Raw genomic sequence first — 71700 nt, 5'->3', positions numbered from 1 at the left:
CTGATCTTCTCCTGTAATGTAAAGAGTGGGGGGGGATACTTTGTTCTGTTCTAAAGTGTATATTCAGATTGCCCAGAGGACAATGGGGAGCAGCAGAACTCCTGCAAGAATGTGTCTGATACTCTATGGAAACTTGGTGGCCTCCAGGGCTTTTTTTCAGCTGGAATGTGTGTGCACGCACACATGTAGTACCAGGGGCACCACCTCCTGCCAAGAGTTGCTCCTTGTGGCAACCCACTGAGTTCCACCACCTCTTTTCCCAGAAAAAAAGCCCTGGTGGCCTCTCTATTCCACCAGATTCCTTTTCAGCATGGTAAAGTTCTGTGTGTGAAAGTTCCTCTCTCACAACAAGCTGGTTAGACAATGATTCCCCTCCAGAAGAAAATCTGAAAAACAATTGTACAGTATATCACTGTGAATTATCATATAAGTTTATTAGACTTGCTTTTTTCCTGTTTATTAGGCTTTGATTCCATCTAATCTCATCTCTAATTTTGGCAATGGTTTTCAATAAATGCAGCTATAAGTACGGTAGGTATAACAAACGTCAGTATTTCAGCTCTTTGTATGAAACATTAGACTACTGATATGCACTGTAAGTGGGGCTGCCCTTGAAGTGTGTTTGGAAGCTACAATGAGTATAGAATGCTATAGCCAGAATTCTGGCTGGAGTAGGTTATAGAGGCCATATTACTCCAGTCTTGTTCTGCCTACACTGGCTCCCAATTTGCTTCTAGCCTCAACTCAAAGAACTAGTATTGAATTTTAAAGCTCTTTGGGGCCACCGTATCTTCCACACAGCAGAGGGAGCTCAAGTTGCAAGGAGGCTCACAGACTTATTTACAAAATGTATATCCACCTGTTGGCCAAATCAGGCATACCAAGTTGGGTAACAAAAGAAAAGGGGCATTATAAAAACAGATTACACATTGCATACAACAATATGAGCATAAAGACTAAGTGAAAATTATGCCACTGACTTTTAATCAAATCATTCTGGCTTTATGCACAAAAGAATTCTGGCAACTGGCCCTTTCTGGTTTATTAGTAAGTGACAGGTACTATGCCTCGTCATGAAGCAACCTATCAGCCCACCAAAGCACAGACAGCTAAGAGTGTCCATAAGCAGCTGGGAAAACTATAGGAGCCATAGAGGGGAGAGGAAAGGCTTTGCAAATTTTGTGGGTCCTGAACCACTCACTACTGACGGATGGGGGTGGGCTGCTTGCATCCCTCAGGCCTATGTCCTAAGGGCCAAACTAGACACTATGTTTAGTGCATGCGTGTGCACACACACACCCAAACAGGGCAAATAACAACCCCACTGAGTTCTTTCAAGTAGTAAATGGGAGCAAGGCTGAAGCTCCTTCTCTCCCCACCCATCTCCGTACCACATTCCTGATCCGAATTCAGCTAGGATTGCCAGCCTCCATGTGGGATCTGGAGATCTCCTTGAATTACAGCTGATACAGATATCAGTTCCCCTGGAGAAAATGGCGGGAAACTTTACGGCATTATACCCTATCAAGGTCTCTCCCCTCCCCAAATACCATCCTGGAACTGTGGCGACTCTAATTGGGCCCCCGTGGCTAGGAATGCCAATCAAGTCCAGCAACTGGCAGGAGGGGCTGGGGGGCTGGTCATGCCATGTTACCCCCTGCCCCCCTGCCACTGCTCACCTTTTCTGTGTGTGTGGGTGAGTGGGAGGTGTGAGGAGGCTGGCTGGATCACTCAGCAAAATGGTGCATGTGCGCTCCTCAGGTTCCTGCTGAGATCATCAGGAGCCTGCAGAACACAGATGGGGCAGGGAATATGAAACGAGTGTCATGCCAATGCTGCAGCATCACTTCTGGTGCAAACGCTCCAGGATTCACCCCAAACTATGTGGGTTTCTGCTGGAAGTGACCTCGTGGCATCTGGGCGGCACTGGTTCCCCAGGCCCCAGGGAGTAAATGCACAAAGGACAGAATTGCAACAGGGACAACTCTCTAAGATTCATCTGCTAGGTAGTTCTATGTTGTTTAAAGCGTCAGGTCTTAGAATCACTTATGCTCTGTTTCAGCATTTCCTCAACTCTGTATTGGATTTCTGCTGGTTTTTAAATCTCTGCAAAGTTGCATTTATAAATCCTATTACATTGTTTATTGAAATGTCCTTGAAATTGACGGTCTTACTAACTCACACTGTGACTAACTCACACTTTGAGTTTCAGTGAAAAAAGTGGACTCTGAATAATGTAAATAAATACATAATTAAGTAAATAAGAGGTAGTGTCGTTGTGAACCAGAGTTAGTTGAAGCTGTAAATGGGGTGTCTGTATATGTTGTCATAATGAATATGGCAATGGGGAAATGATGGACTGGAGTGTACAACCCAGCACTGATGCTGTTGCATCTCATTGCAGGTGACACAAACGGGGATGGTGTTTGCATCACAATATGGCTAGTGGGTACCGTAGCAGCTCTTGGCTTCGTAATGCTGGTAACGATATTCATTCTCAGCATATGTCTTTGCCGGGTTTGCAAAAGAAGTAAGTAGTATCATGCTGTTGATCAAGACTGGATGGGAAGATGTTAAAATGTAGGGCAGACTGTGAACTCCTGGGGACAAAGCTTCTTGAAATGAGGGACTTGCACCTTTGTGTTTAGAAAATGGAATTATTTTTGATGGAAAGTTGTGAGATATGTATGAATCACAGTTGGAAGAACCACAAAGTCTGGAACTAGGGAAAATTCTGATATGAGAAATGTTCAAAAGTCAGTCATGTTGCATCACAATTGACTCAGCTAGGGTTGCCAGGTGGGATAGCATTTAGGTTGCATCTTGCAGAACCCTCTCGGTTTGTTACAACCTCTAAGTGGGGCCTGGAGATCTCCCAGAATTACAATATATCTCCAGACCAGAAAGATAAGTTCCCCGGGAGAAAATGGCAGCTTTGGAAGGTGTCCTCTATGGCACCCTAACCCCTCTCAACTCTCCCCCTTCCCAAATTCCACTTTCTTCAGTCTCTGTCCTCAAATCTCCAGGAATTTCCCAGCCTGGAGTTGGCAATCCTAGTATCTGGGTTGAATTATGCAAATTCCCAGACCTTCAGCTGAATGGGTGCTTGTTACATATGCCAGTTTTCCCCTGCAAAAGCTCTTCCCGGGCTTTTTCCCCAGTGGAGCTTTCTTCCAGTCTTTGTGCCAACAGGGGAAAGAAGAGGCCATGGGACCTTTGAGGAAGACAATCTGTGTGAGAAACAGAAGGAATAAGTAGCCTCCCTCTGCCTCCACAAAGTCTCCTCAGCAAAAACCCACCCTCCACATTATGCTTAATTCCTTCCATGCAATGGAATGGGCAGCGTAGCACCCTGCATCCGATCCAATTGGGAGGTTGCTGCGCAGTGCAGTTGAATTAGGCTTATTTGGGTATCTCCCTCCATAACTGGAACAGCCACTGTCTGGTATATATCTGCATACCCACCATGCAGTGACTCTTGCCCACCACAGGGGTGATATCATATAGGTCCAATCCTGTCTCAGAGCAGCAACAGGTAGGCTTGGTGGACTGATTCAAGCACTTCCTGGCAACACACTGCAGACATTGCAGAGTAGGAAGTACAGGGTTAGATAGAACATTTGGCTTCCATTAGAACCATGGTCTTCTCAGTGGTAGCTACAGTTGCCAACTTAGGCACCTTAAAAAATCTCTGGAGATTTGGGGGCGGTGCCTGGGGAGGGGTTGTTGGGGAGAGCTCAGCAGGCATCATGAGTCCACCTTTTGAAGCTTCCATTTCCTCCTGAACTGATCTCTGTGGTCTGGAGGTCAGTTGTAATTCCAGGAGAACTCCAGGTCCTATCTTAAGGTTGGAACCCCAAATGTAAGGTTGCCAGGCTGAGTCTGGCAACCAGCCAGATGATGGAGGTGGGTGGGAGAAAAATAAAAATAAGGCTCCAGCCTAGTCACTGGAATGTCACTTCTGGGGTATGACCCAGAAGTGACAATGGATGCCTCTAGGAATTGCAGAACTCTATGGTAAAACCTTTACGTTTTTACTATAGAGTTTCTGGCAATTCCTAGAGCTACCACTGTCACTTCCAGGTTGTAACCCAGAAGTGACATGCCTGGAGCAGTGGCAGGCAACAAGGAAAAATTACGTGGAGGTTGCCCACCATAAATGGGTAAATGGGAAGCCTACCCTAATGCCCCTCCCCAAAATTGTCAGCCATAGGACGTGCTTTCTCTCTGACTAGGTTCAAGAAATTATGCAAGACCATTTTATTCCAATGAGCCTTTGGATGCTAGCCATTTGAGCAACTGAGATCCGCGGACACAAAACACCACTTTGTGGTGATTGCTTAGTTTTTTGTTGGACAAATGCTTTTATGGGTATTGTTTTGGGACAGTAGAGTTTGTTGGGGGGTCTGTTTTTTTATTGGACTTGGTTTTAAATCTCTTATTATTGCTGTTGACTACTGGTGTTTATTTTTAATGTATTGTTTTTCTTTTCTTTTGGAAGCTTCTTTGGGCACATAAGAAGCAGGATGTAATTTCTTAAAAATAAATTACATAAAAATGGACCAGTGCTCTGACTCAGGATAATCCATCTTTAATATTCATGCATATATGCATGATTTCTGATAGCCACTGTGTCCATGCTGACTTCAGGCCAGCAGGGGAACTAGTCTTGTAGATTCCATTAGTGCCATAGGAAACCTGTTGTGAAATTTGGCACATCTCTAAGTATACCTTGCAAGACACGCTGGAGACAACCAGAAAATCAGATTTTGAGTTCTGAGTACTCCAGTGGTCTGTATATAACTGTACCTGCCAATAGCTTGAAATCACCTGTCATGTCACCTGAAGGCCATGGCTGGAGAATGCATTACTTGTAACCGATGATATTGTACTCTAGCTGTTTAGAAATGTGATATTCCTGTAACAAAAATGCAGCCTGAGCAAGATGTGGGAAGATATGCTTACAGAAGGAAAACAAATGCGTATTTAATTCACCAGCCAGTAATCATAATAGAAAGAGGGCCTGAGTTCTAAGTTGCATACCACATTTCCCCATTGCTTTAACTTCTGCGATATGATTCTTTTTGTTTCTCTTACAGCAAAGAAGCAGAAACTGTCAGAGGTAAGATGTGATTTAAGGATATAGATCAAGTCGGCAGAAGCTCGGGTGAGATCCCCTAAGTATCTGCAGCCTAGTCTAGCTGGGAACTTTGTTCCCAGATGTGAAGTGTTGAAATAATTCTACAAAGCATTGTATGAGTTGGATGCAAATTGTCTGTTAGAATGCCTGTCTATTAGACCTTGGCAGAACAGAAAAAATGTAATCTGGAATTCTGGATCCAACCTGTTGTATTGGTAGGGGCCTAAAAGTATACTGGCCAAAAGGCGGGTCATGCAGAGAAAGATGATAAAATCCAGTAAATAACATCAAAAACCTGAATATAAGTCATTTTGATGTGTTTGTGTTATTTAGCTTAATAAATTAAAAGTAACTTTAATAACTAAGCAGGAAAACAAACATTCAGCTACCCACAACATGCTGCTCAGGAAAATGGAGGTCTGTTCTCAAGCTAGCCTTAAAGACCTGAAAAATAAACTGTGGCCATTTTCACACTACTTACTTGCTTCCGGAACATCGCAAAACGTAGCAAAAAAACTGCGGAAGATAGCATCTTCTCGCGAGAGTTTTGCGCGATGTTGTGCAAAACTCTTGCGAGAAGATGCTATCTTCCGCGGTTTTTGTGCTACGTTTCGTGATGTTCCGGAAGCAAGTAAGTAGTGTGAAAACGGCCTGTGATAGAGCCAGTATGCTAGAACACCTTGGAAATGTGGCTTTGAAAGTGGTGCTACGATGTGGATTCATGGTGTGGTTTGGGGAAAATTACTGCATATAACATTGGAATGTTATGTAACTACGGTTACCAGTGACCTAGAGAGAAAATGTCCTGCCCCTTTAATAGAAGTTTAGTGGGATATTGTTTTCCATATGATGTGATTTACCTCTATGCTGTGTCAATTGCCTGTTTCCACACAATAAACTTCTATTAAAGGGGGAGCACATCCCCCACCCAGGTTGCTGGCAACGGTACATGTTAACTAGTCTCATAGGGCTGTTGTGAGAGTGAACACCTGTCCAAAATTGGAAACCACTTTGCACATAAATGATACAATAGCAACCCTATATTGTATTATGCTGGTTGTTGTAGTGAAGCCTCTGCCGCAGTTCTGCCATTATGCCACGGAATGTTCAGTTGCTTAGGGAGCTCAGCAATTTGAAGTCCAGTTTCCAGGAGGGTTGGGGAAATCATCAGTTCTGCTGGGATTAAAGCAGTAACAGGACCACCTGAGGACTGGGAAGAGGTCCTAGGAGGGAAAGACTCTGACAGGGAATTAGAGTCAAGGCTGAAGGAACAGGGCAGGGTGGGCATGTCACCGAGAAAGAGGAAGATTTGGTGAGCGTTCAGGAAAAGGGCAAAGTAGACAGAGAACTGAGGCAAAAAGTGTTGAATCACAGTAAATTTTCTGGAAGGAAAAATCACAGTTCTGAAGACAAGGAGGGTTGTATGCTATGAAATGAAGGAGAAATATTCTATGGATGAAACTGCAATCAGTATATGGCCAGTGGATGTATGCACATCCCGCTTAAACATTTGTCAGAATACTCCAGGTTTTTTTTAAAAAATGTGATATTAAATTTGTGACATATCTATTGAAAGGCCAAGAGTTTTTTGCAAGTTTTATTTGTTTGCTTGTTTGTTTTAGAATGGGGAAAAAATTATAGTTCAAAAGCATCAATGGTAATTAGTGCCCCCCCCCACCCCAAATGGCAGATTTGCTGAGCTCTATCTACTCAAAATTCCCCTGAGGCCCCTGACTCAATGTGGATTTTTTTTAAAAAATCACCCTAAAAGAAGTTTCCCTTTAACTTAGGTTTCAAGATCACTATTGTACATATGCTTCAGTGATTCTGAGCAAATCCCCCTTTAACTACTATGACTGAGAGCATGCCACATGCTTAAAAGGCGGAAGGGATAACTTAAGCCAGTTATTTATGTGAGGAATGTGTAAAAACATCTGTATTTACAAATAACTATTCTGATTTGATTCATTCTGATGCTAACAGTCTGTAGCTTCTAAAATACACACAGATGGTTGGCAAGAGGATTCTGGAAGTTTCTGTTGGTTATGAGAAAAAATAACCGATTTTCCATTTGTTTGAAATTCCACCTATGAATATGGCCGCTACACCTAGCAATAGGATGGTTAGATCGACCACTTTGGTGAACAATCTCCCACACTCAGCCTGCTGTTATTTGATAGGGAAGTGGGAAGTGAAGGGGGGTGTCTGAAAGGGCCATGACCCTGCAACATCACTCTTGGCTGCATAATCGTAAGTGACATCAGTGTCGCAGGACACTCTAGAATTCTCCATAAACTCTCCAGACAAAAAGAGAAATGCCTTCTGGGTTCTTCTGAAGCCCCTCCTGCTCCGATGAGGTGGATGAAATCCAGAGCTGGCTCTTGGCTTTGGGAAAGAAGCAAACAGGCACTAGGAAACCTGTCGGCAGGCACTATGGTTCCTAAAGGTGTCACAGTGGGGATCCTGGTGTAAAAGTTGACAAGAGAATTCTACTTGTTGCTGCTTCTCCTATCACTACAACATTATGACTTGGAAACCCTAAGAGAGTAATGAGGGCTATGAAATGGTGGAAGGGAGGGAGGACCCTGAATGTTGTTTATGGATCTGAATTGTCTAGTTCTCTGGTTTCAGGCTTCTTCTAGTACTTAATAACCTCTTCCCCAATCCTGTCCCATTACCAGGTTATCATCGATAATCCCGAGGACGCTGAATTGCATTATGCTGAACTGCAGAACCTCCCAGATTCCAATAGGGGGCAGTGTGATGGAGGGACCTGCCCAGCACAACCCGCAACTCAGACCAGTGATTATGCAACTGTGGCAGAATTACAGGGAATCAATGGGGAGGGAGGCTGCAGCCCGGTGGAAAAAGAGGACCGTGGACTGGATGAAGAGCAAAGGGAGAATGAGACGCTTGTGGAACAGGAATGAGCTTCTGTTGGATTGGGGTGGGGTAATCAGCCAGTGGGGAGGAGTTTCATTGCGTGGGGATTGTGTGCTAAAATTCTGTAAGCAAAATTCTGCAACCAGACATTTATGTTGAAATTGAGTATATCTGACTATATCTAAGGGGTTTGTGTAATTTATTCTGCTCCCATGATTTACATTTTCACACTTCCCTTCCAAAGGGAAGGGAATGCAGTATAGGAAAAGCACAGAGCTACTCTGGGCAGGCAGTGAATGATGTGGTCTCTCCACTGAAATTAGAGACTTGGGTTCAAGTCTCCACTCTGTTGAACCTACTTGACATGGCTGGTGTGAGGGTAAAATAAGACAACTCCACATATACCATCCTGCCTCTTTGGAGGAAGAGTGAGAAATTAAAGCAACGGATTGTGAATATAGATCATGAGGGTTATATAATTGTTTTTTGAGAAATTAAATTCTTTGTTAGAATGCAGAATTTGCACATATGTTGAAAATAGCACGCCTTCCATAGTTTCAAAAATGAAAACATTTTTATGTGTTTGTACATCAATATGAGTAGCCGTGTTAGTCTGTCTGTAGCAGTAGAAAAGAGCAAGAGTCCAGTAGCACCTCTAAGACTAACAAAATTTGTGGTAGGGTATGAGCTTTCAGGAGTCACAGCTCACTTCTTCAGATGTGTGTTTGTAATTACTCATATTCACACACTGCCTCGGTGTACTCCCTCTCCAGATAGTTGCACGCTTTTTTTCATCTGCATATGGTATCTTGTCGACTTCAGTAGTCTACCTTGCACTGGCTTCTCCAGCAAAGTGCTTTCATAAACTGTTAATAGATTTCTTTTTAAAGAATGTTTGATCTTAAAAAGGATCGGGTTGCATTTTTGTTGAAGAAAACCTGGAACGCACATTTCTTTAACAACAATTACTATCCTGAATGGTGCATATCAGGGAGTGGTGGTGGAGAAATGGAGCAGTGTGATGTTCCAACTTGTTCCTCTGCGAGCGCATCCCGATAGTCAAGTCCTTTTACCGTGGAGATTTTTCTAGAGACGCCATGCAACGAGCAGCAGCTCTACCGACATCATCACCATCTCTCCCATGGGTGAATATCGGAGCAGTGCCCAATTGCTGGAAAGTAGTGAATGGCCCACTGATGTTTAGTATGAGGTTATAGCCCATCCTAGGACTTCCTGTCTGATCGAGAGCTAACACTGACCTTCACTTACTGTCCTCCTGCTCTCCACTTCAACTGGTTAGCCATATTGTCTCACCCTCACTGACCCTTAAATAAACAGTCTGCCTTGGGCCTACATGTCTGTGGCAGAACCATTTGGGGTGGGTTCCTCCTGACACAAGCATACTGTACATAATCCATTGCCTCTAAAACCCATCCAGAGGCTAAAATTAGATCCTTTTACTAGTTCCTAAAATGTTGTGACTTTAAGAGGTCAAGACAAGGGGAAGGAAGATGGGCGGTTGACTCTTGTCAGGAACTGTGTGGCTAGAATTAGGAACAAATTTGCTTATTTAGGGTGTTTTTTTTTAGAGTTGCCTTGCCAACTACAGTGGTCAGTTCTCAAGGGACTTCAGGTTCTGAGGCTGAGACATGAGCTAAGCCAACCAAAGGGGGGGGCAAACAAGATGCTACCTCTTTCAGTGAGTTGTGTCTGAGGGAGGATATTTTAAATTAGACAAGGAAGCCAGGTAATACAAACCAGGTAAGACAGCAGAATTGTGTCAGGGTGTGTTAACTAGACCTCAGGGTGTCAGCCAAGCTTATTTAACCACATGTGAGCCATTCACATATAAAGTGGGCATGTGTGTTCTGTTTTAATACCAATTAGATAAAAGGACTCCTCCCTCTCCTGCACCTCCCCTTCTAATCACCTGCCGCCATCTCACTTCCAGTATCGGAGACAATTTTAGATGGGTAGCTGCCAGGGCTTCTTTTCTGGGAAAAGAAGTGGGGGGATCTCTATTATCTCATGTGCAAAGTGTGTGCGTGCCGTTGGAAACACACGATGATGTCACTTCCGGAAGTGACATCACTTCCAGAAGTGATCTCATGGTTGTCCCCCTGGGCGCTCCTCCTTCTCCTCCTTGCCAGGCACCTCCACTAGCACCACCGTGAAGCTGGTGGGCAGGATGAGGGCCCTTTCCCCCCTCAGGGCCCGCAGAGCTGCTCCTTCGCCACTGCCTCCAGCTAGCTGCGCACCTCCTTCCTTCTCTCACCCCTTGCTTGGCGCAGCGGCAGCGGCAGGGAGGGAGGGAAAGCAGGTGGATGGGGAGCTGTACCTGGGGAGACGGCCCATGGGTCTTTGGGTGCCGGGGGCGGGGCCACCAGTCATGTGGCTTTTTTTCAAACATGCTGGATTTCAGATCCTGGGAGATCCAGCTGAAAAAAAGCCCTGGTAGCTGTGTTAGTCTGCAATAGAACAGTAGGATTTGATTCTAGTGGCACCTTAGAGACCAATAAGATTTTCAGAGTGTAAGCTTTTGAATGCCTGAAGAAAAATTCTGAAAATCTTGTTGATCTCTAAGGGGCTGCTGGACTCAAATCCTACAGTATTGGAGGCAGTTTGGGAGAAAAAGAATTGAGTGATCAAGCCCAGGGAAGTTAGGTAGTGGAGAGTCCAGCTCCCCCTTTTGATTTTAAAGGCAGACTCTCCCCCTAGTCTCTGTTTTATATATGGCAGAGACACAAAAACAAACAAATATGAACCTGATATGAAGGAACAAAATGGCTGCCATCCTCACATGTAGTTTTAGGGTTACAAACTCTGTGTTGGAAAAGTACTGGAGATTTTGGGGGGTGGAGCCTGAGGAGAGACTTCAGCAGGGTATAATGCCATAGAGTCCATTCTCCAAAGCCGACATTTTCTCCAGGACAACCATCATCTGGAGATCGACTGTAATTCTGGGACATCTTCAAGCCCCACTTGGAGATTGGCAACCTTAGCTAGTTTGACCCTTGGTCACATCTGGAAGTACTGCAATTGCAGTGGATGTTCCACCTATTGCTACAAATCAGCAGCTCTTTGGGGTGTGTTTGGGAGGAATGGGAAAGCAGTGGTTTGTAAAATACAACCTTTTGACTTCTCAAGAACAAAAGAGCAAGTGAATGGGGTTTGTATAGGAGAAAAAGGCTGCTGTGGAAATGCTCAAGATAATCCACCAGCCACTGCAGAGAAGGAATTTCTGTCATTTCTTGGGAAGTTTGTCAACTTCTCACCCATGCAAAGAGTCTTTACTTTTTAAAAAGTAAACTTCTGCATTTTTCATCTCTTCCTCAATACAAGCAAATTTTGTTTTGCTTTTTTAAAGGAACCTTCCTGCATCTCATTGCTTATTCTTCCCCTACCCAAGGTCTATAAAAAGAACACCTGATGAATCAAAGGTGGATGTTGTAGTGTTCCTTTCCCCCTTCTACCCATCTGTAGCAAGTAGCCGTGATGGCTAAATGGAACTTCCATGTTCAGAGGCAGCATACCTCTGAACACCAGTTGCTGGGGGAACCAAGAGGGAGAGGCTTTGTACCATGCTGGTAGCCCTTTCACAGGCATCTGGTGGGAAAAAACAATGCAAAACTACATGGACTGTTGGTCTGATCCTTACCAACAAAAAAGAGCAAATAAAGATGTGCCAATCTTTCCCACCCCCAAAAATCTCATGCTTACCCAAACATCTTGAAATTTCTTTGCCTCATCATCACCTTCTAAGTTTCCCTGCCACACAGCCACCACTATTTGGAGCACAAAATGGTTTCCCCCCCTCTTCAAATAACTGGCAACAGAGAAGTCACAGTGTGTCCCTTTTCAGTACCAGCCCATTGTCAGTTGATTAAGGGCCAAAGAACATGTTCTGTTTTTTAACAAGTTGGGTCTGGGTTTCCCACAGACACACAGCAGCTGCAGGGAGAGGCCCATTGGGCTTGGGACACTGCCACAGGGGGAGGAATGGCATGCAGAAACAGCACTGGGGGGGTATTTCCCCATTTTTGCAGTTCTGTGTACACAGAACACGGAGTAGCAAAAAATGGGGAAATAACAACTCCATATTGTTTTCACATAGCTTGGGGAAAAGGCATTTCCTCCCACTGTGGTCCCCCCTATTTTTAAGAAGGCATTCCCCACACGTGCTGTGTGGTGTGGGGTACCCAAGTTGGGTCTGGAGATGAAAACATTAGGGCCTTTGCATCATTGGGCCCTAAGCTCAGCAGATTCTGTCTCAGGCACTCAACTGCTGGATGTTTGGAGGAGGAGGAGATGGCAGCAGCCAGGGAGCAGGTGAATGAACCACCAAAAAATGCCCTTCTCATACAACTTGCTGCGGGACATCTTTTGCCTGACAGAAGTGGGAAGTAACAATGGCTGTTGCATGTTCCAGCAATCACCACAGTACACTACAGTAACGTTTATTTTTAAAAAAGAGAAGTCAAAGCACACTGCAGTGCTTTGAGCATCCTTCTATGTGATTTGACTGTAACATGGGACACGAGCTGTCCTCTTCAGTGACCCAATAACTGTCCTTATTTCATAGCAGACTTAGACCTCAGCAGGCAGGTCATGTACTAGGAAGACACTTAACATCACTTAACATATATGGTTTCAGCCCTTGAGACTCCAAAGTATACAAAAGTATACAAAATTGCCTTTGGGAACCACAGTAGACTAGCTGATGCTGGAACAATGTCTGCGTTGCCCAGATGCTGTCCTTGGTCCTGCAGAAGTTGCCTCTTGATCTAATACAAGATGTCTTGGAATTATTGTTCCAATCAGGGTTAATTCCTTTCAGCTCAGAGAACCTCTACAGGCCTAACCACTGAACAGGATGTAGGAGCTCTGACAGCTTATGCAAATGAAACAAAGCTATGTCTAGTAGTTTTAAATTTAACTTGAGGCAATTTTTTTCCAGAGCTATGACAACTACAGAGCACTTAAGAAATTCCGATGGGCATGGGTACAGATATCAGAATAACTAGGTTTGGGCAGAAAATCCTGGTGCTCTTATCTATAACCAGCGATAGGTATTTCTCAAGGTTCAATAGGGAATTTCTTAAAGAAAATTAGAACGGCACAGAGCTTACTGAGGGTGGCGGGGCAATTCTGCGGTAGCAGGCATGTTACAGCTACATTGCTGCTATAGCTCACCTGTACGTTTTTCTTTTGGGCACCCACCTATTTTTAGATGTACCTTTTGACTCCCTTCCAGGGACTAATCACAGCCAAACTTTCCTCAGTTCACCAGATCAGCTGCAGCCCCTGAACACATCCTGAGTGCATCTCCCTCCTCAGTTCAAACTAAGGTACCGTTAGACAATAATATAGCTAATCAGTTAGTAAGGAGTCGGGCTGTTCTGGATAGGGTTGTCATCCTCCTAAAGAAGGAGGTTCAGAGCTAGGGAGTGCCTGTAGAGCTCTCCAAGGTGGCTGCTGCTCAGGTATGAATAACCTTTAATCAACTGCAGATGGTTTGCCACCTGTGGTTCTTCCTTAAAACCATCATCTGTTCACTCATAAGTATCCTTGCTCTGACAGCAAGCAGATTCGGTTACTGCAGCGTGCTCTTTACGGGGCTGCCTCTGAAGACTGATCAGCAACTTCAGTGAAAGGTCTGGATTATAAGGAACATTTCTTGTCAGTTTTTCAAGGATCTCACTGGCTGCCAATTCATTTCCAGGCACTATTCTAAAACAGTCTGGGAACGGAGTACTTTAAGAACTACCTGCTCCCATTTGAATAACTTCCACAGACTCCCTGCTCTGTGAGTTTCCACTTTAAGAGTCAAAGTGGGAGGGGGTTACCAGAGACAAAGCCTTTCAGTTGAGGCACTTTAGTTCTGGAACTCCCTTCCTGCCATGGTTTGCCTGGTGCCAAACTTAAATGCCAGGTAAAGGCACCTTTACTTTGCCAAGCTTTTAGGTTGCTTGCTCTGGCTGTTTTGATGCCTGCTCCATTGTGATATTGATTTAAAATGCTCCGCCATTGATTGCTTTCCTGACTACATTGTTATAGTTTTGATTCCTTCAGCTTTTGCTATAGCTTTTTTTAGTGTTGGTCTTAATTTTGTAACATTGCCTTCCTTTGCCCTTACTGTTTGCATTTTTATTCATTGTTTTGAAATGATGTAAGAAACTCTCCAAGCTTTGCAAGTCAAGGGTACAGATGTTCCAAATGAATAAATAAATACACAGGCAATTAAGGGATTATTGTATACACATGAATGTCATCCACAGGAAACATCAGTGTACATGCTCCAGTGCACATGCAGAATTCATATTTGCTGTGCACCATGTATAGAGCCCAGAGAGGAGACAGAGAAAGACAGAGAGATGGAGACAGACATCCTGGTGCCAGCTATTGCTTCCAAAGCCCAGGATGAGCTTAAGCGGTAGACATGCAGCGCCTCCTGGTGGCACAGTGAATAATGATGTTTCCAAACTAGCGCATGCTATAAAGTCAACATTTTGAGAGGAAAGATCACCAGGAAAATTATCCTACTACATTTGCAAAAAATAAACCCTAACAGAGTTTAATCATTAGCTGGGTTCATCTTAGGGCTAGGCTGAATCTGTGGATGGCTGTACCAAAAACTTGTGGGTACATTCTCCAGTTCAGGGTCAGTTGCTGCAACCAGGGGGCTTGAAGCCCAAAGTACAGCATGTTGAAGGCACTGCTTTGTTTACCAGGAGAAGGCAGAACGTCTGGCTCCTGGCACTTACACCAGGCTTGGCCAATCCAGAGCCTTTGTGCTGCCTGCCAATCATAAGGGCAATGTTAGACATCAGGATTCCTTTTCACATCTCAAGAGGGCTCCAAGGCCTGAGCACAAACACTCCTAGGTAGTTCTCTAAGGTGAGTTCCATGCTGTTCATAGTTCCAGCTGCACAGTCCCTGCTATCATCACGCCACGGACTGAGATGGAGTAAAAGGACTGAGCTCCTACCCTGCTGGGGATTCAGTAAAATAGCTTCTTTTCTTCAGTGTCTTCCTTCTCTTAGCAGGGAAGCATCTCAGGATGCCAAACTACATGCATAACATTGTATTCCATGTTTGTAACAGGTGATCACGGACACCCACTGCCTTGTCTGTGATTCTATAATTCTACTCTTTTTACATAGATTCAAAAACATCTGCTCGCTCCAAACTTTCTGCAAGCTAATTCACTTTGGAACTATTTCGGTCCCCTGTTTGCCCAGTGTTGGTCATGGTCCTCAGAGAACCAAGTCAGTCAATCTCTTGCTTCTTTTTCAGGTGTGCACAGTCTAAAGGGCCCAGCACAAGCCAGAGGAAGAGCCCCTTCTCGAGGCTCTTCTTTCCTAGACTGGTGGGGTTTACATGGCCCCATTGGGATCCTGTCCATTTGGCTGAACTAGTGCTTGATAAACTGGGGAGCGGAGGAATCTGGGGTACGAGTCCTTCTCCATCAGGCCAAAAATACGCCTTTGTGCCTGTTCAAAGCAACTGCGGGTGGGGAGCAAAATGTTCCGGTTGGTAACATCTCTGGTCTGGGAATCAAGGTTCACCTGCAAGAAGAAACACAGATGATCATGTCTATGTGCAGATGACTGGTCACTACCCACCTAGCAAAGGGGTCAGCAGTCTTCAATCATTACAGCCAATTACGTCAAAAGTCAGGGAAAGAGATCAATGAAAAGCCATGTCACGATGACTACTCTCTTTTAATCGTATGTAATGCTGCCACCAGGAATTTAATTCCAACCCGATTAATTAACCTTTCCCATAGTGTTGTGCCCAAGCTCTAAGACTCCTTCGTTGGACTATGTGGTCCTGAAGGTGAGACTGTTGTATGGTAATCGCATACAGGGCTTTTTTTCTGGGAAAACAGGTGGTGGAACTCAGTGGGTTGCCCTTGGAGAAAACGGTCACATGGCTGGTGGCCCCGCCCCCTGATCTCCAGACAGAGGGGAGTTGAGATTGTCCTCCACGCCGCTGAGCGGCGTGGAGGGCAATCTCAACTCCCCTCTGTCTGGAGATCAGGAGGCGGGGCCACCAGCCATGTGACCATTCTCAAGAGGTTCCAGAACTCCGTTCCCCCGCGTTGCTGCTGAAAAAAAACCCTGATCGCATATAACTCTAGGTTCCACAATAAACAAAATAAAACTTTATTTGTACAATAAACGTATTGGTTTCAGGATATTTATGGAATGGCAGGAAAAGATTTCTGGGGCACTTGAGGGCTTTCTCAGCGGCGTAAATAAAACAGTGTATGTTAATAACTTAGGACTGAGGTGTCACAATCTTTCATTTCACAATCACTCCTTTCTCTCAGATCCTCCTTTCTCTTCAGAATGTACTTTGTTCAATTTTGTTTTATTTTGCTCAGTTAAACTCTCCCTTTTAACTCAGGTTTCTGCCAGCTTCTTCCTCTCACACTCTTAGAATACTCTGACAATGTTAAGATGTGATTCCCTGTAGTCCCTAATATGTCCTCTATAAGTATTCTACTTACCTCTTAGAATCTTAATGCTTTTCACTGTACTATATGGGATTCTAATTAGAAGACTGCTTTTCCAGGCTCTGTAGACTGCTCGCCCCTCCAACTGTTAACTGTGGTCTCTCTCTCCCCACAGGCTTCTTAGCTCTGCCCATACACTCTCAGTCACCAACCAATCACCTCATTCGCTCATCCCCCTCTTTCACCCCCTTGTTCTTTTGCAACTTACCAAGCATTTAAAGAAACACACTCTTAAAACTTTAAATCATTACAAGCTCGTATAAGACAGCTCATTTGCATAGCTGAAAATAGACAATGTAACATTACAGACAAAATTTCTGCAGCCCAAACACTGGCTGGTGCAAATCCCATATTATGAAGTGGCCTACACTCGGTCATAAATATACACAAGAGCACTGGCTCAATTGTCTTCATGCACTGGCATAAATCTGTACAACCGTTTGCAATTAGATTCCTGGCACCTTTTCACCTCTTTCATTCCCCTTTCTGCAAAGCGCCTCTGGGAAGCCCTGAAGTTCCCCCCAAAATATTTGCCTGCCATTTCATTCACATTCCAGTTATTTTAGCCTCCCACTCATTCCTCTCCATCAGTGTAGGGATTTCATTTTCCTTTTGGAAGAAGCACATTTAGTTCTGTACCAAGCCACATTGGGCTCTAGAGCCATAGGCTGCAGAACCCTGCCCTAGCACACTGTGTCATAGCTGTGGAGAAGAATCCACTGCTGCAGATGCCCATCATGAATGGTCAAGACTGAGAAAACATGTCAAGAGGTGTAATAGTAGGGAGACAGTAAACAGGGATCAGGGTTGGATTGACCCATAGGCTGAGGAGAGCACAGAGCAGTGGTCCCCTGGTGTGCACGTCTGGCTACTTGACCTCCAGATAATCCACTTCTCCCAGTGGCTTCTTAACCTGGAAATGTATGATTATTTCCTTTTTAGAGAACTGAAAGTAAGAGCCGGCACAGTGTTGGGGATAGAGTGCCGCATTAGGACCTGCCTGGGTTCAAATCCTGCTTGTTCATAAAGATTGCTTAGGCCGTTTGGCCTCTTTCAGCCTAACTGCCTCACAGGATTGTTGTAAGAATGAAGAAAGGGATGGAAGTTCCTTGGAGAAAGTGTGTGACAAAAAATTTATATATAGAAATAGACATTGTTGTGTGTGGCATTTACACTCATGGTTCTAATGTCCCTGCTTAAACAGGTTGGGCAGGTTTTTGTGGCACTTCAAAAACCTCCAGTCCCATTTGATCACAGATATCAGAGATATCAAAGAAGTGGACATGTACAGAGCAGGAAAACAATACGTCTGTCCTGGCACCTTCAGCTCTCTTAAAGAGATTCTCTTTTTCCATCCATAGATCCTTCAAACCAGAAGGACACCTGTGAGTTTCCTGAAATCTCTCAAGAAAGACAGAAAACTGGTCTAGGGGTATCATTCTCAAGTCAGGTGGAGGGCAGGAGAAACCGGGTACCTTTTCAGTCCTGTTCTCTGTACTGTGGAGGCCCTTCTGGAAGTTCAGCATGCAGTTGATGTCAAAAGGTTTCCTTACCTCTTTGGGAGCCTGGATGGTGACGTATTCATCATAGATTTTTCTGGCATTGTCCTGAAGCTTGTCACAGCCTCGGAGCTTACGGTAGTCTTCACATGCCATCCAGAAGTCCAGGTTCTCTTCACTGAATTCTGATTCCAGGAAAGAATGAAAAGCACTCCGACCATCTGAAGATGAGATGGGTTAAGCAGAAACATAAATCAGATCAACAACAAATGCCTGTAGCATCACAGATTGTGTGTGAGGCACTTCTGAGCTCCCTTCCTTTTACAGCCAGAGCCATGAGGATTCTCTGCTCATAAATGAATCAAAGTTATCTTTGTGGAGTAAGTTATATAAAGTAATGCACACAAGGCTGTGCCTTTCCTCCTACAGCTGCGCAATAAAAAGGGCTAGGGACTTACCAGTTTTGGAAATGGAGATGAGTACATTGTTGCAATTAGTACATTGCAGGAGATTAGCACATTGTTGCAATAGATCCTTATAATGTTGTACTACAGCAATATCAATTACTGATTTTTTATAAAGCCCCCCTAAGCCTTCCAGTGGGAAGAGAATGGCAGCCAAGGAGAGCTGAGGAAAGGCACGTGCTGTGGATACTCCTGTGCAGACTCTGTGATGCCACTGTGAGCACAGCTGCATTTGCGGTAGCAATGACAGCTCCCTGGAGAATCGTCTTCACATGGAAGGAGGAGCTCGACATGATAATCCCTCTGATTATTACTTTGGTACACGGTGGCTAAGTTCACACAAAACACACCACCATTTGCTGTGATGCCAGTGTGTGACCCTGCACTGCTCCTTCCTTCTCTCCCAGTCCCTGAGAGATTGCTATGAGGACCAAATGAGGAAAGGAGAGCCGTGTGCTCTGAGTGCCTTGGAGAAACAGCAGGAGAAAAACATCCAAGGCAGATCACACTGGCCCTCTTACTGTACATGGAAGAACCCCTTTTCACCGTCAATGAACCAGCACACTTACATGGATGAAGCAATAGTTTTTCCAGAGATTCAGCCCATTCTTGGGCCTCCTCCGGAGTTGGTCTGAAAGACGGAAAACAGAAATAGCTGAAGGATCTCCACACAGCTGGAGATTTCGAGAGGCCTGACCCTGGGACCAAGGCTCTGTTTTATTTAATAGAAACGCCTGGGAAATATGAAGTAGTTGACCCCCCCCCACCCTGCCCCGCGTGAGGGGGGTTAGTAAACAGTGCTGATTTGCTGGGCCATTAGCAAGGGCGCATGGCTCTCTCCCAAGGCCACTGCAGCATCAATGCACTGCGTCTGTAGCCTGTGCTGTCACGTATGGCTACACACTCCCAGCTTCCCCAAGCAGTGACAAGTTCCAGGAGCACCATGATCGAGTTCTGCCTCCTTCAGATGAGAGAGACTCGCACCATTCTTTGCAACTCTGGCTTTTTTTATAAATATGTAAGTAGAGGCCAAGAAGTGCCCCTTCACCTCCAGCTGGCTCACAGCCATCCCTTGCTTTTTGCCCGTTCCCAGTGCAAGCGTCTGCACTCTCTTGCTAAGCACTCAGAGTCCACGCTCTTGCAGGCAGATTACCCATTCAAGGGGTTATCCATAGCCATTCCATTAACATTCTTCTCTCAGATCTTGGATTCTGACCAGGAGACACTTTCAGGCACCCTCCATCATGCTCACACTCACTCATGCACTCCAGGCTGATCGTTTTGCAAATTCACAACACCGCCACCCCCTCCCAAAAGGTCTGGCCCCAAACCAGATCTAAATGGCCTGCCTCTCTTCCAGGAAAAGACGATCTATGGACAGGTTAATGAGAACGATTAAAAATTAAATGCAAGCAAGGTGGTTGGTCATTAGATGTTCACATATCTCAAAGGTATTCCCCTTCAGCAACACTTATCTTTGTTTCCCTCTTAGACTAAAAGGAGGAAAAAAATTGCCATTTTCATTCAGACCTTCTCCATTAGCATCATGAAAAGATAACACTCATGTCTTTACTAAGAGTCCCTGCAGATGTTCAAAATCCAGGTACAAACAAGGCAGGGAGCAGGAAATGGAATTCTACCAGCAGGAGCTTCCACTGACTCCAATGTGAGCAAATATAATAAGTGGCGCCTGAGCATACAGACTAGAATTTATGTGGGCACCTTCGTAAGGAATCTTGGAACCACCATTTCTCAGAATCCTGGAGTTTGGATGTACATGCATAGACTATGGACATACGGTCCCATCAATATTTACCAACTGAGGGGTCCAATCCACATGTACCAGTTGCAGGGCAGGGTCAGCAAGCATTATCCTGGTCCTCACAACCCAAGCATTGATCACAGACACATTTAGAAGGACTACCCCCTCCAGGCACGACTCCTTCAGGCTCTCAACCAGGGTTGCTAGGAAGGGGGCAAGATTCCAGGGATATGGGCCACTTTGGGGGCTCGTGGAGCCGGGCCAGTCATGGATTGGATCCTGCCGACCTTTTCAGTCAATTTCAATTTAATTTCCATGCCTTATTACAGCCTCCACCATGCACAGCTTTTGTTCATGAAGATTGTACGATGCCCAGCACAGGATTTTCCACGGTCAAAAGGCACTCCTTTATCCCATTGGATAAACTAGTTGGGACCAATTCGATGTGGATTGTTTCCATGTGATTGGGGTTGGGCTAAGTAGTGTGAGGGGAGGGCAGCAAAAGGGAATCTTTCTCCGAGGACCTGTGGTGGGTCTCGTCGGCCTTATTCCCAACTTTTTTTCTCCTCACTGGTTAGAAACATGAGTGAGCATTTACATAAATTCCCTCTGCTGTTTCTAAACAGGCACACATACAACTCCTTAGCAGCTACAACTCTTTGGCACTTATTTCTAGTCACCCCCCAAGTTATCAAAACTATCCTATAAATAACCACACACATTCCCTTTCATGAGCCATGCTTCTCAAGTCCCAGGGCTGAGTAGAATCCCATGTTTATAGTAATTTCTGCGGCTTGGCATAAGATCTCTGGGCATGTTTCCAGGAAGATCTTATGACAGTTCCAATAAAACTATCTCCTAGGGGCAAGTTGTGGGAAGAATTCCATTTTGCTACTCCTGAACGGATTCACAGGCCAACATAACACATTACTTGGTTCCAACTGCGGATCCAAGGCCTACCACAAGATTTTATCTGGGGTCACTTTATGCTGGATCAGTTGCCAGTGACTTCCCCATTCTGTCCATCATTCCAAGTAGGAATTCAGGGCAAGGATCTCACACTGAGGCAAAGAAGTGTCCTGGTTTATATGGACTTCATTCCGGATTACTCCTGCTAAAGCTGCCTGACTCTGAGGCTAAGCTAGCTGTATGGGCTTGATCCCACCTGGTCGAGCCTTCGTGGCATATAAACAGCACAAAAAATGACAGTTCATTCATTTATATGAACACAAGCAGCAGCTTTATACTGAGGATATCAAGATGAGCATTATCTACTCTGGCTGGTAAGAGCAGGGTCTCAGGCTGAGGTCTTTTCACATCATCTATTTCCCAATCCCCTTTTAAAACTGGAAATGCTGGGGATTGAATCTGGGTACTTCTACATGCAGAGAAGATGCAGTACTGCATTGAGCCACAACCCTTCTGCAACAATATTGTCTAATTTGAGAGGCAATGGTTCTCTGGGGACCGGGACCCCCAGCTAGAGATTTTTCATATCACCTAGTACCTGGTCTTTTAAAAAGTAGATATGCTGGGGATTGAACCCGAGTCCTTTTGCATGCTCTGTCACTGAGCCATGCCCCCCCCCATTCTCACAGCTCCAGGTTCCTGTCTATGTCATTCATTTTCAACATGGGCTGGTCTTTCTCCAGTTTCAACACCTGAACATTCTTTTCCCAGCATGCTTCTGCTTTCTGGACTCTCGTCACTGGTGCCAGGCTCCTAGAGAGGCAAAGTCTCTGGACTTGCAGCCACTGCAGCCCAAACCAGTCAGCGGCTCATCCACCTCCTCAGACTGGGTACTCTGCCACTGGGCTTCTGGGTCAACTTTTAGTATCTGCTGATCAAACACAGCCCTCACCTCCTCTTACACAACTCCCCATACACAACATCAGACTTGCTTTAAGGTCCTTGCAAAACAGGTGTACTACTTTCCACTGAGTTAAGTACTCAGGCTCGACCAGGTGGGATCAAGCCCATACAGCTAGCTTAGCCTCAGAGTCAGGCAGCTTTAGCAGGAGTAATCCGGAATGAAGTCCATATAAACCTTTTTCTGCTGGCTTGCTTCAAATGCTGATTTAGTTAATTGTTTGCTCGAACTTGGTTCGGTCGCATCAGCTCTCAGTTTCTCTCCAAGGAAATCCCACTCCTGACACCAGTGTTAAGCACACTACATTTTCCTGAATAGTGGCTTGATCTAAGGGCAGAGCTGCACAATTTGGTTTCCTTTGAAAGGGAGAACTTTTTGGGGTGATATAACTGTAAGATCTTTTTTGTTTGCAAATGTACAAAAGGAGCATAGGTGGAGGCAAACAGGCACTCCTATAAGGTAGAGCAGAGTCACTGCTACATATCAGAACCCCAGAGAGAGAGACAGAGAGACCCTGTACCCCAAAGTGCTTCTCCTTCAACCCACTCATACCTCTCTCTTTGACTGCTCATTGTAACTGTTGTCTCTTTCATGCAGTCTACCAAGAATTCCTTCCAGATCCCACCATGGTAGAAGTATTATTCATTTATGGCACCAACTACAGTCATTAAAGGCATTAAGTTTCCTTAGTCAAATCTCAAGTACTAATCAGGTGACATTTTCCAGGCAAAACGATAGTGGCAGGCCCTTTTACAACAATCAGATAGCAAACCCACATTTAAATAAAGGAAAATGTATGACTGGGCAATAAAGTTCAAAGTTGGATAAATCATGCAACTGTCTTACTACTGATACCAGTTGCTCCATAGTTGCTTATTTGGCACAAATCATTTCCCAAGGTCTAATTTAAAAAATTAGAGGTTTTAGCTGGGAGAATGGAATTGCGGAGAGTAAGAAGACTGGAGCATGGGGTTTGTGAGTGTGCAATCAGTAGACAACACTAAGGCTAGCTCAAGCTATGTTGTTACCCGGGATAAAAATTAATTTTTACAACCCTCACCATTTGCATCTTTTGCGGTGTATTTTTTCCTTATGGGACAAGAGGGGCAGGGACTGCAGTAAAAATGCATTGTTACCACCAGCAGCCTGAGCAAAGAGGGAAGGGAGGGTGTAGATGTTTTCATAAACAAACAAACAAATCATTGCAAGTCTTTTTCTTTGTCCCATACAAGTAAATGGGCACTTTCATTCCATTCATCCAAATGGTGGGGTGGGATAGGCTGCAATAAAGAAAATGGGTCTGCGGCCTGAAGGATTTCTTAATGAATTTAAAGCCCCTGGAATTCTGCTGCCCTAGGCAGCCACCTGGATGAGAAATGGTATGGCACAGCTTGATCTCATCAGATCTCAGAAGCTAAACAGGACCGGTACTTGGATGGGAGACCACCAAGGAAGACTCTGCAGAGGAAGGCAATGGCAAACAACCTCTGCTTCTTGCTTGCTTTGAAAGCACCTTGCTGTGGTGGTCACCATAAGTTAGTTGCAACTTGATGGCACATTCATACATAGGCATATGCCCATGTGTGTGTATTTTGTGTTGTGCCTTGTGTGTCGGGCCAGTCCTGGCCAAGACAAGCTACAAAATGCAATGAAGTTGGATTCATCTCAGTCTTGTCACTAAACTATACCACAGAACAGTGAGTGGAATTGGAGGGGGCGGAGGAACTGGAGGAATTGGAGGAAAGGCATCATAATATGTTCATATTAGAATAAGCGTTAGAATTATGTCATACCTTAGTGACTGGGTTTCTGGACTCCCTGAGCTCCATAACCTTAAGAAGTTTCTTTTATTTCTCCTGCTTTGAAAAAGAAAATTGAAGGTAAGTAGAATGGCTAAGGCCAAACTCAACACGTACACATGCTTCCTAGATCTGGAACTCCACAAAGGAAGGAAGGGGGAATAGAGCAGGAAAACAGCGCTCCTTTTTGCATTTCCCTGCTCGCTATTGCCCCCTTCCAAAGCAGGTTTTCAAGGGAAAGGGGGCTACTGGGCTACACAGATTTGTGCGTACCATGTGATTTGGCCTTGAGGTTGCCAACTTCAGGTTTGAAAATTCCTGGAGATTTGGGGGTAAAGCCTGGGAGGATGGAGTTTAGGTAGGGGTGGGACCTCAGTAGGGTATAATGTTATATGGAAAGCAGCCATTTTCTCCAGGGGAACTGATTTCTGTAGTCGGAAGATCAGTTATAATTCTGGGAGCGCTCCAGGTGTCACTTGGAGGTTGGCAATCCAACATAGCAGAGAGAGGATCAAGAGGCTGAATGGTAATGAGGGACGTTTGCCCATCTTTCCCCATCAATATTAATATTATTTATATGTTCCTCCAACTCCACCATTTTCAGCCATCTGAAGCTCTCAAACCGTTTCACTTATTGCCCCTTATGCCTGGAATTGCCTCATAGATTGCCTGCGGGACAACCCTCTTCAACTCCCCCCTTCAAAACCCACCTTCACCTGGGTGACACAGTTCTGTAGACCTCCCTATAACAACCACCCCCCCCCTGTGAGGTGGGTGGGGCTGAGAGAGCTCCTAGAAGCTGTGACTGACCCAAGGTCACCCAGCTAGCTTAAAGGGCCTCACTACACATTACATTACCAGACATAACAGTTGTGGAAAATCAAAAAGTTTGGATAATAGACATTGAAATTCCGGGGGATGCCAGAGTCGAAGAAGAAGAACAAGAAAAAATGATTAAATATAGAGATCTGGCAATAGAAACCACTCGACTATGGATGAAGAATACAACAGTCATCCCCATTGTCATCGGAGCACTGGGAACTATTTCGAAAAATTTTGCAACTTATATGGAAAAACTGCAGTTTTCTGATATAACACCTACAGAACTACAGAAGACGGCATTACTTGGAACAGCGTACATATTACACTGATACCTGGCTGATACTTAGGTCTCTGGTGGAAACTTGTATCAGCTTAGCAATACCAATCAATGATAACGTGTGATCTTTATTTATTATTGATTGTGTTGCATGTTATTTGAATAACAACAACAACAACATTCGATTTATATACCGCCCTTCAGGACAACTTAACACCCACTCAGAGCGGTTTACAAAGTATGTCATTATTATCCCCAAAACAATAATCACCCTGTGAGGTGGGTGGGGCTGAGAGAGCTCCTAGAAGCTGTGACTGACCCAAGGTCACCCAGCTGGCTTCGAGGGCCTCACTACACATTACATTTCCCACACATTATACATTCCAGTACACATTACATTTTCCCACAGGGCATCTCCAGGTGAGGTAGAGATGCATGTTCTGAAGTTTTGCGCTCCCCATGGGTATGCAGACCCCATTTGGATTGGTACTGCACTTCATGGATACGGGGAATTAGACATCCCCTCACACACACATGACATATTCCCTGACTTAAAACGGTTCTGGGGAATATTATTTGCCCTGCTGAGGGACTGTACACATACTAATGAGCTCTATGTTTCATTTCCATGAGGAGCAAACAACACCCTCCCCTATCCATTTCAGACCAGGAAAACCCCACAGGGGAGAAGGCCTAAGCCTGTCCTCTGTACAAACCATGGCCCTGATCCAAAGGCAAAGTCCTGCATACCTGGAAAACCTGGAACTTCAGAACATTGCACCTCCACCCAGCCTGGGTATGTCTGTGAGAATAATGTGACATGTATTTAGGCCCTATATATTAATCCGCATAACTGGAAGAAATACATGTTCTTTCCCTGTTTATCCCCACCTCCGCTTCCTTCCCTTTGTTATCTGTATAGTGTCAAGTTTTAGACTGTATGCTCCTCGGGACAGGGGCCTATCTTCTTGTACTCTGCAAAAAACCATGCACACTGATGGAGCTGTATGAATGAACCAATGACACTTTGGAGTAATCAAAGTACTTAGTATATATTATCCATTACATCTATAGAAGGCAGGTTGTTATTATTATTGCTGTGTTGCAAAGGGAGGGCCAAGAGAGAGCAGTTTGCCAAAGACCACTTAGTGATTTCATACCAGAGGTGAGAATTGAAGCAGACACTCCTCGGCACAAATTGCCTATAACATTTAAAAGTATTATGATTGCTAATAATGCACAGTATTTATAGTTCCCTTCCAGGCAGTATGCTAACATGCTTAGACTGAATCCTGCAGAAAAGATCACAGTAAACCAGGTTTCAGAAACAGTGTGCCAAGGACCAGAAAACCTTAGAAGAGGTCAATTAGAGGTCAGTTATGCAGAGCCTCCTCAGAGTTTCCCTAAATGTACCACCTCTCTGGGGACCCTATTTGAGTAGAAAGGCAGCAGACAAATGCCTCAAATAGACAAACGATAAATAGATGCTCAAAGAATTTTAGATACACAGCATCAATCATCTTTGGAACACTGTCAAGTAGGACACTTATGATTCCCATATTACAGTTTGGGGAGAGTGGGGTTGAAAGTTTCCTAAGGCTACCCAGTGAACCCCAGTTTGAATTGAGATTTGAATCAGGATTCTGGTGGTTTCTAACATTATGCTCTCTGTAGTGTAATGTCAGCTAGTAGCATGTAGTGTTAGCATGTATGACCCGGTGGGATTCAGGTTCAAATCCTGCCTAGGCCATGAAACTCACTAGGTGATCTTGGCTCTCTCTCAGGTAAAACTGCCTGATGGGGTTGCTGTGAGGATAAAAGGGGGAAGGAGCGTATCCCTGAGCTGCCCTGAACTCTTCAAAGAATAAAATATGTCAGGCTGTTTCTCTGTTCTGTGTTCACTGCTGTTGTAAATGCAAAGGCATGCATATTGGTAATGGAATATCCACATAGGAGTTTTCTATGCTCTTTCGTCTGTCAGCCACCATTGTCCCTGCATTTTGTCCCCTGCTGTGCCACCAGAAGATTTTCTGAAGGCTTTTAAAAAAAAACTGGATTCCCCCCCTAAGCCTTCAAAGAGTTCTCTGGTGGCCAGGTAAGGAAAAAAGTGGCCAGAAACAGTACCAGATGTGGCAGGACCTTAAAAAATGGCCACCATTCCCTTCCAGACAGTATGCTAATGTACTTCGACTGAACCCTTTCAGAACAGATCAGAGAAAACCAGGTTTGAGGCAAAGAAAACCTGGAAAGAGGATGATTAAAGGACGCATTGTGCAGATGCTCTTCAAAACAGCAGTTGGGTTTGGATGCTGTTAACAATAAAGTCTACTAATCTACTCACCGGCATTGTTTTTGCTTTGTCCGTGCTTGGTGGCTGCTGTCACAATCTGACCCCAAATTAGATTCCACGCTGGATCCCAGAGACTGAAAAAGAGAAACAAGAGTCCGCTTTGTATGAGACAGCAATGCAGCCTCCCAGGAACCTGACAACCCACTATGGTTGCTCTCAAAAGCCCTGACACGAGTCCCAGCACACTCTCTGGGATCATGGCTGGAGCTACCAACAAGCAGAGTAAGCACGACCTTGATTCTTTGAAGGAAAAAACGGCCTTTGTGAAAACTCAAAAGAGGCGATCTCCATTTATGAGCACCAGATTCTGGAAGTGTCCTCAGTTGGGGCCCCTTTCAGGGCCAAGCTACAAGTGACGAATAACACACGTTGGACACTTGTCAGCTTTCCTCAAGTTTTGGTGGGAAATGTAGGCAGCTTGGCGGAATGTTGGACAAGTGACAGTTGAAAAGTTCATTGGACAGCAGTCGGAGAGCCAAGCTGCAAGACCAGGATGCCTACATATCGCATCAAAACTCGAGGGAAGCTGACAAGTGTCCAACCTGTGTTATTTGTTACTTGTAGCTTGGCCCTCAGAGTGGACCTGCACACTCCTCAAAGAGGCCATTCAACTGCCCTCTTTTACTAGGCCCAACACACAGCATGGCCCAGACAAAGAGGGGGAGGTGAGCTGAGGCCCTTCTCCTTGTTCTTGTCATGGTTTTCTTAGTGGCTGACCTGCTGAACAAGAAGGGGGGGGGAGCAACAGCCAAGCCAGGAGGGTGAGGGGCAGCCGTGCTATCTTCTGTGGCACAGGTCTCAGCAGGTTCCAAGGGATGCTAACCCCTGATGCTGGCCTAAATAACAATAACAACATTGAGGAGAATTCCTCAGGGGTGGATGGGTTTTTCTCCGGTTTCAAAGAAAGGCCTCTTTGAGCTGCTTTACCAAGAACCAAAACATAAACATTCAGAACTTTACATGTATGCTTTATTTTCATCCCATTCATGCTGCATCTCAGTGCGCAAGCAAGATGTGGTGATTGAAAGCTTCACTTTGGAAAGGGAAGAGGAAGAGACCCTGGCTGAGATCTCGGGTTCCTCATGCCTTTGTATTAAGGCTTCTAGTAGATACTACTCTTGGTTCCAGAAAACTTAGTTGCACAGGTTCTCCAAACAGCCAACCCTTCTTCCAAGGAACCTGGGAATCTGGGTTTTGACTAGCCCTACTCCATTCCCAGTGAACTCAAGCCAAGTTTTCATTCTTTCTCCTCTAAGGAGGAATCCAGGTGTCTAGGCTTCCCTCATTTTCCAGTGTTGGCCTTCCTTAAGACACTTTTGCTTTTGAAGCTCAAATAATGCAAGCCTAAGCAGACATATACCCTTTTGAGACCACTGAAGTCAATGGTCTTAGAAGGGTGTAATTGTAAAATTGCACTGAAAGTAATCTTTCTACCATCACCTTTCCAAATAACACAGAGATAGTTAAAGGAAGATGGAACTTTCTGAAGTTAACTCAACTTTTAGGCAAGTGAAGCAACTCACCTCAAGCCGCAGATTTTGGGACAACAATTTGAGAGAAAACAATCACCAGTTACATTTTCACAAACATGAGTGATGGACAGTGTGGGCCATTGCTGGTTTCAGGCACTAAAAGCAAGGGGGAAGCCACAAATCAAGTGAGTATTGACTGTCCCACAACTTGAGGGCTGTGTCTCAATCTAGTTTTTTCTTTGCTATATTCCAGAGAGACTCAGTTGCATTGGACCCTGTTGAGGATTGGGCTGCTAACTCTGGGTTGGGAAATTCCTAGAGATTTGGGAGTGGAGCCTGGGGAGGCCAGAGTCTGGGGAGTACAGCGACCTCAGTAAGGTAGAATGCCAGAGAGTCCACCCTCCAAAACTGCCATTTTCTCCAGGAGAACTGATCTTTGTTGGCTGGAGATCAGTTGTTAATTCTTGGAGATGACTAGGCCTTACTTGACTGGCAACTCTAGTTAGGGATCTGATTAGGGTTGCCAGGTCCAGGCTGGGAGATTTGGGGGTGGAGCCTGTAGAGGGTGGGGACTGGGCTGCGGAGGGGCATCAGAAGGGTATAATGCCCTTCAAAGGAGCAATTTTCTCCAGGGGAATTGATCCCTGTTGCCTGGAGACCAGCTGTAATTCCGGGAGATCTGATCCCCAATATGTACTTTAGCCTTACAATCTACAGCAGGGGACGCTATCTGAATCAGGGAAGGGGTGCTGGGAAAGGGTGGTGTTTTTTGTTTACTCTTTCCCTTTGCACAGTTTCTCCAGCCAAAACCACACCAATCCCTTCAGGCACTATTGGGGGAGCTGGGGTGGCAGGCAAGACTGCCTGACTTCTTTCCTCTATCAAGGATAACAACAGCCAATTTTTGATCAGGGAAATGGTGTGGGTGAGTGGAGAAGAATGTTTTATTTATTTATTTTAAACTCTTCCCTAGTTCAATGACCCCAGTCCAAATTGTGGGGCTCTGCAGCTGTTGTTTAAGAATAAACTATGCACCAATTTCAGGGGGAAAGGGATTACAGTGTGTTTTTAAGCAGTTATCTCCTTCTAAGCCTATTGACTTCAGTTGACTTGTAACTCTACTTAGGATTGCACTGTTAGGCGATACGGCATCTGGCTCACTAAAAACTGATGCTGGTCCCCTGTCCTTCTTCCACTGTCTGAGCCAGGGAAGATAGTGAGCCCACTAGACTACCCTCCATTGCTAGAGAACTTGACCTACCAACTTCCTCGTATTGCCTATCAAGCTCTCCTTTTTTTCCAGAGAACCCAGGTGTCCTGGATCCCAGGCCCTCTGCCATAACCCCTTCCTTGATAATTAATTATTGGTTTTCCATGTAGCCACGAGATACATTTTTTGCTGCAGGAAATTCCAGAGATTAAAACCATCGGGAACAAAGACACTAAAATATTTATACAAGCATAAGTTAAAAAGAAAACAAAATTTCTGGGCTCGCACTTCTTATGGAATAAAAAAAGAGAGACAGAAGAGAGAAAGGAAGGAAGGCAGACAGTTGGTAGTAAAGGACTGAAATGTGGCACTAGGCTATGAGAAGGTGGCATGTCCACTGACTTTATTTGATCCTCCAAAAAGGTTTCTCAGGTGCTCTTTCGCTGCTGCAACTCTGCCTCTTGGGTGACGTTCTTTCCTCAGGGATTTGGGGGATGGCAAACTCCACCCACTTCCTGTTTTGTCCCCCAACTCTATATCCCCTTGAATGGGAGCCTCGTTCTGGTCCAGACGTCCCTCGCTGCGGCATCGCCACACCCCTCCGGGGTCCTGAAGTGGGATCTGGAGGCAGTTGTCTGAGTCTGGAGCCTCTAAACAGATGCTTGGGGGGCATGGTTTTTCCTTACTCCGGTCCTTATGGTCATCCTCTGGCTCAGGCTCCTCGCAACTCGAGTGCCGCTTGCGGAGGGCGCTCCGGTGCCAGGGTAGAAAGTCGCAGTCTAAGAGGCATCCTTCAGAACCACATTTCTGGAGGGGGCTCAGCATCTGTGTGAGGAAGGGTAATTTAGATTAAACTAGTTTGCAAGTTTGCGCTTAATGTGGAGGCAGCAATTTTTAACAAGGTCCTGGAAGGTAGTCGAGGAGAATCTAGGATGTAGAGAAACCCTGACCCATATCTTGTGGGGCAGGAGAAAAAGCTATGACATTTATATTATCAGAGCACAGGTCTGTGATATTGATGTTTCTGGTGGGCTGAGGTTCCCTCCTGTCACAGAGAGTTGCCACCCACTGAGCTGCTTTGATCCTGAATGGTCGCTGGTTGCTAAATGAGTGTCTCCAGCCACATGATGACTGGAGGTCCTACACATGAAGCTCCCATCATTTTTTAAATTATCTAACAGACACACAGAGGCCTAATTCAGGTTAGGACTACAGCACAACAGGAGGAAGTGATATGCCTCCACAGGCTGCTTTCCTGGCAGGGTTACCAACCTCCCAGTGGGGCCTGAAATTTCCCCAGATTTACAACTGACTTCCGGATTAGAGAGATCAGTTCCCTTAGAGAGAATGACTAATTTGGAGGGTGGATTCCATGACATTATACCCCAAATAGGTCTCCTCTCCCCTGTACACCACTGTCCTCAGGCTCCGTCCCCAAATCTCCAGGAATCTCTAAACCTGGAGTTGGCAAGCCTGTCCCACCACACCAATAGCACACTCCCTCATCCCATATATACAATCTCATGAACCATGAAAAAAGTTTGTTTTAGTTATTAAATTACTGCTACATATTCTACATTTGTGAAAAATGCCAGCTTTTGCAACTTTTGTTTAATAATAACACCCAGCCTGAGAGTTCTACTAGTTTGCTAAGTATTCTGTAATTTTTTGGTCACTAAAAAGGGATTATCCTGACAAGGTCTTTTTAAAAAATATTTTAATGGACCAACGTAGCTGCAAAGATTAGGCCAATTAACTTAAAGCTTTATTTTTCTGGACTTGCATTGCAAAACCATGAAATACGCCCCCTCCCCTAGACAAAATGGCTAGGTGGCTTAACCGTTCTTGCCCCGCTGTAGAACACCTTTGGTTTGCTGAAACTTTTCAGCTTCTTCCACAGTAACTGGAAGTGTGCAAAGAATCTGTATGGCTTTGCACACATCCCTGAAAATTAGTTGTCACAGACCCTGTCGCTATATTGAAATAATTTTTAACTTGATTTTCGTCTGCTTCTGCAGTTACTGTATTGTTGCCTGACTGCAAAAAGGCCTTCGCTGATCAGAAAAACCGGAGGATATATTGGTGTCCTTTAGCTTCTTGTTGTTCCCTTTTTTTTGCCTCCTTACCTTTCTAGTTGCCTGATTTGTATTTATGGCCACCGCCAGACATGGCAGCAGGGAGCATGTGAACTAAGTGAACAGGAGGGGGGAACTGAGGGAAGGTGGCTGCCAGCTCGGAGCAACTAGGCAGAGTGTTTTTCTTTCCCGTGCTGCAGGTGCAAGCTCTCAGACATGAGCTGAAAGACAACAGGCTACATGATCTGACCTTTAAGTGCATGGAATGACATGGTGGACATCAGCCCAGGATGTCTTTTTAAAAATACAATATACTTTTAAAATATCTTGTACATTTTTAAAGGTCTATTTTTGTAAGATGCTTTGGGTCCCCGTTGGGGAGAAAAATGGAATAAACATATACCAGGCAGACAGACATATTTTGCACCTGCACATCCTACCAGAAGCAGCAGCGCTTGTTCCCATTGTCTTTATGGTACTTTGCTTTGCCCTTCCCACCAGGTGCCCCTCCCTCCTGCCTGTGCAAAAGGAACTCAGGGACTTGTTTATCATATGGATAGACCCAGCAGTTCGGCAAGTTGCTTAAGGTAGCTGTTTTAACACTGCCTTTGATTGGCTCCAGCAAATCTCAAAAGATCTGAATAACAGATACAAAGAAATATTTTAGTTTAGTTTATCTTCATCCCCCCCCCCCCCCGCCCTCTTCATGGTAATAGGATTGCAGCATGGGCTGAGCCGCTTTGGACCTCCAGGTTCCAGTAAAATGTACTCTTCCTATTCCCATCATGTGGGGCCCTGGATATGGGTCAGACAGAAGAAGACAACATGTCTAAGGCCAGTTCCACCCTACAGCAGAAGGAGGTGGGTGATAGAAACCTGAGGGCGGAGAAAGGACTGTACCATTTCAGATTGCACGTGAAGGATTCCCCTTTTGGAATGGCTCCCTTATATTAAAAAGTTCCAGCCAAGAGGGACCCAGCACAGCAAAAACGTAGAGTTGGGTTAGACAGCCTTTTGCCCTTGTGCCACTTGTCTGGACTATTTAGAGCTGAAATTATCGGCCGGAATTACAACTGATCTGTAACTGAAGTTGGAACCCACCTCTTGTGGTCTGATGAGGCCTTTGATTCTACTACTGCAGGGCCATGCCACTCGATTAATTAATTGCTTTATTTACTTACTTTATAATCTGCCTAAACTTCACTCCTAAATCTCCCAGAATTTCCCAATCTGGAGTTGGCAACAGCCCTACAACAAGGGTTGGCAGCCTCCAGGTGGTGGCTGGAGATCTCCCAGAATTACAACCAATCTCCAGGCCATAGAGATCCATTCCCCTGGAGAAAAAGGCTGGAGGGTGGACTCCATGGCATTACACCCTGCTGTGGTTCCTCCCTCCCCTCAATCCTGTCCCCTCCATGCTCCACCCCTCAAATCTCCAAGAATTTCCCAACCTGAACCTGGCAACCATACCTACAACCTGGAGATGGCAGTCCTGTCCTGTATGATTGTCACAGCACGAGAGGCTTCTTGGAAATGTTCTAGAGCAATTTGCAGTTTATGCAGGCTTTTAGGGTCACCCTATCTTTCCTTATGATATCCCTTCAACTGATTGTAAGGTGCAGGGTGCAGGCTGCCTTCCGTGGAAATACACCTGCTATTTCTGAACTTTTAAGGAACCTTCTAAACTTGAAGAATATTTGATAAGGTTCTGACACTGAGGAACCCCTGGGATTGCCTGGAATGTGATTTGAAAAACCACTGCTGTAGAGCTGAGTTTGTTCTAGGATGCAGCTGGACACATTTTTGTGCAGGATAAAAATAAACTCTGTGGCAACATGAGTTTAATAAGAAGCTAGATTGAAAAAAAAGATAAACGAAATAAAGATGGGTCTGCCCCCCCCTTCCGTCCTTCCATTTCCCCTCTCTTGCTTGCTTGCTTCCTTTCTTGTTCCCTGCCATTTCCCGTTCTTCTTTTCTTCACTGGCTTGAGATATTTTATTGCTCAAAATGCCCTCTCTGCCTGCGCTGCCCACAACCTCTGCCAAGTGTAAGACAGCCTGCTGACCTCGGGCAACAGCAACACAGGACTTGGAGGTGGTGGCAGACACCAACCACAACCGTCTCCGAGGCAACCCTCATGGCTGCCCTCGGCCAACATGGTCCTCAGAAGGCCACACGGGTTGCTTGGGCAATGAACCATCCCTGCTTCCTTCCTCCCTTCTGTTTAGAAAAAGTTCAAGTGTCTGTGGGCCAAAACAGATGTGACAGAGAGCCATCAAATCCACAGTTCTCCATCAAATCTGTTGAAAATTTGCATGTGTGCGCTGTTGAATGAACCCGGCAAGCCACACTTAGTTTTGCCCAATCAGAACCAGGCTTCCATGCTGTTATTAGCATCAATATTTTAAAAGGGAGGGAAAAGACAGGTTTTAAAAGGGCACCCCGCCCCCCCCCCCCCAGAACAGTGCAGGGAACCCAGTTTCTATTAGCAAAACTGAATGAGAAACTTGAAAGGCTAAACTATTCCTCCCTTCCCACATGGCCCCAATCTAAACAATAGCTTTGCATGCCCATCATTTACTTTTTTACAGTTTTAAGAGAGATGCATGATGAATTTCTAAAATGAAAGATGTCAGGGGAGGGAGGGAGGGAGGGAGGGAGAAAGAGAGAGAGAAGAAACTTCCATGTACTCTGTGCATGTTTAAAAGCATACATGCCTTTTTTCTTTACCAGTGCGTGACTCCCGGATAAACCCTGGATTAAACTGAGCTGGAACTATCTGAGCCCCACAGTCCCCCCAGCTCCAGGTTCATGTGTTCCATTGACTCAGACAATGGCCCTTGGGCCTGGCCTGCAAATCTATCCATTTGTCTTCATGCTGGGAATCGATCCAACTTAGAAAATATTTGAGAGAAACTCATTAAAAAATTATTTGGCCAACTCCTGGCATGAAAGACAGAGAAGAATGCAGAGAGGAATTGTATTCATCTGTCCATCCATTCACCCCCATCCATTATTGCAATTGCCTACAGGGCTCTGCAGAGCTCCGAGGACTTTTTCTTATGCAACCACCAACCCAGAACATATGTTAGTGGGATCTCATCTGGTGTTACGTGCGCAGCTAGTGGGAGGCACAAGTCTAGGTGGGATGCATGGTTTTCACAAGAACAACTAAGAATTCACTGTCCTTCTATCCCCATGTCCACCTTCAAGTGTGACATACTGTCTCCTGCTGACTACATACTATAGATTATCCATCGGTGGCCTTTTGGCATGCTAGTGGTAACCTTGGACACTTGGTGATTCTTCCTGCACATCAGCAAGTGTCTCTGATGTTCTACTTTCTGCCAACTCTGCCTGCCAGGGATTATCTATTGCGCTTCTGTAATTTATTGGAAATGATAAATGTCATAACAGAATGCGTTTAAACATATAAATGTTCTTGGAAAAAGTGGGATTTTCGTTTCTATGATGGTGGTATGCAGGTTCTTTGACAGAGTGGGTAGAGGGATGTAAGTTGTGGAAGTCTGAGAATCACTGGATTAAACTACTGATTCTTAATAGAAGTGTCTCACCTCCACTGCCCACTTGAGATGATTAACAACTTATGGCTGTTTTCACAAGTCTTACCAGCCACGCAAAATCGCACAAAACTCCCGGAATGACAGCATCTTCCTGGCACAATTTCCTGACATGACTCCAGTTTGTGGTGCGATCACGCCACAAACTGGAGTCGTGATGGGAAATTGCACCAGGAAGATGCCGCCATTCCGGGAGTTTTGTGCGATTTTGCGCAGCCAGAAAAGATGAGTGAAAACGGCCTATGAGGGTCATAGTCATAGCTTTTTGGAAGTAAGTGGAGGACATGTGGGATTTTAGGCACCCCCTTCTCCTCAGTTGCTATGGCTTCTGACAGCCAGCAGAATGGTTTTATACTAATTACCCTGCCCTGTGGATACAATTTCAGATCTTGAATTTCTCCCTCAGACCCTTAAAAACATAGAGCAAGATGGGTAGCCATGCTAGTCTGTCTGTAGCAGTAGAAAAGAGCAAGAGTCCAGTAGCACCTATAAGACTAACAAAATTTGTGGTAGGGTAGGAGGTTTCGTGAGTCACAGGTCACTTTTTCCTTAAAAACATGGCACACAGCAAACAGGAATCAAACCGAATATTGGCCGATGGCCATCAGGTCTCAAGGGTCTGACTGAAAGCACGCCAAGAGTTTAATAGCCATCTATCACAAATATACCTATATAAATAAAGCTCACTTATCTAGAGTGCTCTTTTTATGCCCTAATGTTTTAGTAGTAGCTTGGGCAGCATTTAATGATAATGCTGTGTACTTAGAGGGCGGCAATGAATTTAAAGGTTAAGAACTAGTGAGTTAGACTGAGAGAGTACGATTGGCCCAAGAGTCCCCAGTGCCTGAGGGGGAAGATTTGAACCTGGGACTCTACAGACTGAGTTCAGCACTTTAATCGCTAATCCACACTGGCTTTCCATACGTAACAGCCAAACCATAAGGAAGATTAGATTAAGAGAGATGGGGATCTGTTCACTCTCCAAAGCTGCCATTTCTTCCAGAGGAACTGATCTCTATAGTCTACAGATGAGTTGTCATTAGGGATCCCATTCCCCTGGTGGGGGCAGGGGATCCCCCGCTCCCAGCCTCTGTCCTCCCCACCTCTCACCTGGCTGGTGGGCGGAAAAGATGCCGGAATGGGTCCGGGAGCCTCCCAGATTGCTCCTGCACGCTCTGGAGCATGTCCTTGTCACACCAGGAATGACATTATTCCTGGGGCGATGAGGGAGTACTCTGAAGCGTGCAAGTGGTGTGCGTGCACACAAAATGAGTCCTTCTAGTGTACACTCACCCAAAGCACCACCATCCCATGGGGGGCCTGGCATCCCTAGCTGTAGTTCCTAAAGAACTCCATGGCCCACCTTGAGGTTGTTTAAAACTCATCTCAGGCTGAATTAGCTTCCACAGCTATAATTTGGGGGTTGAATTCAGAGAAAAGTGACTCTAGTATGGTGGTGAACAATGTCTCCACAGCATAGTCATTTACTGCTTGATGCTGAAGAGCAAAAAGAAGTAATGTTGGCAGTAATGTTTCCACTCTCACAGCATCTGCTTCAAACTGGACTACAGCAGAATGGGTTGCTGGAACACTGGAGGTGGTAGAATGGACTGCAGCAATCCAGATGACAGGTGGGGCATACCACTTCAGCACACTACCTGACCCTAACATTAAGAACAACAAATTCTCTGCAGGTAGAAAATGAGCACGCCAAGTAGACTGTTTCTAGCCACCTCTGTCCCTGCAGTGCTAGTTTTCTACTAGCGGGGAACTTTTAAAGCATGGGAGCATTCCAAAACGGGATTTCCCCCACCTGCAACCTGATGTGGCTACAATCTACCACCTTTTTCTGCAGTGTGCTTGCTTTAGGGAGGATGTAGGCCTCATGGAAAGCCCTTGCCCTTGTAAGCCTTCCACATGCACTTGGTCATGTTTAAATATGGTTACGAGGTGTGCTGGCCCATTCATACGTAACATGGGCATGCAGCAGGCCATTGATAGCTGGCATGCTAACCAGAGCAAACAAATAGGCCAATGCACAGGATAAGTGCACTTAAACATGACCAGGAGCAAATGGAAAGGTTACTCTGACTCCCGCTGCCCATGGCCCATATAAATAATAATAACTGTGCTTATCAAGTCTAAAGCCTGGTGTACCCCACACCAAAGAATGAATTGGTAGAATATTGAGGCAGAATGGAATGTGCCACTTTGGACTGCAAGGGACAGATTGCATCTTTGAATATTCCTTCTTGTACAATACTCCCTGCAAAAAGAAAATTAGCACAACATGGAGGAAAATTTTAACCCCTCCCCGCATTTTGCTGTGCTCGTTTTCTACTTCCAGTGAGTTTTTAACATAGATGCACGTTCCAGAATGTGAGCCTCCAGGATCCTCCACCTGCATTCTAGGGTGATATAGTCCTTGCCATCACCCGCACTGTTTACCCCTTTACTCCCTCCTCATTCTCTGCATGGCCCAGTTGGGCCTTATGACAGGATTTCTGCCCAAGTGCTTGGCATGTTGCAGCATGTCAGAATAAGACAACACTGACCTAGATGGACCCAAGTTTGCTGTAGGGCAGCTTTAGATGTTCATATTCTAGCCCAGCGGTGCTCAGGCCACAGCTCATGGAGAGCCGCATTCACAATTACCACCGTCCATCCCAGACATGAGGCTTGCACCTCACAGCAGCTGTTTTATGGTGGGAACCACTGGCTAACCATAAGCTCTATAAGGCAAGGGCCTTGCCCACCTTCCTGAAAGATGGGGCAGGTGCCACATTGGAGAATCGTGCTTAGAAGAGCCACAGGTGGCATTTCAAAGATCCACATTTGGCTCCCGAGCACTGAGAGCCAAGCTACAAGTGACGCCTGACACAGGTTGGACACTTGTCAGCTTCCCTCAAGTTTTGATGGGAAATGTAGGCATCCTGGTTTTACAGCTTGGCTCTCCATTACAGCTGCAAGACCAGGATGCCTACATTTCCCATCAAAACTTGAGGGAAGCTGACAAGTGTCCATCCTGTGTCAGGCGTAGCTTGGCTCAGATATCACTTTTCTAGCCCTTTCACTGTGGCTTGTTGCTGTCAGGAATGTTTACTCTGCTCTATCCAGTCTTGTTATTTCCATCCTTTCCCCTGGTCACCACACAGCCTGACTAAGGAGAGAGAAAACCCATTGCCAAGAAGTGGGGCACCCTCCCACTGCCTGCCTCCTTTTCCTTTGGAAGATTCACTGGGTAAGAAGTTGGCTCCTGCGGTGGGAGGGGGTGCAGCGGCTATCTGTCGGTTTTGCTGGGGTGGGGAAACTTTCTACCCCAATTGGCTAGCTGCTGGACTATGGGTCTGATTCAGCACAAGAGAGCTTTGTCTCAATCTCATCTGACACCAACACACTGTGGTGAACTTCCTCCTGGAGTGTTCCCTTTTTGTGGCATGAGGCCGTGGGCTCGGTAGCAAAACACAGGCCTTGTATGTGGAAAGGTCTGCGACTCCAATCCAAGCCCCTGTGATGTCATGGTTAGAGCACTGAACTATGACCTGGGAGCCCCAGGCTGAACTCCTCGCTCTGCCATGAAACTCACTGAGTGACTTTGGGCCAGTAACTCTCTCTTAGCTTCACCTACTTCACAGGATTGTTGTGAAGGTAAAATGGAGGAGGCACGAGAACCATCTATGCCACCCTGGGCTCCTGTGGAGGAAGGGTGGGGTAAAAATGTACTAAATAAATAAATACCTCCAATTTAAAAGGAAGTTGGGCAGTGCTAGGCGAGAGGGACCCACGGCCGAAGTCAGTATAAGGCAGCTTCATAGCTATGCAGGTCCAGTCAGGAGGGTGTAGTAGTTAGCTTAACTTGCCTGCTGAAGACATTTGCAGAAATTTGCACTTTTTTGCTGCTTGGGGCCGGTTGTGGTTTGGCGCACACAGCCCCATTTTGGAAGGCAAAGGCAGAGATGGGGGCAGGGATGGATGACCTTCCAAATTTATGATTTAATTATAATCTGGGATACAGGCATTTAGGTCCCATTGGAGATGATCCAAAACTGGACTGCCATGGGAGCCCCAAGCCCTGACCACAGAAGTCCCCTGTCCTTCCAGGGCTAAATTTCCTCTTGTTGCCTTTGAAGCTGCCGCTACAGGGCCAGGGAAAATAAGAGTTAAACCTTCTCCAAATAGTGTCTGCACCCCGAGGGAGAGCAAAAGGTCAGGGATGGAGTTTCTGGCTTATGTCTCCCGGGAGATGTAAATCATGTGCCTGGAGAAAGGGAAAAAGGGGTGGGGGAGAAAGAGAGAGAGGCTGGGCTGATGCCCCACAGGCCTGCCCCTCCCCTCTTGCCTGTCCTCCTCCTGTTCCCACAACACAAACACACACACCCCTGCCTAGCTCCCTTGCCCTTCACTACCATTCTGGGTGGTGTTCGAGCCAGGCGCAGCCTTTCTGGATCTACCCCCCTCTTGTCCGTCTGTCCACCCATCCTAGAGGCTCAGGAATGCCCAGAGCATAAACACAACCAGAAAAGGGGCCTTTTGGAGGGACCGGATTAGCGGAGCATCTGCTGGCTGGGGAGATGGGCAGATCTGCAAGCTGAGAAGGGGGTAAGGTAGCCTGGAAGAAGCGGTGGGGGGGGGGCTGTGAGTGGGCTTGAAAAACGTGAAGCCCCTGCCTTGGGGGTGGGGGGGGGGAAAGGAGGAAGGTGGCAACATAGTTGGTGGAGAGAGAGAGCGGGATAAGCAAGATAGGCAAGATAAGCGACTTATTTCTACCTGCTGTTAAATTTCTGATCAGACAGGGAGCAACAGCTAGATCAGAATCAAAATAAGTAATAATAATAAGAAGAAGAAGAATCTGGCCCTTCCTGAAAGACCTATTTATTGTGGCACACTCTTCCACAGACTAGAACCCACTTCGACAAGCGCAGGAAGTGGGTTTTGGTTCACCAGAGCTTATAACACCACACCATCAATCCAATTGTCTTTGAGATGCCGCAGGACTCTTTTTGGTTATCCCCCATCCACCGACCCCAGGCTGATCTCCTGGGATTTGTCTGAGGAAAGCACCTCGCAAGCGACAGGAAAAATAGAAATTTTTTAAAAACCATTCAAGATAGATGGGAAGGAAGGACTGAGTGAGGGGTAAATAGATCAGAGAAAGAGAGAGAGAAGGGGTGAGAAAACAGATTGGATATGGATAGTTCAGTGAAGTACATGGGGAGTACAGGGGGAGTGTGAGAGAGAAATAATTAGGCAGACAAACCAGGGAGAAGGAAGGAAACATTAACAGACAGATAAACTACAGAGTTGAGCTTTACCTTTCTGTCGCCTCCAGCCTCTCTCCCCTCTCCTTGCTGGTGTGCTGCCGCTGGTGGCTTTCTCCTCCCTTCACCCCTGCAGGAGTGGCAAGTAGCTAAGTCAGTTTTTCTCCCTGCTGTGAACAGTTTGCCAGCCCCAGCCCGTCCCTCCCTCCTCCAAGGGAGTGGCAGAATGCCTGGAGGGGTGTGAGTGTGCATGTGTGGGTCTGTGTGGCCCTTGTGAGAGCAGGCAAGTGAAAGGGGAGAGTGTGTGACATCACCAAGGGTGAGTGGATTGCACTCTCGGGTGTGTCTCACACATCGGAAGTCTGGCCCCGTCGATCACCACCTGTGGGCTGGCCATGCGGCTCTCTTTCTTGCGTGTCAGCTGGAACTCCCATTACTTCGCCCGCATGCCAGGAAAAGGCAGCACCTGTTGGATTTCCTCCTGATAGGCAGGGTTTTTTTTTTAACAGCATGGGGATGGGGCAGACAAAGAAGGTGACAACTTTGCCGGGGTGCTGTCAAAAAGCCAGAGGGTGAGTAGCAAACATCAGCAGGTTTATAGTGGCAAGAGAAGGCAAAGATCCTGTCGCTTTAACAACTGTGTGAAAAGGGAATCCCACCAGGCAAAGCTTGTCCTGTCATAGAGCCGGCGTGGTGGTGACGGTGGTGGACATTGTCTTCAGTTGGTTTATTCAAATTTGAACTTTGCCTTTCCCATGGTCAAGGTGGCTTCTGTAATCCTAAAAACCAGAAAGCACATCTATATAAAATGCTAAAATATTAAAACGTCAACTTGGACTCAACATAAATTAAACAGCTGGGGTTTTTCTTTCTCCACAGCTCACAAGCCAATAAAAAGCTCTGTAGAAAAAGGCTTTCTTTCAGGCCCTGCAAAAATGTGAGAGCGCTCTTGATACGGCCAACAACCAGACCAGAGGAAGCCAGGCTTCCATTGTTTATTTATACCCCACTTTTCCTCCCCAATGGCAACCCAAAACAGCTTTCAATATAACACTTTCCTCCTTTATTTTTATCCTCACAACAACCACCCTATGAGGTAGGTTGAACGGAGAGAGGGTGAGTGGTCCAATGGCAGCCAGTGAGTTTCTGTGGCAGAGTGGAAATTCACACCTGAATTCCCCAGATCCTAATCTGCCACTCCAACCACTATACCGCCTGGCCTTTTCATGCATTATGAGCCTGCCTTGGGAATCATATTCTTGACTCTTAGCCCCGTAGGTGTGGGGTCTGGTTGGGGGAACCCACTGACGAGGGAAAAGTTCTCTGCACATGCTCTAAGATACTCTTGTTTTTGGCTACTCAACCTGTCTCATAGTAAACTCCTGGCCTTTTAAAAATGAGTCCTGGGCTTATATTAAGCTTTGCTGATGTGCTAGTTTGAACATAGGAATGGGCTCTGAATTAAAAATTAACTGCAGTGCAAGATCAGGCCAAAGATCCACGTAGGCCGACTTTCCCTTTCTTCTTGTTAGATAACTCTGGAAGCTCCGAGAAAGAACACGACGAGTCTCTTCTTGCTATTTGCATTCAAAGGTATACTGCTTCTGCATCAGGAAGTTCTATTGTGCTGTCCATGGCTAATAGCGATAGATTGGTCTGTCTGGATTTCTGTGTCAAAAGAAAAGATTCACCGGCTGAATCGTTGCCTGCAAAAAGGCACCAGAGCAGCTTGTTGTGAATGGAAAAAAACATGTGAAACCCCAAACTGTATTGGGTAACACATGACTCAGGATGTGATGTGAAATATGGATGAGGGGGGAGGCCATGCTGTGCGAAACTGTGCTACGCAATATTAACAGCTAGGTCCTTCCAAATGATTCAGAAAAAAATCCTGCACCTCTCATGTTGTGACCCGTCTTTGAAAGCTACCTTGCCAATCTGGAAGAGAAGGGAGAACCTCTACCTCAGTGCCCAAACATGTGCTATGAATGCAGAAGGTATTGGGTCCAGTCCTTGGTATCGCCACAGTTTAAAAAGATTTCAAATTACAGGAAATTGCAAGCAAGACCCTGCCAACCACAGCTGACGTCACGAGGCTAGCCAAGCTCCTGACCTTACAGATCTTAGGATCGTCCAAGAGGCCTTCTGGCAAGAGGGGTAAAGTACATACTTTGCATGCAGACAGTCCCAGGTTCAGTTTGTTTAGGCACAGCTAGATAAAGTTTGAAGATGCCCTTTGTCCCCCAAAGAGGAAATAAAAATTTTTACCAAAGGATAATATCCACAGTATCTGGGACTGTATATAGATGTTGGTTTCTCAGAGAACCAGGATGGTTAGATCAATTCAAGCAGCAAATAACAAAGGTTTCCTGCAGAGCCAGAAGGAATTGCAGTGGAATGCATGAATAGTAAACTCTCTGACGCACCCCCTGCAAGCTCTCGGGGGGGGGGGGGTTGAGGAAGTCAATTTTCCTTCCCTCTTTTGAGTTTTAACCGGTCTTGCCATTTCTTGCATCTGACGAAGAGAGCTGTGGTTCTCGAAAGCTTATGCAACAATAAAGTTGATTAGTCTTAAAAGTGCTACTGGACTCTTTACTATTTTGCAACTGCAGACTAACGTGGCTAACTCCTCTGGTTCTGAACCATTAACATTTTGGGGTTGTGTTCAGCAACTTTTGTGTTCTTCAATGCTGGCCCCGCGAGGTGGAAGACAATAACAAATAGGATTCATGGTTCATTCCTTTCTAAGTCAGATACACATTAGAGTGTACTTCACTGCTGTCTGTCCACTTATGAAGCATCTTCCAGGTATTCTAGAAGCAGAGGAATGTGCTGTAAAATTAAACTTGACACATGAAATGCAAACACAAGTAGAATCACTGAAAAGGTACTTCAGCTGATTTTTATGCCTATAATATAATAATAAGATTCGATTTATATACCACCCTTCAGGACAACTTAACACCTACTCAGAGCGGTTTACAAAGTGTGTTAGAGTGGTAAGCTGCAGTACTGCAGCCCAAGCACTGCTCACGACCTGAGTTTGATTCTGGCGGAAGCTGGGTTGAGATAGCCGGCTCAAGGTGGACTCAGCCTTCCATCCTTCCGAGGTCGGTAAAATGAGTACCCAGTTTCCTGGGGGTAAAGTGTAGATGACTGGGGAAGGCAATGGCAAACCACCCTGTAAAAAGTCTGCCAAGAAAACGTCGTGATGCACGTCCCCCCCATGGGTCAGCAATGACTCGGTGCTTGCACAGGGGACTACCTTTACCTTTAAGTCTTTATCTGACATTCTGGCTGAGTTGAAACAACTGAGACATTTCACAACCCCTACCCTGAGAAATGCGTTTGCCTTCTCTGCTTGTACAATAATTCAGGGGCTTGCACATACAATTGTGAACAATCTGGAGAAGAAAATGTCCCGCCTCTTTAACAGAGGCTGAATGGAATATTATTTCCTTGGTTATTTTCCTCTGTGCAATGAAAAGCTGCCCATTTCCACACACTGAGCCTTACAGCAAGGAGTAAGACATTTTTTCTTACCCTACGTACAAAATGGTACACAGAAGTTCTTACATTCAGAAATAGGGAAGCATTAACCCTCGCTGGGCTTTGGCTTTGTTGCACCATCAGATAACCAAATTTGGCTGGCTATGCGGCATCACGATGCCACATATATGGGCTATATGACCCCTGACTGGCTGAATCACACAGCAAGCATAAAGAACAGCACTCTCTCTTTCAAAACAAAACAAAAACAAAACAGTGCTAAACTAGTTGCCAAGAAGGTTAGCTAATGAAAGTGAAACACAGCAAAATTGTTTTTAAACAATAAGGTTTTAGTTGGACTTTCAGAAAACTTTTCAGGTGGCCAGAAATCCCTCCCCCAGCCCCGCACCAGAAACTCTCCCCCATGACAATTCAGTTCAGCCCATTTTTTTTGTATCGATATGCTATCTCATGCTGATTATGGTGTGGTGCTTTTAAACAAGTCTTATTAAAATATCAATAAATAAAGCATAGTATGGAAGAATATTTTCATACCTTTGGTTCTTCTCACTTTGGTTTGTTGTTTATAGCAGGCATCTTTTGGGACTGGCAGAATCACAGGTCATTCCCTGAGGTCCACATGGTATCTTTTTCTGCAATGCAATAACCTCTCTGGTTTAACTGGTTTCGTAGACTTTTGCAATATTTCAGGCTGCACTTCGGGATACCCAGACCAATTCCAAGAAGCTACTGCTGTTGCAATACATGTAGGACTGTTGAAGGCTCCTATTGGTTAATACCTGTATGGTGAAGCACGTGTGTATATGTGCACAAATGTTCACTAGGTGTCATTTTGGTACTATTTTTTTAAAAGGTGTGCTTATTCATGTATATGCGCCTGTGGTTCCAAGCCCTACTCTGTCAGATGCTGAGGATTAACATAAATACAGGGCCACCGCCTCTGTGCCTGGGTTGTTGTGAGTTCCCCCAAAACATCTCGCAGATCACTCTTGGAAACAGAATGCTAGACTGGCAGGGTTGCCAACTGACCAGAAAAAAACCTTCCCTATGCTTCAAGATCAATGTGCTTGGAAGACATTAGCAGGTGATGCAGTTCATGGCATGGAGAGCAGCACTATTATTTGCTAATGTTTGCAGATCAGGCCACTGTTAAAGAATGGGAATAAACCAGCATGGTGTAGTGGTTACAGAGTTTGGCTAGGATCCAGGAAACCCGACATCTCAGTTTGTCATGGAAGCTTGCTGGGTGACCTTGGGCTGGTGGTATCTGTTGAAGTGAACTTTGACACATGAAAGCATACACCCTGGAAAAATTTGTTGGTCTTTAAGGTGCTACTTGGCTCAAATTTTGTTCTGCTTCTACAGACTAACACAGCTACCCACCTGAAATTGCCTTGGGCCAGTAGTTCTCTCTGACCCAAATTCCCCTCACAAATTGTTGTCATGAGGATAAAGTGGAGGAGCGGAGAATGATCTCCCCTCATCCTGGCTCATCCTGCATTGGGTAGGGGATTGGACTAAAAGGTCTGTATGGCTCCTTCCAACTCTGTGATTCTGTAATCTTGTAATGGTCATAGATCCAGAGGAGTTAGCCATGTTAGTCTGTAGCAGCAAAATACAGCCAAGCCTTACATTACAATCATATCTGCTCCAGTGCTCTTGATTGGGACTTCCACTTAAGAGATTTGCAACAGGCATTTTGGGGGCTACAGTACCCATCAAATGAAGTGAGGAAACAAATCGACAGGGCCAGCCTAGTACCCAGAAACAGACTGCTCCAGGACAAACCTAAAGGAACTAACAACAGAACACCACTGGTTGTCACCTATAGTTCCGAGCTCAAACCCATCCAACGTATCATCAGTGATCTACAACCCATCCTGGAAAACGATGCCTCTCTCTCACCAGCCCTGGGTGGAAGACCTCTCCTTGCCTACAGACAGCCCCCCAACCTTAAACAACTTCTCACTAACAACCATGAATCAGCCAGCAGAGTCACCAACACAGGTACCAGACCCCGCAACTGACCCAGATGCCAACTCTGCCCTCATATCTACCCAGGAAACATGATTACAGGACCCAATGGCATCAACGACACTATCTCTGGCTCTTACAGCTGCTCATCCTCCAACGTGATATATGCCCTCTCGTGCCAACAATGTCCATCTGCTCTGTACATTGGACAAACCAGTCAACCTCTGTGCAAAAGAACAAATGGACACAAATCTGACATTAAAAATGGCAACATCCAGAAACCAGTGGGAGAGCACTTCAATCTACCAGGACAGTCCATCAAGGACTTAAAGGTCACCATAGTTCAACAGAAACCTTTCAAAAACAAAATCCAACGGGAAGCTGCTGAATTGGAATTCATATGTAAATTTGACTCAGTCAGGCTGGGATTGAATAGAGACTATGAATGGTTATCTCATTATCAGAAGTAACTGATTTTGTTATCAGAAGCAAACTGATCCCATTATCAGAAGCTACTGATTGCATCTACTCCCCCCTCCCCTCACCACCTATGTATCTCTGGCCAGTTTCTTCATACCCTCCATGCATCGGATGAAGAGAACTGTGGTTCTTGAAAGCTTATGCTACAGTAAAGTTGGTTAGTCTTAAAGGTGCTACTGGACTCTTTTCTATTGTGATCTTGTAAGTCTCTTTGGATCTTTACTGGGGGAAAAAGCAGAGTATAAATATCTAAATAAATAAAGACTAAGTAAAGCAGCTGGCTCCTGAAAAGTAAACTTCAAAAGTTCCCTCTGTTCAGTCAAACCATCAGTCCAGTTCTGGCTATTCCAACACTTAGCAGGTTTTTCCAAGTCCTACTGGCAAAGATTGTTCAACTAGAGATGCTAAGAACGGATGCGGGGGACTTCTGTGTGCAAAGCATGTAGCCTAAGTCCCCCCCCTCTTATTGCTGCCCATCTGTTCAAGACCCTCTTATTGTTTATTTTACAGCTTAAAGGTTGGAACTGAGCGGACCCAAACTTACTTGCGTTTGGTCTTGTAAATGCCACTGTTCGGTGGAAAAAGATGGGGCTGCAGATTTGCAACTAGGATAACAGAACAAAACAGCATCCCTCCCCTGGGAGTAATATGCCACCCCTCCTACATAGGGTCTGAGCAGTCGTCAATCAGGACCATTACAGCTGCAAGAGAGAAGTTCTATCCATTGTGCAAGGGAAATAAATCTGTCAGCTGCAGGGGTGCCATTGTAGGAGGATTTGGGGAGGCGGTAATCATGTCTGCACCATAAATCACATCTGTACCATAAATGTGTTTAAAATGCACTCCTCTTTCGTAGGGTTTGAACCTGTCTGTAACTCTTGACCTTGCTGCCAAAAGATGAGAAGCCTCCCGACTCAGTCTGCTTGTATTACATGATAAGCAAATTTTATGTGGTAGAACACAGTATAAGGGTATCACGCTGCCATCTCTTGTTGACAAAAAACCTGGCTGCGTTTTTTTATTATTACCACAATGCATTTAATTTTTACCCTCCCTTTCCTCAAAATAGTTCCAGATGGTATATGTGGTACTCCACTTCCTCTTGTGCAGCTTTCAAAGGCACTGGAGCCCTGCCATCTCCTTCTTTTACTGCATTTTTATCTTTCCCTTCTTCTAACAAGCTAATTTTTATCCTGGCTTTCCTCCGAGGCAGTATACATAGTTCTCTCCTCCTCTATTTTAGCCTCACAACAGGCCTGTAAGGTAGGTTAGGCTGAAAGATTGTGATTGGCTCAATGTCACCCAGTGGGCTTCAGGACTCAGTGGAAATGTTAACCTCGATCTTTCTAAGTCCTAGCCAGACCCAGCAACCACCAACAATATTGATGGTCTGAATATTGTCTGTCTGAACTCCTCTGAGCATGGGCCTTTCCTTTGTGTAGGAACGCTTCCTTCGTGTGTCCACAGGCTGTGCCATGGAATGTGCTATCCTGTTCCTAGCAGGAGGGACATTTTGGGAACATCTCTACCAGCTGCCTAAGATTTATTTCATGTCCCACCTTTCTCCCCAGCGGAGACCCAAAGCAGCTTAGATTTCCTCCGTTTTATCCTCACAACAATCCTGTGAAGAAGGTTAGGCTAAGAGAGAGTGACTGGTCCAACATCACCGAGCAAGCTTCCCTGGCAGAGGGGGGATTTGAACCTCAGTCTCCCAGATCCTAGTTCATCACTCTAACCAGGGCTTTTTTCTGGGAAAAGAGGGGGTGGAACTCAGTGGGGTGCCCTCGGAGAAAATGGTCACATGGCTGGTGGCCCCGCCCCCTGATCTCCAGACAGAGGGAGGTTTAGATTGCCCTCCGTGCTAAACTCGCCTCTGTCTGGGAGATCAGGGGGTGGGGCCACCAGCCATGTGACCATTCTCAAGAAGTTCCGGAACTCCGTTCCACCGTGTTCCAGCTGAAAAAAAGCCCTGGCTCTAACCATGACGCCACAATGGCTCTCCAAACTGTGGTTCCCTTCCTGTTACATATATTTAAGTTTGGGGTGTGGCCACAAGTCTTTGGGAATGACTCAGAGCAAGAGTCACAAGGGTATTAGCCCTTCAATGTTAGCCCATAGCTTATTGTATGCAGCCTGGCCAGTGGATCCAACAATGATGTAGCTTATTGTAATCTTTTGATTTCTTTGCCTTCTTTAGATTGTGTCTTTGGAAGTGGCTCTAGGTCCCCATGGGAAAGAAAAGTAGGATAAAACATAAATAAATCAGTCACGTATACGGTGCAGCACACTGATCTGTGCAGTATCCTTGTCTTAAGGTATGGGACTCCATGTGACAGCATCATGTGCATCTGTTTGTGTCCATGATGTACAATATTTACAGCACTGACTTCCTTATGGATTCAGCTGCCACCATCCTCACCGTAAGGGCTCAATATACCACTCTGTGCTCACACATGTGCACTAGGAACAAAAATGCATTTTCCTCCTAGATTTGCATCCTTGCAACTGGCCAAAAGGATACAATTCGCGTAGGCCCAGTAGCAAAATTGTTAACTTAATGGCAACCTTAAACATTCAAGAGCAGTTCTGCTAAAAATAATCGTGTGATATTCTTTATCCCATGTTCTCCCCACCCTCGTCCTTTTCTCCCGCTCTTCAAACCAACTAAATTTGATTGGTCAATCACGTTTTCTAAGCCTCACCCACTAGCGTTTCCCTTCCCCTCTTGTTTCCCTCCTTTTAAAAGTGTTGCAACGTTTCTACATGTCCATGCAGAAACGTATCTGCAGAAACAGAATGCAGAACGAAATCTAAAGCACTCCGTCAGGAGTACAAGCGTGTGGTAGCTCACAACAGTCGTTCTGGCAATGCCCCTGCTTCCTGCCCTTTCTACCACTAACTGGACCGAATATTTAGGGGAGATGCAAGCATCAAACCTCATAGCGTGGCCCGGAGTCTGTCATTTAGAACAGTTGAGGTGGCTTGTGTGGCCGTCGTGGAAGAATGTCAGTAACCAATACTCATTCCACAACAGTGGCGGGAAATGCTCTGACCTATCCTATGTGTTTGTTTGATGCAACGTTTATATGTAGCAACGTTTTTTAGGGAAAAAATAAAATCGACAAGACGCGTCTGTCGACGTCCCCTGCAAAAACCGATGAAGAATCGATTTTTATGCGAGCTAATTATGCATGATGGACTTGGAGCATGGGGAAATGGAATGTCAATGCAAAGCAACAGCATTAATGTGGAATCGGGGAGTGGTGGATTCGTAAGACTCCACTGCGGCATGACTGCTGAGAAAGTCTGATCAAACTCGATCATGCGGAATACAAGTAACCACTATAACCTGGGCCGATTCCAGATGACTAACCGGAAGGCGCTTCATGCCGCCATGTTCCAGATCGCGACGGGGAAAATGCGAAATATTGCGTTTTCTCGCGCGAGTTTGGCGCAACGTCGCGCCAAACTCATGCAAGAAAATGCGATATTTCGCGTTTTTCCCGTAGCAATCCGGAACATGGCGGCATGAAGCACCTTCCGGTTAGTCGTCTGGAATCGGCCCTCTACGCCATGCTGGGTCTCTTATATATACGATTTTCTTTCTTCCCTTTCCCTAGCAACCATTGTGGTGTAGTATTTAATGCTTGGGGCTAGGAAGACCTGTATTCAAATCCCAACTCTGTCATGGAAGCTTGCTCAGCAACCTCGGGCCAATTTCTCTGCCTAATCTACTTTGCAAGGTTATTGTGAAGATTTAAGATCAAATTCCTTGCTTTTCTTTGGAGGTGACTTCAATGCTTAGAACATCAAAGAGCAGAATAGCACTACAAAAATGAACGATTGCTTATCATAATAATCTTTAAAAGTCTAGTATAATTATTATTTATATTCTCTGTCTGTGCTGCTTTGTTTTCACACACGCATTTGAGGAAATCATCTAGCAAGGGATAAGGCCGTATACTGTGTGAGCTCAGTAGTGTGGGAAGAACGCAATGCAGCTGGTAAATTCCAGAGGGGCAGTCATTTCAGTCTGTCGCAACAAGACGCCGCAAGACTTTCTGCTGCTTTTAACGTAGCCGGTGGTAGCTTGAACTTTTATAATCTGCCAGCCCACTCATAGGTTCAGGTCATGCGGAATGAGGAAGTCAGAGCTTGTGTAACAGGACAAGTTTAGGCTTGCAGGTTAAATACCAGCAGCATCTCTTTTGGCAGAGGGGCCTTTTCTTCCCTGCTCCCAATTCCCTGCCCTGGGACTTTCATTTTGGGGAGGGTGGCCTAGGTGCAAGTTCAACTGGTGAAACTTCTCCATCAGAAAATGCTAGGGTTTTGCTTTATCTGTTGAATGTCTGCCTTTTACAAACAGAGCTGCCCCCAGGGGGAAATAACTGGGGAAATTTGCCCCCAGTCCCTGCAAGGCAAGGGCCCCCTCCTTGTTTCTCTGCTGTACCATTGACCCCGCAGTCATTGTGTGTAAAGTGCCACCAAGTTGCAAGAGACTTATGGAGATCCCTCATGGAGTTTTCAGAGAAGGAGATATTCACAAGTGGTTTGCCGTTGCCTGTCTCTGCATAAGGAAGACCCTGGACTTCCTTGGTGGTCTTCCATCGAAGCAGTAATCAGAGCCAACCTTGCTTAGCTTCCAAGTGCTGATGAACTCAAGCTAGTCTAGGCAGTCCAGGCTCAGTGCTCACCAGAATTCATGGTCCCTTGTTTAAAAGTTCCCCCCAGTTTTAGACTTACATTGCATGAGTCATAGTAACGGGCACTTGGAGGGCATTTCCCCCAATCGCATCTGCCCCAGGCCTTAAAAACCCTCTCAGCATTCCTTTCCACAGCTTGGATAGGTCCAGGACAGATAACAGGAAGTACTTCTTCACTCAGCGAGAAATTAAATGGTAGAATTCACTACCAGTGGCAGTAGTGATGGCCATGAGCGTAAATAACTTTAAAGGGGGATTAGACTAGACATGGGCACGAACCGCATTACGAACCAAAAAAAACCACGAACCGCCCAATCTTCCGTTCACGATCTGGCGGTTCGTGAGTGTCCATGGCCAACGAACCAGCGCTCATTAGAGGCGTGGTTCGGTGCGTGGTTTGTGAAGCCAGACAGTCAGGCACCATCAATCAATTCCCTTGGAAATGGAGCTGGGGGAATGCCTGAACTCTGTCTGCACTCCTTCTGTCACCCTGGAAACCTGAATGGAAGCCCAGCTTACCTTGATCGGCAGGTCTTCCTTCCAACCATGGAGCTGTAAAGTGGTTACAACCTGGGAGAAGACACCTGGGGGAGGGGGTGTTTTGTAGCCATGGGCACTCCAATCTCATCCCTGCAAACCCTGATAGGCAGCTCTGACAGCCAACCACAGACCTCCTGTGTTGCTGGGCCTTTAGTTGAGCAATTAGCAAATGACAAGGCATCTTTTTCCATGCAGCCCCAAAGCTTCATCCAGTGATTCCTGCTTTGCAGTGGATGTGGGTGCACAGAAGCTGCCCTTGTTCTGGCATCCCAGAAGCCCCATGAGACTGTGTGAGCAGCTCAGATGTAGATTGCCCGGCTAGCCAGTCAGCATCAGGTTGGCCGGGCTTGAGGGGTGGGCCTGGCTGGCAGACCTAGAGGGCAAAGTCTTCCCTCTGGTCTACTGGCTGGGTATAAGTTTGGGAGCCAGCCAGGCCACCGGCACTCTTGCCTTTGCTCCAGCTTCCCACTCATCTCATCCTCCTGGTTCTGTAGAATTGCTAGGTCGTTTGTACTAGCTTAGTTGGGTTTGGGAATTACTTCTTTGATTATTGTTAATTGGGGCATAATGCATTGTGGGGAATGTTGCACCAGTTGTTTTGCTGTCACAACTTCAAGGGTGGTGATTTTTGCATGGGGCGTGATTCCTTTTGGGGAGAAACAGGGCCTGTGAGCCTACTTTCCCCATGTTTGAGGATTCCCTTAAAGGATCTTGGGGGTGATGAACTGCAAGGGCAAGCCCAGCTCAGGGGTGATTGGGACATGCTCACTCCTCGGTGGCAGAGGGATCCATGCAGAGGTTTGTGCCCATGTGGAATCCCACAGGGAATGGGCCCAGGAGCCCCGGAGTGCATTCCTGCATGTTTCAGAGCTCTTCCTTGTCACACCGGGAATGACATTCCCAGTGCGACAAGGAAGAGCAGGCCCCTGTGTGGGGCTGATTTGATGAAAATCAGCCCCCCAAAGTTCCTCCCACATGTGCCCCCCATGACCTCCCAACCCCCGTCCTCCAGTTTGGGCTCCAGAGGACCTGGCGACCCTAGTCTTGCCCCTTGAATAGAGGCTTAATGTGTGAAAAAGGGCAGCAGAAGCTGTTCATGGCGTGGAGGTCAATCATATTGCCCGGGAAATAGCCCATTAGATCTCTATGGAAGGGGCAGGGTGTTTTTCTCGAGGCCTGTTGGCAACCCTAAACATGACGGGAACATTCCTAATTAAAGGCAGCACAGTGAGTGTCAGTTCCAAAGCTTCAAAGAGGGCAAGAGTGAAATTGCAAAATGTGGACCGCAGACGAAGCTTGAATGGCAGCGATTCATGCACACACATTGTTCCTCGCTTCTTTCTGAGACTGCACCTTCCACAGAGCCATTTAGTAGACACAGGTGGTAGTGGCCCGCCATCTGACATGGCTTGGTTTCAAGGGGCATAGAACACTGTTCCTTTTATCCTCTCAATGGCTCCCTGTTGTGCCACCTTTAGAGCACAATTCAAAAGGGATGGGCTTGACCTCTAAAAACGTAACAGTTTTGGCTCAGGGAAGGTTTCCTAAGAGACTGCCTCCTCCCCCATCAGGGTTTAGGGGCTCTTGGCCATGGGGGGGGCTGTCCCAAGCGGGGGATTACTACAATGCATACCGAAGGCCAGGCAAAGAAGCAGAGGTGTGTGTTACTCCCAATCCTCATTGCTTCTTACTTACTTGTCTAGACAAATAAGCAGCCTCCGCTGCTAGGATCTGCCGCTGTGGCTTGCTCACGTGGCCTCAGCCTTTGGGTGACAGCTGCTGCTTCCGGCAGCCAATGTTGCTCACTCAGGCAGGTGAGCGGACAGTCACCAGTGGCTTGCATCTGCCCAGCTAGTAGAGGAAGGGGACCTGCAGGCTACGGGCGGGAGGCAGAATGGAGAGTCCCGGTCTTCTGAGAGAGCCCCAGTTCCAACTCAGCCACCATACATGGAGAGAAGGTGGCTGCAGTCAGTCCTATGGCACTGTGGCAGACCCCAGGGCCTTGGCAGCTGCCCAAGAGCACCAGCCTAGTTCCTCTTTCCCAGCATCCTATCACAAGCTGTAAAGTCAGAATCCTAGGTATAATCAGCCGCCCTTTTTGGTGACTTCACATGTGCTGCTTGAAATACTTGTAAGCCCGCCTCTCATTGTTGGCAACGCATGCATGAAAACCAGCTCCGAATGTGCTTGCATACAGTTTTCTAATCGATCCATAGCCATGTATAAAAGGTTGTTTTACAATTACATTGTGTGCTGTACAAGGTGTGCGTGATTTCAGACAAAACCATTGACTTCACATTCCTCCTTAAGCTCATTGTGAACAACTGCGCCTCACCTTGCAAGATCTCCCACAGCCAGCTGATCCGCAACAATTGTTGATTTTGCTCACCCTTGGCCCTGCCTTTTGGGACTTTATATAAAAAAAAAACTCAAGTTCAGTTCGGAAAAAACAAGACTGCTAGGAAGAGAGGTCTAGAACTAAAGCAATTTTTAAAAAGCCAAGTTCAGTTGTGTAAAAGCAGAACAGCCACTCTGCAAAAAGCTAGACTCAAAGACAAGCAACTTAATGTTTTTTTCAATGAACTCTATGTCATAGACCAAAGGATTATGTACTGCGATCACAAGAATGGAAATTAAACACAGGATTGGGAATGAGGAATAAAAAGGTTGCACTACGCTGTGACAAATGGGTGATAGAGTTGATAACATTTGAAATAACGCTTTAACTGGGCCTTGAAAATATTATGTTACATAACACATAAATATCATACAATTTGTCCCACGTTACCTCTTCTCCAAAAAAGTGAACCCCCCTCTTCTTTTCTAAGCCCGCATTCTACTCTTCCTTTAAAAAAAAAATGAGGTATTTCTCATAGATTTTGACTATTGCAAAATTCAACATCTTCTGTCAGACTATGGATGACAGGATACAGCAGATAGATCCTTGGACCATTGCAGCAAGACACAAGTTCTTGGTCAAATGGCTTTTATTCAGAAATCAGATCATTTCCATATACAGGTCCATAGGACTACTCAGAAGCAAGGTAGACATCTAAGCAGCAAGAGTAGAAGTCGATAGGAATGACATCATATAAGAGAAACTTCTCTTTTAACATTGGAGTTTGCTCCTTTCCTCCCTCCCAACCCTAAACAAAGCTTTGGCGCTCTCCTGGTGTGAGAATGTTGTACATATTTGTGATATCAACTTGAGCTACTAGGAAACAAGACATAGCAAAGTCTGGGAAGGAACACAAGGTCATAAACACTGGAAGCTGTTACAGTCCAACAGATAAACACCTGTGAAAGCCTGAGAAATAAATAGTTGTGACAGTAGCAAAGTGATATTGAGTTACAGCAGGATACATTTTGTTCAGCACAACAGAATCAAAATGGGCATGGATGGGGCCCAGACACGACATCTTCACCTGTGAGAAATTTCTTTGTTCAAAAGAATGAACACAAAGAGTTAAATGTTAATAATCACCGTGTTTGTTATTTTCAGGTGAGTAGCCATGTTTGTCTGCGGAAGAGCAAAGAACGTTGACTCTCGGAAGCTTAGCCCTTGGAAATCTTGTTGGTCTTTACGGTGCTACTGGACTCGAATCTTGCTCTGTGTTTGTTATATATATTATGGGGATCCATAGTATGTATAACATGGATAATATGGATCCCATCTAGACGACTGCTCTGGTCCCATGCCATGTTGTATCCTCAGCAGCTCCCAAGCCATTTGCTTATCTTGCCTTTAAAGCCATTTCATCCTCAGCAATGAGCGAATGACAATGTTTATCATCTCCAGGCAGGGAGATTTTCTCCTACCCATTTAGTCGCTGTCACAAGAACAGATCACTGAAATCTTTTTTTCTTGTACAGTGGGCAAGTTTAAGTGGGTGAACATTTCATCTCTTGTTGAAAAATGGGAAGAAGGGTTAGGAAGAATCTCATAACTAGGGTTGCTAACTCCCTGGATAAATCCATGCCGTTTGTTTAATGGGATGGCTTAATGGGGATGCTGTTTGCCAGGTGAAGTTATTAACCTTCATGACAGGAAAACTTCAGCTGCCAATTTCTACACATTAAGCCCCAATGAAAGGGATAGGCCATTTTCCTGCCTCCTGGCTAGACATGGGCACAAACCAAAAAAATTTAATGACTGCGGTTCATGGTTCGATGCCAACGATGATCCCGAGGTCGCGAACCACAACAAACATTTCCTGTTGCCAAACCGGTTCGAGGTTCGTGGGTGTCAGAACAGCCCCCGTTGGAATTAGAGAGCCCATATTCCCAGGGAGTGTTTAACAAGCTCTCCTCCAGCCATTACCCAAGTTTGGTCAAGATTGCAATAGTGATCCAAGCTCCAATTAAACTCTCTGTCTTTCTCCCCAAAGGCTAGCAAGTAGCAAGCAACAGCTCTGTCACACTCCACTGCTCGCTGAAAGTGAAACCCAGACTGGGAGCCCATGGCTATTTATAAGCACAGGTCCCATTGAGCAACACAGGAGGTCTGTGTTTGGCCATCAGAGCTGCCTATCAGGGTTTGCAGGGATGAGATTGGAGTGCCCATGGCTACAGAACACCCCCTTCCCCCTCCCTCCCCTGGGTGTCTTCTCCCAACTTGTAACGGCTTTGCAGCTCTGTGGTTGGAAGGAAGACCTGCCAATCAAGGTAAGCTGGGTTTCCATTTGGGTTTCCCGGGCGACAGAATGAGCGCAGACAGAGTTCAGGCATTCCCCTGGCTCCGTTGCCAGGGGAATTGATTGCTGGCGCCTGACTGTCTGGCTTCCCAAACCACAGCTGAATGCACTGAACCAGGCTTCTCCTGAATGCTGGTTCGTTGGACGAGGACAATCATGAACCGCTGGATCGCGATCGCGTGATCGCCAATTTTGTGGGTTTTTGAAGTTCGTAATGCGGTTTGTGCCCATCTCTACTCCTGGCTTGTCGGTAACCGTGGCTGGGGTGAAACTGCAGCTGTGAAAATTCTGCTCAACCTATGCTTGTAATAACAGTTGCCTTCCCACCCACCCCTTGTCTGGTTCTGGCAAATGGAATTGTCATGGAGTTCTATTAAGCCGGACGGTGATGCCCGTAGCAGAGCGTAATCTTTGCAAACTCCAAAGAATTCAGGATCAGCAGGAACCCTCTCCTTGACCTTTTTGGTGTACCTGATTTCCAACTTTTATATCAGCTCCTGTAGGTGCACCCTTTAACAGACAATAGTTAAAATGTCATGTTTCACTTCAGCCCATGAAAACTCTCTGATTTCCGCATATTAGAGTTCTGTTAAAGGCCCAGAAGGAGTGGGACGGACTTTTTCCTGGTTGGTAACTCCAGTTTTGCATAGTGATGAAGGCCAGTTCATTTCAAAGAGATGGACATCATGTTCTCTAAATCCTGAGCACATTTATCCTCAAAGCCCTCCGTGGCCTTGACCACACACCCCCCTTACCTCTCTGTTCTGTTATCCTGATACTCCTTTATTTTGCCATGAGCTCCATCACACAGAAAGTCCCCAGCTCCTTTAAGCTCCCTCTTTCCTCCCAATGTGTTTTCAAAACACCTTTCCCATGAAATTGGCACAAACTCTCTCCCCTCAATACCAAAGCTAGGCCTTAGCACCTGTAACTAAGTCGTTTCTTGCCCAGAGTGTTTATCTTCACCTCCATTTTCCTTCCCTTCCTTTGGTGTCTCAAATTTTTAGGCCGTGCACTCTCCAGAGGAAGGGCCCTGCATATTGATGGTGCTATATCACACTCCACAACAGCTGTAATCCTAGTAATATATCACTTAACTTGTCCCAGTGCCTGCCAAGCAACCGTCCTCCCTGCCTGCCTGCCCCACTTTCCCAGCCCTGCATCGCTTCCCGCTTCCTTCCTGCCGCTTTTGTCTTCAGATCGATCTGGTGATTTGATTTCCTGAGAGGCTGGAGCATCTTTTGAATGGAGAGTGAGAGAGCTGGGGCCCTTGTCTATAGCTGTCTAGAGTAATGAGGGATAGAGGCACTTATCTCCTCTTCACAAACCAGAGAAAGAGAAGCAGCTGTATTAGACCAGGCTGGTGGGCCGGGATGGATGCAGGCAGAGTTGGGCGGGGGGGGGGGGGGATGATGGAGGGAGCATGTGGGGAAGGGGGGAGAAAGCAAAGGGGGAGCTTTTTGTTCTCGTCCTTCAAGGACAGCATTCAATATTTATTGAAAATATAGTGGCTTTTTGTCTGTCCCCAAGGTTGCTATTGGAAACAGAGCTGAGATCCAGACCTTTGTTCTGAAGTATCGAGCGCTTGGAGATTATTGCGGCCATTAGAAGAAGTGGGAATAAAATGGGGGGGGGGATGCTTTTCTCCTTTCCCATTTACATGGGTTGCCAACTGTTTAAAAGCCGCCTCTGCTCCCCTGTCTTAATCTGCTGATATTCACTGGTGATTATTACTGTGGAAAGTTTCGCCAGCCGATTTCCTCTTTGAAAAGGCCTCTGAGCACAGCCAAACTGTTTTCTAGAGGATTCCAATCCTCTTTTCAATCCGGACTGAGGTTTTGCAACGAAAAGGGGGCATGGCTGGCTTCTCTGTGGAGCAGCTCCGGTGAGATAAAAGATGGGCTGAGTTCCTATGCCCCCCCTTTAAAATAACAGTTTATTAATTTTTAAGACACTAGATACATATACAATGTAAAGCAGCCTGATCTCAATAAATGTTTAAAATAAAACTTGCGCTGGCCTCTCTGTTTTTAACTTGGCTGCATGGAACCCGCTCTTAAGATAATTCACCAGGCAAAGAGGCAATTGACAGAGGATGAAGTACACTCTGTGATGCTAACCATATCTGCTCAAAGCACTCTAGTCTTCTTGGCATGCTAAAAGAATTCTTTTTCATGAGAAGCCAAGAGTATACATTTTTTAAAAATCCCATTGTATATTGGAAAGGTAACTAGCTTTTTGCAATGAGAGAACCTGCACCTCGAATAGTTGTACAGGAAACACTCACAAAGTGGAGTGTAAGCTTCTGAGTTCATCAGAACTCTGCTGCAGGGCTGAAGCAGAGCTCTGCTGAACTCCAAAAGCTTGCATACTTCTCTGAGTTGAAACTGCATCATATCCAGGATGCAGCTGCCAGGGGCAAGCCACCAGGTGTACGTTTCTCTCACCCACAGGGAACATATGAAGCTGCTTCATACCCAGTCAGATTGCTGGTACATCAAGGTCAGTATTGTCTACTCTGACTGGCAGTGGCTTCCAGGGGGAGATTTTTCACGTTACGTCTTACTTGATCCTTTTAGCTGGGGATGTGTGGGATTGAACCCGGGACCTGCTGAGCCATCACCATGGTGCAGAGGCCACAGTTTCATTTCCAGGCCCAGTTCAAAGGGCTGGATTTGATTTAAAGGCCTTAAAGGCACAGAAGCGTGATAAGGATCGCCTTCTTCCCCAGAGACCTAACCAGAACAATGAGGTCCCCTTCAGAATGCCTCCACCATCCGAGGTTCAGAGGGTGGCTCCAAGAAAAGAGTCTGCTGAACAGCAGCCTCTTGACTTCAAAAGCACTGACCCTCCTCATTTATTTTATTTATTTATTTTATTTGAGTTATACCCCACCCTCCCCCCAGACGGGCTCAGGGCGGCTAACAACATTAAAAAAATACATTAAAAGTTACAAAAACATAAAATCAATAATTTTTAAAAAGTCATTAAAATAGTCCAGGAGCAGGCTATTTAAACAAATATTGGGAGTCCGTATATGGGCATAGCAGATGGCCGAGAAGAAGTGGTGGTCTTAGATGGAAGCAGGAGGACACCCACTGGCACTCAGCCGAAGGCCCGGCAGAACATTTCCGTTTTACAGGCCCTGTGAAACCGTAACAGGTCCTGCAGGGCCCGGATCTCCAGCGGGAGAGCGTTCCACCAGGCCGGGGCCAGGGCAGAAAAAGCCCTGACCCTGGTTGAGGCCAGACGGCTGTGTGGCTTGCCGAGGATTCATCCCACCCTTCTTCCCAGGGGCTCCAGGTAGTGCATGGTTGTCCCCTTCTGCATTTTATCCTCACAGTAACTCCATGAGGTTGTTAGACTGGAGAAGAGTGATGACTCCAGGCTCATTCAATGAGTGGCATGGCTACGTGGGGATTTGAACCGATGTTTCTCTGGCCCAGTCCAACAACCCAATCACACTGACTCTACTTGGTCCTCTTCATCAGTGTTCCACACGTCGCTAATGCTCTTTCAGAGACTGACAATTAAGTTCTGTGATTATTTTGTAGCAGGCTACTTATAATTTGATTTCATGCTGCTGATTTTTAGATTATGTTTCTCAGCTGATTCTTTGTGAAGGCGTTTTTTTGCCAGTTCATTGTTGTTTGGTTTTTGTATTAATATCTGTTGGAAGCTGTCCAGAGGCCTTGTTTAGGTAGGGCTATATTAGAGGCCAGCATTAAGGTTTTCAACTTCAGTTTGGGATATTCCTGGAGATTAGGGAGTGATGCCAGGGGAGGGCAGTGTTTAGGGAGGGGGAAGAGCTCAGTGGAGATGTGATGTCATTCTAGCACTTCCATTGCTTCTAGTCTCAATGGTATACCATAGAGTGTGCCCTTTGAAAAAAACTTTGGAGACCAGTTGTAATTGAGGGAGAACTCCCGCCACCTTGAGATCAGTAACCCTAGATTCAGCATTGATTGACAGCTGCCTAGAACTTGGAGTCCTAGTTAAGCACCCTAGAAAGAGTACTAGGAAGTTGGCCAGGCTCACCCCGGCCCACCACCAAACAACAGCGTTTTCATAAGGCTACAGGGCTCTGCATGTGCATGTACAGGCATATGGTGGTGGCCGGATACAGGTGGTCTTCTCTACTTTGGGAGCAGCTCCTCTTCTCTGCCATGGCTTCCTTGGGAACCTAAGTGGCTATGACAGGTAGGCCCTGCTGCTACCTTCCTGTGAGTAAAATGTGTGGGCAGCAGGGGCAGTTGCTCCTGTGCTCTGCTGCTATTCACTTGTTTGATTGGGACAGGACTGGAGAGCAATGTAGTAGCCGTGCCATGGCTTACCCGCAGGGGACAGGAAAGATAAAAAGCCTATAAAGAAACTGGTGATAGATTCTCTGAGCCCACTGATGCTTTTTGTACATGCCCCAGCTCTCTTGGACATGCCAGGGCAAGATCCCCCCCTTGGCCACCGCCGGTGGAAATACTTCAGCTCTATCATCCAGACAGCTTCGGGTCAGTCAGCATGGCACCACTTCCACATGAGACTGCATGCTTAGGTGAGGAAAGGGGCAGGATCTCCTAGCCTCATGCCAGGTCAGTCCCTCGTGTCCCTGCAAGTTCCCATGTGGCAACTCCAGCAAGGTCTATTATCTATCTCCGAATTGTCTACGGCGCATGCTCTGCCAAGGCCCACAGCCAGGATTTTCCGTGGCTGCCCAGTGGGAGAAAGGCAGCTATATACAGTTGTTTTAAATAAATAAATACGGTAAAGTGAGCTTCAAGCAGCTTCTCGCAGGGAAGATAATCCAGCAAGTCTCTCCAGGTACAAATTGTACTGGTTTATTTCTATGCACACAAAGCAGATATTAGGAAAATCTACAAGGGTATACTACAGAATACAGAATACAGAAGAAAACAGGTTGGACAGCTGTGTTACTTTCACAGAACATAGAGATCTGTCTCTAATAGGCCCCAATTGATGGTATTTCATCAACAGCCAGCCCTGGGAAGGTGGAACAGAAATGCAAGTAAGATATTTTTGTTCTGTTTTGCTAGGACAGACTAATAGGGCTACCTCTTTGCATTAGATACTTGGGTGTAATTACAGGCAGCTTTTCTTCACCAGGAACCAGTCATAGCCACAGTTCCCTGTTCTAAGACTGCAAAAGATGTCCAGATGTGTGCACGGTGCATTGATTTATTTATTTATACCTCATTTTATTTCCCAATGGCGACCCAAAGTGGCTGACATTGTTCTCCCCTTCTGCATTTTATCCTCACAGCAATAACCCTGCGAGGTAGCTTAGGCAGAGAGTGACCGTCCAAGGATCACACGGTGACAGGGTTATTAATGGGCCAGGAGAAAAATGTCCTGTTCCTTTAATAGAGCGGAAGCTTTATTAAGGTGTGGAGGTAAATCATATCACCTAGTAAATAACATCCCGTTAAGCCTCTATTTTTTCTGCAGACCTCTTGTCAACCCTGTGTACATACAAAGCTGCAGTTCAATCACTGATCGATCTAGCTCAATATTTACTGTCTCCCTCCAAACCTCTACTACCAGAGTATCTAGAGATGGCCAGATTTGAACCGGGGGCAATAGGAATACAACACCTGAAAAAACCTAGAAGGTTAGGGGGTAGAGACTAACAAAAAGAGTGTCACAGAGTGACATAACATCACTGCCAGGTGAGTACCCAGAAGTGATATCAGCATATTGTGCAATGTTTGAGGAATTTCCCCAATGTCTATGATAAAAAACCATAGAGATTGGGGGAATTCCTAGAGCGGTGTTTAGTACTGTGCCATCACTTCCAAGTATTTGCCTGGAAGTGAGGGGATGCAATAGAGATCTTAGCTGTTTGATGGCTGTGATCAAATGGCTGAAAGCAAACAAATTGAAACTGAACCCAGACAAGATGTAAGTGATGCTGGTTGAGAAGGCAGAAATCTTGAAGGACATCATACTTCCCACTTTCGATGGAGTTTGTCTGACTGACCCTTGCAGGCTCAGTCAAGAGCCCAGGGGTTATACTGGATCCAGCACTACTGCTAGAAAAGCAAATTAAGACAGCTGCAAAAAATGCTTTCCACAAACTCAACCTAGCCTGGAAGATGCCCCCCTACCTTGACATGACTGAACTGGCCACCTGGATCCATACTGTGGTAACATCAAGACTTGACTACTGCCAGGGGTCATTTTGTAGAAAAAAACCTGGAGGAACTCATTAGCATAACTCATTAGCATATGCCGCACCCCTTGACAGCACCGGAAGTGTGTCATTGGCATAACTGATTTGCATATGCTACACCCCCTGACCTCACCTATCCTGGCAGTTTTGGACCCAATCCTGGCCATTCAGGGCTGAAATTGGGCCCAAAATGGCAAAAAGGGGCTGAAAATGGCCAAAAAGGGGCCCAAAATGGTTAGGATCGGGCTGCTGCTGATTGGGAGAGGTCTCCACCACCCGCCAGAGGCCCGATCCAGGCCATTTCAGCCCCAGTCCAGGCTGAAACGAGCCCAAAATGGCCGAGAGTCAGGTGGGCGGGGCCACCTGTCATGTGACCTCTTTGGGGAACTGCCAGAACTGTGTTCCGGCACGTTCCCCCTTGAAATGAGCCCTGACTACTGCAATGCACTGTACATTGGTGTCCCCTTTAAATTCACTCAGAGTTGGTACAGAATGCTGCAGCTTGGCTATTATTGGGAGCTAGGAGAACCATGAATACTATTCTCATTCTACAGTCACTCCATCGGCTTCCTATCAGTTACTGAGCCCAATTCAAGGTATTGGCTATCACCTTGGTCCATTATCTCTATGGGACCACCTCGCTCCCTATATCCCAGCATGGCAGCTTTGCTCATCTGAACAGGGCCTTCTGCAGGTATCACCCCTCACATGAGTGAAATCAACAGCTGCCTGTACACGGGCATTCTCTGTGGTGGTCCCCAATCTAGTGAATGGCTTACCTAAGTTAGGAAAGCTTCTACTCTCCTGGTCTTCCGTAAATGATGCAAAACCTAATTGTTGAAGAGGGCTTTTTGCTCGGATGGGAGGGCTGTACTGTAAGAAAGTGGCCTCAAGTGATCCATCAGTCAAGGGATAAGGAGGGACTTCACTACTATTGCTATAGGTATCTTACTAGGTAGTTCCTAAGTTGTTTAATATATCAGTCATGGAATTTGTCTATGCTCTGTTTCAAGACAATTAAATCTTTAAAACTTTCTGTCTTTAAATCTTGCAAATTGCGCGCACACACATCCATTACATGTATATTGAAATGTTGTGATATTAATGGTACTTACTCACACCATGTAATCTGCCTTGAGTCTCAGTGAGAAATGCAGACTATAAATAACCTAAGTAAATAAATAAATTGTGGTGTTGTGCAACAATGTTCCCCCCCAGAGGCTGGCCACACTAGGCAATTTGCTAACCCTGTCCCTACTTCTAGTATTATGAGACAGGAAGAAAAAGTTTCCTCTCTCCACTTTCTCCATTCCATGCATACTGATTCAGGCCCTTGGTCCATCTTATCTGGCTTGCCTCCTCTAAGGCAGCAGCTCTCCAAAGTTCCTAGTAGACAGGGCTTTTTTTCTGGGAAAAGAGGTGGTGGAACTCAGTGGGTTGCCCTCGGAGAAAATGGTCACATGGCTGGTGGCCCCGTCCCCTGATCTCCAGACAGAGGGGAGTTTAGATTGCCTGCCGCACAGCAGGGAGGGCAATCTAAACTCTCCTCTGTCTGGAGATCAGGAGGCGGAGCCACCAGCCATGTGACCTTTTTCAAGAGGTTCCGGAACTCCATTCCACTGTGTTCCAGCTGAAAAAAAACCCTGCAAGTAGATGAAGATCTTTCCCAGCACCTGCTACCAAAGTGATGCCAGGGACTGGAACTGAGACCTTCTGAATGCAAAGTCTATTAATCCAAGTCTAATCTTATTTGAGTGGCAGCTTTCAATTATTGGAATGCCTTTGCAGACGTCGACTACTTGAGAACTTATATAACTGGAGATGCTGCGGGGTTGAACCTGGGCCCTTCTGCATGCAAAACGTGCACTGTACACTAAGACATGTGAACCCTCTGGGCCTCATAGGAAGAATAATAGATGTTGAGTGCTTGGAACACTCAAAGAACACTACATAAATGCTAAGCAACGGAGGAGTTGAGAGTTAAGGGCATGCTTGTTTATTACAGGAATCTCTTTGGGTCTGATGGATTAACACAGGAAACAAGAAAGAAAATATTCCTTCAGTCGCTCGAAGTTGCAAGTTGTCTCACACTTCCTTTGGTATCTCAAAAAGGCATCTCAGTTGAGGTTACGGTGATGTATTCAGTCGACCAATCAGTCAGTGAAACAGCAGAGGATTCACTGGAGAAAAGTTCTCAAATTGCTGGATGGCCGAAAGAACGTGGGTAATGTTTCTGTGCTGTTTCCAAAGGAAATGAAACCATCAGAGGCGGCTGTGACTTCCCACTATTGATGAGGCAATCTTCCTGAATGTTGAAACTGTGGGGAAGCAGAAAAAGGTGTGGGAGGACGGACTGTGGAGTAAGGTACTGCACATGTAGGGCTGGTTCCGCTCGAGAAACTGAGTCAGCTATCTAGGGCAGCACCAAACAGCCTACAGTTGCTGTATTGAGAAGAGTTTCCAGGTGTGGGGAAACAGGGTTTCCTAGCCCCTGCTCATGGGGCAACTTGATTGACAGAAATTGTAAGAACATAATGAGCAGCCATGCCAGACTGGATTAATAGGCCTTCCAGTCCAGCACGCTGTTTCATGCAGTGGCCAACCAGGTGGCCCCAGAAGGCCTGCAAGGAGGACACAGAGGCCAAGACATTCTTCTGTTGTCGACCCTTCCCCAGTTTTTAGAGAGTTACTATGAGCCAAGCTACAAGTGACGTCTTACACAGGTTGGACACTTGTCAGCTTCCCTCAAGTTTTGATGGGAAATGTAGGCGTCCTGGTTTTACAGCTTGGCTCTCCATTACAGCTGCAAGACCAGGATGCCTACATTTCCCATCAAAACTTGAGGGAAGCTGACAAGTGTCCAACCTGTGTCAGGCATCACTTGTAGCTTGGCTCTGAATCTAAACATGGGATTTCCATTTAGCTTTGTTGGGAGCAAGCTTAAGCAGGTGTACTGTGAGGTAAGTCCCATTTTCTTCAATGAGAATTACTCCACGGAAAGCGTTCTTAGGACTGCAGCCTTTGGATAGTAGCCATGGATGGGTCCCTCCTCCCAATGTCTAGCCCCTTTTAAAAACCAGCTAAGCTAGTGGCCATCGCTGTATCCCGAGGCAGAGAATTCCATCAGTTAATTACCCCGTGAGTGAAGAAATCCTTCTTTTGGTCTGTCCTGACAAACCAGCAGGTGAAGATTCTTTTCGGCATTTGATCAGCGGCCAAAATCTTCAGATCCAGATAAGAGAGGTCCTCCGAGTGTAGAACACTCCAAAACAAATTACAAACCTCGAAGGTTATATGTTAAATAGATTTTGTAAATTTTTATGTTTTAAATTCTTACAAAAGTGCAAGTGCTCAAATGTGATAAATATTCTACAATAAATATACTGCAATAAATATACAGCTAATAAATCTTCATAAATAATCATAAATATTCATCAAGCGTCCAATCCTTCCAGTCCACTTTGAATTCCAAATGCCAGAGTTGTAAACTGCATATTCTTAGTTCTTGTTCTATTTCAAAGCTGTTAATATCTGTGTGGAGCTTGAAAACTATAAATATCTGTGTGGAGTATTCTCAGATGGCATTGCCTAGTGGTTACAGCTGAAAAATCTCCAAGATTGGGCTATGAAAACCTGTACTCATGGCAATGGTCCGTCGGCTCTTTCAAATTCCAGGAAATGAGTGTGGTGGTGTTGGACTGATTTGTATGTTGATCTGAGCCTTTGAAAAAGACATTGTCGAAACGGGATAGCAGGCTGGCTACACCCGTCAGGCTCTTACAGCCCATTTTTGGATGGTCTCAGCTTTAACCACTGGACATTGTTGTTGTGTGAAGATATTCCATACGGATATGAACATCTGAAACTTCTAACAAATATCAACAGCTTTGAAACAGAACAAAGAACAAGATCATACAGGTTTTCATAGCCCAATCTTGGAGATTTTTCAGCTGTAACCACTAGGAAATGCTGTCATCTGAGAATACTCCACACAGATATTTATAGTTTTCAAGCTCCACACAGATATTAACAGCTTTGAAATAGAACAAGAACTAAGAATATACACTTTACAACTCTGGCATTTGGAATTCAAAGTGGACTGGAAGGACTGGATGCTTGATGAATATTTACGATTATTTATGAAGGTTTATTAGCTGTATATTTATTGTAGTATATTTATTGTAGAATATTTATCACATTTGAGCACTTGCACTTTTGTAAGAATTAAAAATATAAAAATTTACAAAATCTATTTAACATATAACCTTCGAGGTTTGTACTTTGTTTTGGAAAATCTTCAGATCCAGCTGCTGCTTAAAGACACGGGCTGGTTAATAATGTTGGCATCCCTAGTTTTGTAGCACGCTGTCTCTCTGTGTCAACTGATCAATCAATACCTTTGCTCTGGAAGTCAACATCTGCCGAGCCATTCTTGCACTTGGGACTCAGGCCTTGGAAAGAAGTTACTCACACCTGATCATGTTCGCCCGGCATCCGTCCCACCACCCCACCCCATGTTTATTACCTGATCTCATTTGTTGTAATTATTTACACTGAGAACTTCCTCATTGCTGCAGGTATATTATCTGGGTGATGGCTGCAAATCTAAAGGTTTATGCTATTTTCCCATTTTATAGATTAGATGAAGTATTTATGTATCTATAAATGGAACTGTGGATCAGTTACACAAGGCAGCATGGTTTATATGTGATGGTGGGTGGAGATGGTACTTAATTGAGTCCTCTGTACATTGTTGTGTTCTGCTGAATGCTGTTGCTTTCCAGCTGGAAACTAAACTGTATTGTCTGTAGATCCTTTCCCTTTTTAATCATATGGCACTGCTCAGCCTTCCTCCAGTGAGTTCAGGCAAGTAGCATGGGTTTCCCCCATTTTATCCTCAAGCAAACCTGTAAAGTAAGTTATGTTGAAACATACTGACTGGCTTGAAGATCACCCCAAGGGTTTTATGAACAAATGGAGATTTGAACCCAGATATGGTAGCCACCCTGTCACACTGGTTCTCACGAACACTGCATTTCTATGGTCCTGCAATATAAATTTACTAGTCAGCTTGCTGGAGCATCACACTTAGGACCAAGGGCAAAACTAGACAGGATGATAGGATATATATGAATTGATAGCCTGCTATTTTTTAAACTTTAAATTGCCATGGTGTGAAGCCCTGATTTGGAGTGCGGTGTCAGTGTTGGAAGAGGGAGATTAACTCTTTGTCCCCATGTTGTTTTGCAGTCTGAAGTGTTCATCCCCTCCTGGACAGGTATTCGCCCCATGTGGAGTATGGAGAAATGCCCTCCATCCACAAATTCATTCTGATATTTCAGTCATTGTGACTATACTCTGTGTCTGCTCAGGAACCCAGCTGCAAACTTGTAGCTGGCAGAAAGGAGGGGCTTGGGGGAAGGAGCCATTGTCATGGATATGGCTAGAGCAATATGGGAACAATTGCTGAATATGACAAAGAGAGTTGTTCAAGACATCTGTGCACACAGAAACAGGGCTAGCCCAGACCCATAACTAGATAGGCCACAAAGGGTCTAGAGGCCTAAAATAAAATAACCTTGGAGAAGGGCATAAAACAATCGTTGTATTGCCATGTATAGATTGAAAGAGCCATCTAATTCATACTAGCCAGTTTGGTGTAGTGGTTAAGAGCAACAGGACTCTAATCCAGAGAACCAGGTTTGATTCCCCACTCCTCCACTTGAAGCCAGCTGGGTGACCTTGGATCAGTCACAGCTCTTCCAGAGCTCTCTCAGTCCCACCCACCTCACAGGGTGATTGTCATGCGAATAATAATAACACTTTGTAAACCACTCTGAGTGGGTGTTAAGTTGTCCTGAAGGGCAGTATATAAATCAGATGTTATTGTAGTTGTTGTTATTAATGCATACAATGTACCAAGGCACAGGTGAAGGTTGTATCTGAGAATGGCTGGAAAGTATAACTATAGAGGCTGGCAACGTTTATTTGAGTATAGTTACATTGGTGGAGAAGAGCCAAAAGATATTCAGATGCATGATAAACTTAATCACTTATTCTATATAGACTTTGCTAATATAAAAAGTAGCAAGAATGAACTGGCTATTGTTATATGTTTCAAGATGTTTCAAATATGGATAATCTTACTGGTGTAATCATAAAGACAGGGCTTTTTTTCAGCGGGAATGTGGTGGAACGGAGTTCTGGAACCTCTTAAAAATGGTCACATGGCTGGTGGCCCCGTCCCCTGATCTCCAGACAGAGGGGAGTTTAGATTGCCCTCCGCGCCACTCAGCGGGGGAGGTGACACCTAAAGGGACAGAGAGAGAAACAGCCACATTTTAGAATGTATTCTCTTCCTCTTGAGGCAGTAAGTTCAAAGTGACCTCAAGGTGGGATGGATTCCCTTAGGCAAATTATAAATTCTCAGGACCCAGAGAAGACTCTTTCTTGCATTTCCTCTTCTACCTGGAGCATCTCCTTGGACAGGCACAGACCCTGAAAGACTAAACTTTTATCTAGGGACTGCATCTTGTCAATGCAGGAAAGGACAATAATGAGATCTAAGGTAATGGTGAACTTTAAACTACTGCAACTTCAGGTAAAACTTGCCTGAACTATTTAAACCTCATTTACGATAAGTATTGAATGTCGGGAAAGGGGACTGCACGTTTCCCCCTTTTCTTAGGTTCCCTGATCAGCCTGAATGCTTGAACAAACATGTGCATTCTTTTTAGTAGTTTGTTAAACTTTCTTATATTTTGAATGTTCTAAGCCTGATCTCTGGAAATGCACCGAACCTACTAGGTCTTGCTGTCTGAAGTGTGGTAATGGGGAAGGGGGAGGGAAGGAAGGCAGCATGATATAGCCCAATCTCATCAAATCTCAGAAGCTAAGAAGGGTTGGTCCTTGGGTGGGTGACCACCAAGGAAGACTCTGCAGAGGAAGGCAATGGCAAACCACCTCCGCTTCTCACTCCCTTTGAAAGCCCCTTGCTGAGGTCGCCACAAGTCTGTTGCGACTTGCTGGCACATATGCATGCACACAATAGGGGGGGGCAGTGAGTAAGCTTGCCATCCTTGGAGCACAATAATCTCAGGAGATCCCCCTCGTGGTAGCTTGCGGGAGCAAAGCAGGCGGTGCAGTGACTAGGTGGTTTAGCAGGATGTATTCTCAGAGGAGCTGGCAGCAAGCGGAGTTACCCAGTTTGTTTTTGGCAACCCCAGAGAGCAAGAGAAAGGGGTAACATCTCTGAGCAGAGACTTGGGATGGCTGCAGAAGTTTTTTTGACTTCCCAGGGACCAACCTGAAGGAACGGATAGGGCTTGCAAGTCCATTTCTTCACATGGGGAAACATACAGGTACCTAAATGGACAATTTACCCGGATCCGTTTTTTGTGTTGGCTACTTCTTAGCCCTCTGGTAAGGAGACCAATTTTTCCGGCGAATTGCATATCTTTGTTAGAAGATCAACATTTTCTCATGTGAGTTCCTTATGGAGCCTCAGATATATGCCCACTGGATACAGTGATCTGTTAATTAGCTCTAGCACTTTTTAACTCAGTTCTTCAGACACATCCCTAGAAAAAACGTTCCATATATGGATATCTGTTCAACACTGTTCTCAATGAAGCCTCTCTCCACATAACCTCCCTATTCTCCTCTAGCAAACTTTTACTGTGGGTGTCTAGCAGCCCAAGACTCTCCCTAGATTCCTACTTGTGATGTATTAAAAATTTCTTGTTTTTCATTTCGTTTATTGTTGTTTTACATGGATTTTTCCAGGGTTCCTTTTATAGTCCCCTCAGTTGGGCAAGACCTGCACTTTTTAAAAAAGGATGTCTTGTCTTTTATAGTTTCTTTGACACTGCTCACTAGCCAAGCTAGCTTCCTTTTGAATTTGTTTTTATCTTTTCCTAATTTGTTCTGTGCTTTGATCTTTATTTAAATGATTTCAAATAACTTCCAAGCGATTTGCTCTCACTTTCAATTTTCTTCTAATTAATCCTGTTAATTTCTGAGGCAATTCCTGTTTGGAAATCAAATGCGACCACACATTGAATTCTCTGGGCAACTTTCTGGTAACACGTTCAGCCTAATAGCATTTATGGGAATCCAGCGGGCTCAATAACTCTTATATCTCATACCAGGTCCCAAGCAAGTTCTCCTGGTTGGAGGAGAACTTGCTCCCTGACCCACAGCACCATTCTAGGCAGTTGTGGTCCTTCTAAGCCCTTTGACTTCAGTAGGTTTAGAAGGCTGTAAATCTGCTTAGGATAGAACTGCAGGAGTTCCAAGGTGCAGACATTTATGGTATGTAGAAATGTTGTCTGTCAAAAACGGAATATGCAATAACCTGATCGATGTGAAAGTAGTAGGAGTTATGCATTTATTATGACACTTTCTCCTTTGATCCGCTCCCTTATTTCTTCTTCCATCTCACAATCAGCTGGTCAGCTGAGTGACAGTACACTCTCACTATAGAGCTGTTGTTTTTCAGGCTTACAGCAATTCTGTGAAGTTTATTCCTCTTGAGGTTTATAACTTATTTGATTACCCTTCGTGACGTATAGAACAATAACGCCTCCTTCCCTTCCCTTTCTCTAAAGTTTATGTCCAAGGACAACTCTCT

At 45.5% G+C, this 71700-nt stretch overlaps 1 protein-coding gene across 4 annotated transcripts; it reads right to left on the bottom strand.

Moving 5' to 3' along the window:
• Positions 1 to 14271: 14271 nt before the first annotated feature.
• On the bottom strand, positions 14272 to 52215 carry LOC129328162 (regulator of G-protein signaling 2-like). Of its 4 annotated transcripts, XM_054977003.1 has the most exons (10): positions 52170 to 52215; positions 45028 to 45125; positions 41643 to 41762; positions 41038 to 41113; positions 30472 to 30894; positions 27379 to 27461; positions 23933 to 23998; positions 19077 to 19138; positions 18098 to 18264; positions 14272 to 15591 (listed from the first exon to the last, which is right to left on the bottom strand). In XM_054977003.1, exons 5-10 carry the CDS (start codon positions 30892 to 30894, stop codon positions 15400 to 15402), a joined length of 993 nt encoding a protein of 330 aa, XP_054832978.1. In that variant the 5' UTR covers positions 41038 to 41113; positions 41643 to 41762; positions 45028 to 45125; positions 52170 to 52215; the 3' UTR covers positions 14272 to 15399. The 4 variants fall into 4 exon arrangements, with proteins under 4 accessions (XP_054832978.1, XP_054832979.1, XP_054832976.1 ...); XM_054977004.1 differs by lacking the exon at positions 52170 to 52215 and having other exon boundaries at positions 45028 to 45506; XM_054977001.1 differs by lacking the exons at positions 41643 to 41762; positions 45028 to 45125; positions 52170 to 52215 and having other exon boundaries at positions 41038 to 41259.
• Between the last annotated feature and the right edge of the window lie 19485 nt (positions 52216 to 71700).

This window comes from Eublepharis macularius, chromosome 4 (genome assembly GCF_028583425.1).
Source record: "Eublepharis macularius isolate TG4126 chromosome 4, MPM_Emac_v1.0, whole genome shotgun sequence".
Classification (NCBI taxonomy): domain Eukaryota; kingdom Metazoa; phylum Chordata; class Lepidosauria; order Squamata; family Eublepharidae; genus Eublepharis; species Eublepharis macularius.
Note: the sequence above shows the minus strand (reverse complement) of the source record. Positions and strands in the feature narration are given on the sequence as shown.

What these genes read in the sequence shown, in the direction of transcription:
- LOC129328162 (XM_054977001.1), bottom strand. Translation starts at nt 41,235, where the DNA reads ATGCACACTCACACCCCTCCAGGCATTCTGCCACTCCCTTGGAGGAGG. An exon ending in AGGCTGGAGGCGACAGAAAG is followed by an intron (nt 30,895 to 41,037) that starts GTAAAGCTCAAC and finishes TTCCTCACACAG; the next exon opens with ATGCTGAGCCCCCTCCAGAA. An exon ending in AAAACTATTGCTTCATCCAT is followed by an intron (nt 18,265 to 19,076) that starts GTAAGTGTGCTG and finishes TCTCATCTTCAG; the next exon opens with ATGGTCGGAGTGCTTTTCAT.